At 39.0% G+C, this 72,089-nt stretch overlaps 1 protein-coding gene across 3 annotated transcripts; it reads left to right on the top strand.

The window, feature by feature from the left end:
• The first annotated feature begins 18,369 nt into the window (after positions 1-18,369).
• Fas (Fas cell surface death receptor) lies at positions 18,370-43,133 on the top strand. 3 transcript variants are annotated; one of them, XM_063239488.1, is made up of 9 exons: positions 18,370-18,765; positions 30,671-30,836; positions 34,781-34,918; positions 35,932-36,040; positions 37,821-37,882; positions 38,015-38,080; positions 39,573-39,640; positions 40,509-40,539; positions 41,257-43,133. In XM_063239488.1, the coding sequence occupies exons 1-9, from the start codon at positions 18,736-18,738 to the stop codon at positions 41,592-41,594; spliced, it is 1,008 nt and encodes a 335-aa protein (XP_063095558.1). In that variant the 5' UTR covers positions 18,370-18,735; the 3' UTR covers positions 41,595-43,133. The 3 variants fall into 3 exon arrangements, with proteins under 3 accessions (XP_063095558.1, XP_063095556.1, XP_063095555.1); XM_063239486.1 differs by lacking the exon at positions 18,370-18,765 and adding an exon at positions 18,777-19,150 and having other exon boundaries at positions 38,021-38,080; XM_063239485.1 differs by lacking the exon at positions 18,370-18,765 and adding an exon at positions 18,777-19,150.
• Positions 43,134-72,089: the final 28,956 nt, after the last annotated feature.

Genomic DNA, 72,089 nt, shown 5'->3' with positions numbered 1-72,089 from the left:
CTGTGTGCAAGGCATTCGTTTCAGAACTAGGCGTCCTGCTCTTTCGATGCCCCACAACACTGGCGCCACGTTTTGGTGATTATCCTCAGATCGGAGTCTGAGAGTCTGGGGTCTGTTGCCCTGAGCAGTGTCTCATGAGAGTGTTCAGATGGCCAGAAGAGCTGCACAACAAGAGAGCAGAGCCGTCCTGCAGGCCAGGAGCGCAGGGGCTGCTTTCCCGTGGCACCCAGGCGTTAAGAAGCAGCCAGGAGCATGGCCACAGGTCCTGTTGCAAACTCAGTTTCAGTGTCATAGGAAGAATGTGGAAAGAAAGTTCAGCTTGCAAGAGCTTAAGACTCTCCACTCAGGCTGGGAGTTATTTCTAGGCCAGAAGAGCCAAAGACTTACTCCGTTCTCCTTTCCTGGTGGTCAGAAGCCAGTCAGTGGAGACATGCATTCGAAGCCAGGGATGGCGAGGATTTAGTATTACTGGACATTCATGCGTCTTTCTTGTCATGGAGCTGCATTGAAAAACCTGGCCCAGAGCATTTGCAGCTGTGAGTGGTCACTCACTCACTCACACTGGCCACAGGATTCTGGCTACTGTCTATTAAAATTCTGATGTTTCTGCAAAATCCTCAGAGTTTTTGATCCTACTCAATAGTATCATAATTTTCTATAAGAGGAAAGTTGACTTATTTATCCTAGTACTCTTGTCAGTGTAATAAATATTGGAACCAAGACATGGTAAATATAAATGTTGTGCTGGCTTCTGTTTTTCTAAGTCTGTGGGTGGTAGAAACCTAGTTACTCCACATCTGTCCCCTCTCCATGTGGACGGTGATTTGCTTTGACTATCTCGGAGTGTTAGGCCTTTGTTTCTTGGGGCACAATCAGGTGGGATCATTAACTTTCAGTTCTTTTCCTCAGTCTACAGTACCTGAGGCTCAATTTCTCATTGACAAACCCTGAAACACAGTACCAAGTATAGTATTTAGGTCAGCTGTTCGATGCTAAGATGTACACTCTGAATTGCTGAGTGCTACAACTACCAGTTTCTCTGAAGGTCCAGATCTCTACAACACCTGTTGTCCAACCTGTTGTCTGACTCCCTCCTTTCTGGCACAGTGCTCCTCTGAAGGAGTCATCTGCTGGGATTATAAGTGCCATGACATCCAAATGTGTGTCTCATTGTCACGAATGTATCTTAGATATCACAAAAGAATGGGAGGAGGGACAGATGAAGAGAGAACAATTTTGAGCAAGATGGATGTGGTAGTTCCAAGAAAGAGATTCTGCTTAGTTTCCTGGACTTCCAGGCCAAATGACCCCTGGGGTCTGGCATACAAGCAGGCTCCCTGGCTCTCTGCCTGAGCCCCTGTGTACCACTCCCAGGCCGAGATGCAAGTGACCACTCTGCACCTTTCACTGTGCTCTTAGCAGACACCGACTTCCTTAAACATGATATTCATCCACCTGAATGGTGTGCCTGCTTCTATGAACTCAGAAATGGTTACTTTAAATGACCACGTATGACACAGACTTACTAATTATGTGGCTTTCAATTTCCCGTCAGGGGCTGTTCCTCATCTGTAAAGAGTCACCTGGTTGTTAGCTGCCATTTGCCATTCTTTCATTATGTAATCTGTGTTCCTTGGCTTGGTGGAGGCAAAAGTGCCTTTCTGGTCATTAAACTTTGATTATGTCAACTTGCTTGGCTTGGGAGTCACCCCAGGATGAGTAAAGCACACTCCTCGGTGTGTCTGGGTGGGTCATGAAGGTATGAAATTAGAGACTCTATCTGATCCCTAGCCCCTGCCTTCCTGGTGGCCCCACTGCCATGCACTAAATGTCTTGGTTCTGCCACACCCTTTCACAGTGATATTTCTCCCTTAAAGCCAATCGACATGGGCTGCATCCCTAGAAACCAGGAACCAAATTAACTACTTCTCCTTTAGTTGTGGGTGCTGGGTACTGTGTCTCCAGGAAGGCTGATACACCCTGCATTAACCCTCTGATCATGCATAGAGTGGCACTGCCAGCCACTATGACATGCAAGACCATTGTGAGCTGCCATGGACAGCAGCGGACTAGAAAGGAAAGGAAAGCTGGTGACAGCGAGAACTGACCTGAGAATTACACTGTGTTGTTAATGTGACCATAACAAATGCTTTCAGATTCATTATTTTATGTATCCAAGTTTATCTTTTGATACTTTAATAAAGAGAAAGATGAATATGCATTTACCACTAAAAGTAAAAAAAAAAAAGGTGAATATTTTCCTAAGCCCTACTTTTCCTGAAGTTCAAAAATTCAACTACTCACATGGTTATTTTACCTCCAAGTCTGTGCAATAATAGATAATATATTTGTTTTGCATCCTCAAAAGTTAACTTGATGAAATAAATAGAGCTAGATACAAAATGAACAAACCCATGTGAGATGTTCCGTAGAGCTGTCAATGGGAAGGAGCCATCTGATGTTGTATCACTCTTTGTCAACACAGCCCATTTAAATTCCAATTAGGATCAGAGTAGCAAACATGTTTTCAGAATATGGGTAGCAAACATATTTTCTGAAACACCAGCTGTTCAAAATTTAAGTCCAAATCTTATCATTTGACTGACTCCTTTTTTTCCTGCATCATTTGAGTTCAATTTTTTTTAAACTGGTTTGCTAGAAAGCACAAACAGCAAAGCCAACCACTTACAGAGATTTAAACTAATAGAGTATTTGTTTTTTTTTTTTAATTTTATTTAAGGAGAAAAGAAAAAAAAAGCAGGGAAAGGGTACAAGTTATACAGATTTACAGAAAAAAATGAACAGTAGGAAATCACTAGTTAATGGATTACATATTGTCATCTAGAAATACTTGTTCAAGTCACAAAATTAAAGCTTGTAAAGTGGACATTCCATCAATGATACTGCAAACAGTTCTGTTCATTGATCCAATAAAACTCTGTGATATCATTTTCTATCTTATACACTTAAATATACATGCAGTTATATAGTTTGGAGCACTTTCTTTTCCTCTCTTTTGTACCATGACTATTACACATTTTGGGTTTCATTGCTCCCACGGTTCTTATTACTTTTTTGGAAGAGAGTAAAACCAAATGTGACATAACAGAACAGAATCGGTCAAGTCAAAAGGGTGGACATAATAGATAATGTAAAAACATAATACAAGGTGATCAACAATGGTTACCATAATGCCTCCCGCTATCTCTAATAGAATTGCCTATATCGTTAGTTATAATACAATTGAACAAAACAGTAAAGAATAAAACCGACAAAACCAAAACATTGGAGACATTGTAGGTCTTCAAAAGTAGATAAAAGTCAACAAGAATGGGCGTCATAATGAATCTCATTATCTTCACAGCTGATGCCTAAACTTTCGAACCTGATACTATCCAGCAAAACAGAATAGGGGAACATCAGTTAAAAACCAGATGGTGAGAGTAATACAGGGCTTTAAATCAAGGTAATGAAAAGTCAAAGTGGGTTACTATAATATATCCTGCTATTTTTTTTCCTTTAATTAAAAGGATAAAGATAAAAAAGTAAATAATGGAGTGGAGATTGAGATAAAAGAGGGCATAACAACGAAACAGCGCAGATCAAAACATAACCATTTAAGCAGAATAGTATTTGCAAAAGTCGATCTACAATACACAATGGAGTCATAGCATTTAGTGGCTTCAGCCATTTGTTTTATATCCCTCTGGTAGGCATCATTTGCAGCTTTCCTCTCGAAAACAGCAGCCGAGAATTGGTGTTCAGAGGATGTTCCTGTGATGGTGAGCTGATAATCCAAGGTATAGTTTTTCCAGCAGCTTATTCAAGCCAGAACTCTGAGGCTGCTCCCCAGGGAGACTACTAATTAATCAGCCTTTTAAAATTAAATGAAACATAGTCTTCAATTGCTTTCACTTAAGAGCACCAGGGATTAAATTTAGCTATTTTTTGGTTTTCAGGCAAGGAAATAAAGTAATAGGCATTATTTGCAGTAATTGTATTATTATTTTTTATGGGTACCGGGGATCAAACTCATGACCACCTGCTTGCAAGGCAGGTGCTTATTCCGCTGAGCTAAATCCCCAGCCCCAATTGTATTATTTGTAATAATGATTCATATCACAAAAGGAATTCTTGGAACAGGAGGTTTAGGAAGGCAATTAGTATCCTTTTATTTTTAATTTTCTTTTTTAAAAAATAAAATCAAACAGAATAAAGCCAATCAAAACCAAATGGTGAAAGTGATACAGAACTTCAAAACAGGATAATAGAAAATCACCAATGGCTACCATAATGCCTCTTGTTATCTTCAAAACTGCTGAATCTCCTTTTATCTTTAGTTAACATTTAATGTAACAGTTGATATGGTTACATTTAGATCTACCCTTTTCTGACCTGTTTCTATTTGTTGTCTGTTTTGTTGCTGTTAACATTGTTCTTTTTACACTACTACCTCCTTTTGTATTACTTGAGTATTTTCTAAATTTTATTTTAACTTATTTATTAATTCATTAACTCTTTTTGTGTTTTGTGTAACCCTAGGGGTTACAATATGTATCTTAAAATATTCAAAGTGAGTTAATTTCATACTGTTTCATGAAACACAAGTTCACTTACACTTTCACTGTGTTATAACACGCATTATTAAGCCTCAAAAATGGTAAACCTTTGCTTTGATAGATTCCGTATTGTCTTTTTATATATGTGGCAGCAAAGAGAGCATTCCATTTGTCATTAGATATTCATGTATTTCCTCCATATCTATTTAACAGAGCAGCCTAAAGAAAATTTTGTAGCATTTTAGGTATTTTAGATTCAGCGATAAGATTTGTGTGCTCATATGTGGGCAAGTTGTTGAGCCACGGCAGAATACAATTAAAATTGAAACCATGAGAAGTCTTATTTTTAAAATGTAATCTTGTAAGCCCTTCATCTTTCAAAAAGCATCTATAGCTTCCAAATTTCATTTTTCTATTTCCAATCTGTGTAGGTGCTCCCTCTCAATGGCCCCTTCTCTTTCTCATGTGGCCTACAGAGTCTGAAATTCCTTTTTTGGAACAAATCTTGGCACTGCTCTGCAGGCCCTGGCAATCCCTGTGCCAGACACAGTAGATTGCCACCCTCAGGGATCTCTAGGTCATCATCAGCATCTGAACAGCTTTAAGGGCTGCAGAAGTGGAATGGGCTAGCTGGAAAGTGAGTAGACTGCTCCGTAAGTTGCAAGGGAGATAATTGCGAAAACTTCCCATGGAGGTCATAATGACGAAATCACTTCTTCCCCCTTCTAAAGTAAAACATATTGCTTCATCTTGATTACCAACTTGTCTGTTCGTCATGGATGTGAAGTCAGGGCCCTAACCCTTGGGCTCTGTTGCAATATAACCTTGTGCCTGTCCCTTACTCCCTGTGCTGCCCAAATCTCATTAACATGGAGACTTCCTTCTTTACCATCGGAGTGTGTGACCTGAGCTAACCTGCAAGACCTTGATTTAGAAAAAAAATGTCGGACAGAAAAATGTTCCTGATATTTTTCCAGAGAGTCGCATGCTTAAATCAGATGTTTTATATATCAAGATGAGATTTAGCCTAAAGTCTTAAACAATTAGTTTTTAAAAAATTGTATAAAGCAATTGTCATAGCACATAATTTATTAAATATTGGTTGGTATTTGTTTCTTTAGTTACAGTATTGAGAATAAACCCATGGTCTCATTTACACTAGGCAAGTCTTCCACCACTGAGCCCAGCTTCATTCTGCTAATGTTTTAAAAAATAGGCTCTTCAAGTTCCCACCAGGTTCACTCGGTAGAGTATGAGGCTTTTAAGATAAATTCCTCTCTGATAACCAGATAGATCAGTTAATGGTTACTAGGTAATAAAAATATTTTTGTGAAATCCACTTGACAATGGTTTCTGTATAGTTTTAATGAAATAAAACTCTTCCCCTCTAATTAGAAATCATTTTTTGGAACCTGACTAATAAAGCATGGTGGGGTCAGAATGTATGTGGAATGTGGTTTTACTTTTAAATTACTAAATTTTTGGTGATTGTCAGGAACAGGGAGAGAAGCTGCCTTCTGGGACAAACTAGAGAGAATAAAGGTCAGGGGCCTTGAGTTTGGTGTGTGGAGTTAGCAGAGCTGGGCTCCATTCCCAGACCAGCCACTTGCTGGCTTTATGACTCTGAGCCATTCCCTTTGCAAAGTGAGGGGGAGGTAATATAGTTATTTAGAGAATTAAATTAGATAATTATGCAGATTGTTTAATATCATTTTCAGTATGTCATTAAGGCACCATGTCACTACAAGTTGTACTGACATCACATTAAATCACCATCTAAAATGAAAGTAAACCAGTGTGTTATTGATTTTTTTTTTAAAAAAAAGGCATCACTCTCAAGCAGAAGGAAACAATAGTGTACTCTACATTTTCTAAATGTTTGAACACTTTGGCACTTTAAGATCTGTAAAGAAAGATTGCTAAATTTGTGAAAAATGAGATAGATCAGAAGCAGGAAAAGAAGTCTGCAAAACAGTCTCTGCTCTTCAGTAAGGCATTAGCCTCATACGGATGACAGCAGTGCTGTTGGTTTTTAGAAAACTGAAAGTGTTTGTGTTTTACTTGCTGTAGATTAAACGAAACCAAAATTTCCCTGCCATTCCTGCTTTCCCAGTATCCTGACCAGTCATGAATCTCAGGTATAGGAAGAGAGAATATAGTACGGGAAACACACGGAGAGAGCAGAAAGGAAGCTGCAGAAAACATATCTCTGGGTTCTTGAGGGACACTGACAACTTTTCCCTGATTGCAAATTCTGTGAGGGCAAATGAGCAAAATAGTGTCCGGCACATAATAGGCTATTAACAAATATTCTGGGATAAAAGGAAGATGAAAATTGGGCACCAGCCTCCTGGGTTTGCCTTTTGTCGTTTACAGCTTGGGGCCTCACCTTTGCATCTGTCCTACCCTCTTAAATGTGCAGGAAGTTTGGGGTGGTACTAGTGTATAGTACTAATACAGTGGTGCCACACCACAGTACTATGAAATTATAAGAAGTGAGTTTAATCAACAATCCATATGGTGACATAGGCCTCAGCTGGTTCCTCTTTGTTAGATTCACAGATCATTACCAAGCTCCAAGCTCCTCCTCAGACTTCAGGCCAGGGTCAAATGGTCAGCCGCTTATGTAGTTCTCAGTGAGGACTCTGCAACAAATTATTATCCTTAATTAATTATAATAATAATATACAGAGATAATACATAGAATTAATAATTATATATTCTAATTATAACTAGTGTGTGTGAGGCCCTGAGTTTGAGCTTCAGCACATAATACATAAGAAAATTATTTGTTAGAACATGCAAATCTGTATAAACTTCCATCAGACCTGCTCTGACCTGTCAGAAAGGGATGAGCGAGGGAAGGGGGATGGAGGTCTAACTCAATGGTAGAGTATTTGCTCAGAATATTTGAAGCCCTGGACTCATATCCAGCACTATAAAATACTAAATAAACAAAATAAGGAGGAGGAAGGAGTGGAAGAGGAGGTAAAGAGAGGATTAATTGCTTGATTGGAGGCCACCCTAAAAGGAGAAAGAATGTCTAGCATGTAAGGCTCCCAATGGACCTGACTCTCCTGGTCCCCAGCCTGCTTGCCAGAAGAAGCCCCGCTCTCAGCAGGGCGCCCTCAGCACTGCAGCTGTCAGCAGCAGGCACAAAATATCGTAAAGGAGGTAAGACAGGACGAGAAATCTTGCAGGTCCCCGGACATCTGGACACACGCACAAACTTAGGGCAGACGTTTCAAACACTGCCCACTGAAGTAGAGACCGCCAGAGAACTTTAACCACAGATTTCATTACAATTTTCCCACCTAACTTCACCTGCCTTCTTTCCACCCTTACAAAAGGGACGCACTTCTCTTTGTTCCCTACAGACAGCCTTCTCACTCTCTGCCCTCTGCCTCCCCACACTCAGGCATAATAAACTCATGCCACGTTGCCTTCATGCAAGCCTGGTGGGCCTGGGTAGTTCCCCTCCCCGCTCCCCACCTGTGACACACCAGACAGGTGAGAGCTGAGAGCTGAGTCTAGTTCAAGTAGGCTCATTCCTTTTGCACCAGAGCTCTAGCTCACTTTTCTGCTGGGGAACCAAGGAAGTCAATAGGTTTGAGACCACACTGAGAAGGGAATTTATTAACCTAAGTCCCGTCTCCTAGTAACTCATGCTAAGTTCCTCACAGTTAGCAATAGCATCTCCAAACAGCACTCTATGATACTCCAAGTTAGACACAACCCTTTCTCCTTTTCACTGTCTTAGAATTTTAGCTCTCCTGTGTTATTAGTAACAATTAACGAACTCATCAAGAGCTTACTATGTGTCCAGCACCACTCAGCATCTTTCTATGAATCGCTTTCTTTAATCCTCTTATCATGGTTAAAGTGTATGAAGTTTATTCTGTTATCATTTATTTTCTAGGTCAGAAAACTGAAAACTCAGAAAAACTAAATTGTAAATGATTGTATAAAATCAAATACATCAATTATGTAATCATTGTTTTAACTTTCAGAACTGTATTAAACAAATTACACGATATACTCAACACCATAAAATAGATTATTTTACCCAATTGTAAGCTAATGTAAGAATTCTGAACATGCTCATGGTAAGCTATGCTGAGCAATGATGTTTGGTAGATTACGTATATTAAGTGCATTTTCATCTAGATATTTTCAGCTTGCTAGGATGTAAATCCGTATTAAATTCAGAAGCATCTCTAACTGCTCCACAGTCTCAAACCTGATATGGTCACAGTTAGATTAGATTTCAGAGCTAAAGGAGTCAACCCATAGATTGAATTACCTGCTTCATGTTCTGAGGGATAGAACTCATACATTTATCTCTTTACCCAAAAATTACTTTTTTCTTGTTACTATAAAGATATCACAATGCCAAAATCTCCATAAATAATTCTGGGACCGAAGCACAGATGTGAACTGGTCTTGGCCTTGATTCCTGCACCTGGACAGACTGGCAATAAGAAATTGTTCCCGTCAACCACTGCTTTCTATTTGGGAAGAAGCAGCTCTGGGAAGCACTGAATTATAGCTCTGAATAAGAAAAAAAAATGGCTCTGTGGATGGTTTTCAGAATATTCTAGAACATCCTTCTGTCACTCTATTTACTGAAGGGAGAAGGGTGACCAAAAGCATACAGAAAGGAGACATAATGAATAAAAATGGGACACTATGAAGAAAAAAAAATCAGTCATGTTATTTTATATTTAGAAACACCGTCTTCTGCCAGAAATACTGAAAAATTGTGTGTATGTCGGGAGAAGAAGGCACAATGCAAATGATAGCTTCTAGCAGATTGCATGATGTCTGTGAGTGTGTGGGGGTGAAGAGCAAGAAAGAGAGGTGAGAACTAAGAGGTGAGAGGGGAGATGGCCCAGCAAGTATACAGGCGCTCTGTGGAGGGCTGTGCCTGGTCTTAGGAAGTGAAGTTTTTGATTGATCACAGGCCAGATTCCTTCTGACTTCAAAGAGAGACAGTCACAAGCAGAAGGTGCCAGCATTCAGGAGGGATGGGTGTCTGCCAAGTACTGTCAGGAATTCTTAAAACCAAGATGATTCATCTTGAAGTAATATTAGGCTCTTTGGTGTTGGTGGGAAAGTCCTGCGAAGTACAAGGAAGGGAATATGAGGCCTTACACTGACAGGAAAATACATCTGAGCATCTGAGACCCTCACTCTCTCTCTCTGTCTCCTCTGTCTTTCTAATTCTTAGTGATGATATTATTGCTTTTCTTAACATATCTATAAATCCTGAGAAATGGCATAAGGATAGCAAAGGTGTTATCTAGCTGATTCTGACTCTACGATCTAATGCCAGGTGGCTCTAAGAGCTACAGCAAAGGTCACTTCAAATATTGGATCCACCTTACACACCTCTTGGCCTGGGTGTAAAGTGCCTGTCAAAGCTAGGGATGGGCACTGGAAGTGTGCAAGAGCAGAAGATACAGTGCTGGCCTGCAAGATAATCATGGAGGCTGGCAGATGCAGGAGAGGGAAAGCTCACTGGCAAAGTCTGTGCATTCAAAAGATGATCAGACGACACCAAAGACCAAGGTGAATTCTTCCCTCTTCAAATTTTACTTCATTTGTTTTATTTTGTTCATTTCTCCAATTTCCCATTCCTCTGATCTGGAGAAAAATGGAGTTCAGGTTTACACACAGTAAGAATTTGAGGCCACGAGTAGAAGGTGAGCAGGAATAAATGAACGTGAAATGTGAACCTATGAAGTCAGTGCACAGATATAGATTTGAAAGTCACTGGGAAAGGGTGGCAGCTGACACTTTAGGTCTCTCTGAAGAGTGAGAGTTAAGGCAGAGTGCAGAGTATGCTTTTGAAAGCAGAAGGATTCTGAGTGTGACCAGCCCACAGCAGGGAAGCAGAAGTGAGGAGGGATGGGAATGCCAGTGGGATCTGCCACCCCAAAGGGCAGGCTGCTAAAGTAAAAGGAGGTCAGGGCCGACTACCATGAGTGCTCGAAGGCGTCACCCCACTAACACATCAGGTCACTGAAGATGGGCACCCTCCTACCTCAGTGCCTCACGCAGCCCGGCGCACAGTAGGCACTCATAAACAGTTCTGTAATTGGAAGTCCCAGGCTCAAAGCATCCATTCAAAGAAAGGGGAAAATACATCTGAGGGATCTGCCTTTTGCCGAGAAATGTATTGCATACTACAGTCAAGTAGCTGAAGGTATTGATATATCAGAGTAGAATAGTTTAATTTGGAGACATTCTGGACTTATTTGAGGTATCCTTTTTTTAATTAATTAATTATTTTTTTTGGTCTTTCTTGAGGCAGGGTTTCACCATATGGTTAAGGTTGGCCTTGAATTCCCTATGTATCCCAGGCTTGCCTTGAACTTGCAGTGATCCTCCTGCCTCAGTTTCCCAAGTGCTGGGATTACAGGTATGTGCCACTGTGCCTGCTTCTGAGGTATACTTTTAAAAAGAGAGTCAGAATTTTCACAGATTCTAAATAAAAAACCAGTCTCACTGACTCCCCAAAGGTGTTTAGGAAACTATAAGTTTGGAAAGCTCATAGGGGATAAAGTGAACCAAGGAAAATGACAAGCCTTTGGATTTGCTGTATATGAAAAATGGGATTTGGATTGTCAAAGTGGGCAAAGAAGATCCTTTCGGAGGGGAAACTGCAGAACAGGGTACAGACAGGGCATCAGAAGGCAAACTGCAAGGCAGGCAGCATAAGCAGAGGCAAAGAGGTCCTTCCAAGAGGCAGTAATATCAATTTTCACAACGTTAAGGAGTCTCTAGCCCTGGCTTAGCATATCCAAGTCATGTGGAAAAAACTCTCAAAAACCCAAGATTCTTAATCTGATAAATGATAGCAATGTTAGATAATAAAAGAATGTGAGGATTAAGTGAGACTGTGTGTGCAAAAGGCATTTTTCTAGCTAAACCCCTGATAGCTATTCGCTGTATGACAATTACTAGATTATTAGGAAATGAGAAAGTTGCTTGTGAGGGACTGATCATTGCTTGCTCTTTGTTATTGTGCTTTACTGTCTTTAGCATTATTTACAACCTGGAAGGCAAACAGTAAAGTCAGTTTTGAGGGAGAACTAGATTGATCTATAGGAAGTGGAAGGCAAAATGCAAAGATCTGGCGCTGGGACATGAGGAAGAGTCAAGGTAGGGACATGTCCTGCTCAGCCTAAGGCCCACATTGCTAAGCATGCCACAGAGAGATGAGTGTGGGTGAGGACGTGAGTCCTCAGAAGAGAGAACTCTGGAGGATGTGGGAAATGTGAATAAAAGGCTAGGCAAGGTGCTGTAGATCCTTCCAGAAAAAAAAAAAAAAAAAAAAACCACGGCTCCATCCAAGACACTGTGTATTTTTGACTGGTCTTAGGTGTATACAAAAGTTTCAGATCGTTTTCTATCAAAAGCAGCATGTGGAAAACTATTTCATTTACAAAAAATACGCCAGGAGATATCATGCTATTGTGCAAAGAGCACAACAGTTTATCAAGACACACCTTGGTATCTTGCAACATGGAACTTGATCAAGTTATTTCTTTATATGAACCAGAAAAATTATTCTTTCCTTATAGGTGGTGAATGATAATTGAATGGGATAATATATGGATAAGAGTTTGACACACTATGAATGCTCAATTGATTACTGAATGTTAGTTTAAGAAGAGAACACACTGTTAAATGCAGAAAACAATTGCCTTGGTGTTCAAATCCCAGCTCTATAAATTGCTGAATGGAAGATCTTTAATCACTTGGGATCTTGCTTATTTCACCAACATAGTGGATATCGTATGAAATCTACCTCCCAGGGATTTTAGCACTAAATGCAATCATATTTATAAAGCTTTTAATATAAACAGCAATGAATTATTAGATACCAGATTACAGTGAACTTTTTTTTGATAAGAAGAAAAAGACATAAAAGGCAGAATATGTGCCACAGAACTGTAAGATACATGTCTCCACAATAAAAATTTAAAAAGGCAGAGATTCACTGAGGGGGGAATTCATTGACATTTATGGTCACATTATTCTGATTGGCTGAGAGAAACTGCAGGCTTCTAGCCAATTTTCTTTCTGTTCACAGAAATAAAAGCTTAGTGTGCTTGAAAATGAACGAAGTTTTTTTTTTTCCTGATAGGAAAAGTTTATTTATGTAGTCAAGACAAACTTATTTTTGCTAAGTGAAAATTTGGCTTCAGCAGGCATAATATTAAGCTAAATAGAAACTGGATAAACATGTTTGTTGTGAAATTGTTAAGTTTGTTGATTTTCCTACATTTTTTTATCTAATACCAATAAACAGATGCTCAAACAATGCTACAACTGACAAAATAATGTTATAGGTGGAGGTAAAATTGGTTTGTTGTATGAAATCAAACAACTGGATGGATTGATGGGTAGCTAACTCTGAGATGGCTATGTTCTTATTACCCTGTATGTCCTACTGATGGTGCCTCAATACCATGGGTGCTTCGGAGGAACATAGAATCTCACTTCCCTGCTCACACTTACTGATTCTTTTTTTTTTTTTTTTTTTTTTTTTTTTTGTCTTTTTCCTTTTTATCAGTACGGGGGATCGAACTCATGACTGCCTGCTTACAAGGCAGGTGCTTATGCCGCTGAGCTAAATCTCCAGCCCCCCACACTTACTGATTCTAATCCAATTTATTTTCTAGTACCAAGGATGGAACCCAGGACATTTGCATTGAGCTACAGTCCCTGCTTCTGCCCTCTGTGTGCACTTTTAGTTTTTATTTCAAAATAGGGTCCTGTTGAATTGCTAAATTGCCCTGGATTTGAACTTCTGATTCTCTTTCCTCAGCCTTCCAGACAGAGATCAGGGATATGCCCCACTGAGCCTAGCCAGACTCTGATTTTTTTTTTTTTTTTTTTACTACTACTAGATGATTAACATCTATCTTAACTTTTGAAACTCACCAAGTTAGAATGTGCAGTTATTACCAGGGCACCTTAATTATACTGTCTTTATTTATTTTCATCCACTTTGCATGGCTGCGTATAAGCCATGATCCTTACAAGGGGAGGTGGGCAGCAAAGTTCCTTCCTTAACAGTATTCCTCAGTGCAAGAAGGGTTCCTCTAGCTAACTACCTTATGACCTTAATAAAGCCAGTAACTTAAGAACATAAAACGATAAAAAAAAATGCTGTTAGTCAACAGGAAACCACGAGTTTAACAAAACAACAACTGAGTTTTGTACTTCCCTAGAAGGTTCAATCTTGATAGGGCATTGTTAAAGAGGAAGTAGGTTCAGTACGAACTTTGGAGTTTACCTCTGAAGTTCATCTAGTCACAGTGAACCTTGGGCAAGTCATTACAAATTTCTCATCTGCCAAACAGGATGTCAACAGCACCAAAGCAGTCACAAATTTCCATGGCAATATATATATATATAATGTTATAAACAATATCAGTAATATAGAAGTTCCTAAATTGTCCCTTTCAACATATTTTCAAGGACCAAGCAACAATGAATTTAAAAAAATTTAAAATTACATTCTTCTAAGCCTTAGGATGTCTTTCCAGGGGAATGAATGCCTCCTTAAATGTCTTTTCTTAGTGTGGACCCTCCTATAAAAATGAATAGTTCTTAGTTTTCTATGATCAGAGAGTGAGGCTGCCCAGTTAGTCTCATTGCTGGGATGAAAACTCTTCAGATATAAATTTGTGTAGGGTCTGGGGGGAGGTTTCAGGTGGTGAAAAGCCTCTTCCTACTTTGGCTGGGGAGAGCTGCTATCACCTCCCAATTCTAGTTTTGTTTACAAGCAACATTCTTTGCATAGTGGGTGATGAGAACGGATCTGTCAAAATATAGGAGGATTCCAAATCCCTGGAAGGGGTTTTAACATAGAATCCACTCTCTTGGGAAGCAGTGGGTACCAGTGCTGGAAGGATGGGATTTGTAGGTTTAGAAGAAGACACCTGAGCTCGAGCACTCCTGCTATCTCGCCTTGCAAGAATAATGAGGACTTGGGATCTTGAACTCCCCAACTTTCAGAATGGTCAGAAATTTCTTTTCTTTTTAAATTACACTGTACCAGCAATGTAAAATATACAAAGACATTTTTTTCCCAGAAAGCTTGAAAAATATAACTTTCTTTGTGGAAAACACAACATGATGCTCTTCAACCAAAGCATATGCTCATTAATTGGGTGAGGAAGACAGCAGGACAGATACAGGTTGGCCAAGGGTACTGCTGTACGTAGCCATGAGCAGGCCTTATAACCTGTCACATGTAAGAGGTATCGGTGATCCACGTGGTCTTGAGAGGATTGTTTGCAAATTGCAACAATAAAATAAAATTACAAAATGAGAGCAGGATATGGTGGTGCATGCCCGTAATTCTAGCATTTGGAAGGCTGAGGCAGGACTTCAAGACCAGTCTGCACTACATACTTAATTCAAGGCCAGCCTGAACTTAGGGAGACCCGTCTCAAAAAAAAGATGAACCCCTATGCAAATCATTACTGCAAAGGCCTGTTTTACCAGGTGAGAAAACTGATTCTAAATCAGTTTAAATATTAAATAACTTTGTAGAACTAGTGATGTAACTGAACTAAGACTTAATCCTTGGGGTTTATGTCTCTCAAGAGAGGCTGTTAATGTGGGATATCTCAGAGAGAGGAAAGTGTCTCTCACACGAGGTACACAGATAATCTATCCAAATCAGAGCTTTCCCCTTTTCCAGTGACTGGATAGCAATATCACCCTGCATTACTTGACTGAAGGTGCTTTCTGCAGAAAGTCATCCACATCTCCCTTCCACCCAAGTGCTCCGACTGCCCATTCCGTGATCTTTCCGACTCTGCAGCACTCACTGTGGGCCCCTCCTTGCCCACCAGTCACCTCCCTCAGGCTTTTCTAACAGGAAGGGCTGTCCTGGTAGAGATGTCCCCAACCCAGCTTCCTACAACTACATAGGGATAGGGTTAGGGTTAGACAGCGAAATCCCTTCACCTCCTGCTGCTCTGATAGCTTACTTTCCTTTATTATATCAACTGCTTACCACCTCTAGGGGAGGGCTTGAGGCTAGGTTTACTTGCCATTTCTCTGGGCTGTCATCTGGGGAAAAACAATAAAGGTGCAAGAGAAGGTACCACCTTCTAGTTCTTTCCAGAACTAGAAGGCCCTAGTGGTGGTTTACGAAAAAGTTTTTAGTGGTGTGCAGGCAAATATTTTATTTCAGTAGTTGTGCATTTATCTATATAGATACTTCCTATATGGGGCAAGAAGTGTTGATTCTCCATTTATGGTTATAATGCAATGTTTCATTTTAAAAATAAAATGATTGATTTAAAAAGTTGATTTTTAAAATGCATATTACTAAGACATGTATTTAGTATATTCAAGTGGACTACAGAAGAGCAAAAGGGTGACTGAGGGTTATAAAACACTGTCTTCAGCTAAGCCTGCTCTGGACTAAACTGTACCTGACCCATATCAGCACTTCTTGAAAACTGGTCCCCATTTCTTCTGAACACCTAGGGTGGGCATGCGTCTCATGTACACAGTCACGGAATATGTTTTCAAGGTAACCCCATATGCAGAAACAGTGAGGGAGGCGTGCTTGTTTGGTTTGTGAACTGAGAGCCTGTATAATAGCTGTTTTGTCTACCACTGGACCCACTGCTCACCTAAACCAGACCTGCACTCTAATTTATACACTGTTTATTTCAGGTCTTTGCTCAATCACAGATTATTTATTAAATCGAAGCTCTTCCTTCTCTCTCTTCCTTTTCCAAGAACCTAAATATCTTGCTATTAATTGATAGAAAATTTAATTTCTTCATTGATTTGGGCTCTGAGGCCCTCTAGTGACAGAAAAATGAGTTTGGTAAGACCGTCCCTAGGTATCTGGCCATTTAAGACTGTTTAAGAAGTTGGTTTCATTTGAGTTTAGAACTAAACTAGCTAATTGGTAGCAATTAATTTTCCTATAAAAGTATTTTTCTAGTGCTGATCATCAGTTATGTTGATGCACCAAGTGAGATCCTTTTAATTATAAGAATTTGGATTAATCTAAAGTTGAGAATTCAGCGAACTTGGCATTCCAGGTTTCGGTTTCAGTATAACAGCTGCCCAGGCCTCAGATGACATTCCAAGGCCCCACCTTGCGTAGCGCCCTCTCAGCCTGAGTGGACTTTGCTTCCAGCCCTGGCAAATCTCCCAGCACATAGCTCCACATCTCCTATATTCTTCTCCTTCAACTTCAGTGGAGAGAAAAAGGGTTTACGTCTCAGTGTTTTTAGCAAATGTGCCAAGATTTACTCCAACCTGATGATGGCCCAGTGGAGTTCCCTCTCCTTCAACCCACCTCCACAGCCAAAGCTCTGAGAAGCCATGCATTAAGGCATGTGTTTAAATTAAATTCACCCAGAATTTTATAAAGCCATTTTATTATGAAACACATTCATTCACACAAAGCACCTCTACCTATTTCACTGAACTCGCAGGGTACTCAGGTGTGGATGGGAGGAGACAGAAAGTAGAGAAAGCTAAGCCTGGAGAACAAGAATACCAGTTCCAGGCTCTGGTATTCATCAGCTAGCCAATTTTGTCAGTGTTGCTTATACCACTGTTTTTGGCTACGATTCTTTATTTGCAAAGTTAATAACTATTCACCTGGCCATAATGATCAGTATTAAATAAGGATAAACTATTTGTGAAAGTTGCTGGCTCATATTTCATCCTTAAGAGATGCTGATTTTGCCAACTGTCCTTTCTCTCGGTGTCTCTTCCTTTTTCCCCTTTCCTCTCCATCTCTTCCCTCTTTTCATGATATGTTAACATTCAAAAGGACTTTTCACTTTTAAACAAGTTTCATATTTACAAGAAACTTAAGGAGACAATGTGGAGGGCACCATATACCTTCCTCTCTTTCCCACTGGTTTTTTGTCTTTTCCACCCCCAGGCTACAAATAAGGTGGCACAGTCGGGCTCTTCTTCATGGCTACTAATAATCTCCTGGAAGAGGCGACAGGGACAAGCAAATCAGTGACTACAAGCCTTAAACTCACTTTGTAGCCCAAGCTGGCTTGGAACACCACAGTGATCCTTTTTGCCTCAGCCTCCCCAGGCTGTGGACCATGCCAGGCCAGGCTTATTGTTATTAACCCTCAGACTCACCTTCTGAAATAGTCATGCAAAACTATCCAAAGAGATACAGCACCTAATTTTCCAAAACAATAGCGACTTTCAGCAGAGTTAACCAGGATATTAAGAATTACGGTTTTTTTTTTTTTTCTTTTTAAAGAAAACTAGTCAGGAAATAATGAGTAACAAAGGACAGGAAGTAATTGTGACAGTTTAATACAGCTGGGGCTTTTTGATTTGTCATAAGTAGCTTTGTTCTCTTTTTGAGAAACTATCAGAAGGGATCTCCCTCTTTTGGATACAATGCACATATGTACAGATACAAATTCCCTGTGATGATCGTGATCGATATGTAAGACAAATATATACTAATAAAAAAATAAAGGTAATAGGAGAATCCCATGGCAATGTGTCCTGCTTTTCCTTAGGATCACTGCCACTTCATACACACTTCAGAGGCTTCCTTGAGCATTTCCCATCACAGCCACAAGTTCAGGGGCATAGAGAAGGTAAGGTCTTCCTCCGAATGATCCCAGCAACTAGCCCAGGCTCTGCACGCAGGCAACACGTTTGGGCTCTGAGCTCCAGGCTGAGCTCCAGCCCTGCCCAACCTTCCCGGCTGAGCTGCGGCCCCAGTGGAGGAAGGGCAGTAACCCGCCTCTGGGTCCCACCTGAACTGAGCCAGCCGCCCTCTGCGGAAGCGCCCGGGATGGGGAATGCCCACGTGGTCAGCACAGGCTGCCTCCTTCCCCAACCCGGCCAACCCCGCGCCCGCCGGCCGCTGAATCAAAGGGGCGCTGCCTACCCGGGCGTTCCCCGCGAAGCTTCCTCCTGACCCGGGGCTTTTCGTGAGGTCGAGCCGTTCTCTCGGCAAAGCAACAAGTGTTTCAACGACGCCCTGCGGACAGAGCGAAGAGTCTGAAAGTAACTCTGCACGTGCGCCGGCGGGGCGGCCGGGCAGCTGGAGGTGTGGCCGCGAGTGCCAGCGCCCGGGGTGACTCACTCGGACCGCGCCGGGCTCTCTCCCCGCAGCCGGTGCTCCACCATGCCCCGGACCTCGGTTCTCCTGCTCACGGTGAGGCCCTGGTCCCGGGGCGAGGGCGCGACTCCGGCCTCCCGCAGGCCACGCGCGGCCGCGGCGGGACGCGCTCCAGGCGGCGGCGGGCCCCGGGAAGGGCGCGCGGGCGGCGCGGAGGGGCTGCGCGGACCGGCCCCGAGCCGGTCGGGCTTTCTGTCCAGCGCGCGAGCCGGAGAAGCGGCTTCGCTCCGGTGCGATGCGCAGTGCGACCCCGCGGCCGGCGGACGCGGAAAGCCGGCTCTCCGGGTACCACCGAGCTCGGAGCAGGCGGGGAGCGAGCCGCCACGTCGGGCCGGCCTGGAGACTTCGGGGTCGCCGGAGGGGGAGCCCCGGCCGGAGAGCAGGCGGCCTGTCCGGACTTGTCCTCGCAGCCGGGTCCGAGGTGCGCCTTGGGGGTGGCGGGTAGGCGTGGGCTGCGCGCCACGCTGGCGTGGGCGCGGGACGAGACCCTCGTCTTGGGGTCCTTGCAGTTGCTGTTCTGCACGGTGCTCCGATCGGGTGACCCCAAGGCGGTGGTTACAGCGGAGGCTCCCTGAGGCAACCTTGATTCTGTTTTTGTTTTTTCCTCTTGGAACACAGAAAAAAAAAAAAAAAAACCTATTGTGCTTCCCTTCCGGGAACTCCTCTCCTTAAAGCAGCGAGTCCCTGCCTCGTGGGTTTTGTGTTTGTTTTTCTGTCCTTTTCCTTTCCTCGTTTTGTCTCGGCTCGCCCCGAGCCATCGCGGCTTGTGAATGCCGGGCGGGGCGGGAGGGAGCCTGGCTGGGGACTCGGCGCAGCGCTGCGCCCCGGCGCGGCCCGGCCCGGCGGCCTCCGTCCGGAGTCCTCGCTGAGAAAGGCCAGCTGGACGGGACTGGCCCGGGGACGCAGGCCCGGCACTTCATCAGAGTCCTGAGGATCTAGAGATTCTTGTTTTATGGGGACCCAGTGGAGTGGCAGGGCCAACGCTAAAAGCGTTTACAGATGTGACCCCATTCTCAGCAGCCGCGTGTAGGGGAAGACACCCTCATCTCCATTTCACGGGGGAGAAACGGGGTGGGGGGTTCACAGCGCTTAGGTCGCACGGCTAGGAAGCGGCAGAGTTGGGCTTAGCCTCCAGGCTATTTCCAAGGCCCAGGCGGCTTTGCCAATTCCATCAGATTTCCAGAGTACGCGAAATGTAGAAAGAGAAAGACTGTGTTGTCTGGGACCATCTTATGATAGGAAAACAAAACCCGAATCTTTGTTTCTTTTTTAAAAAAAATGTCAATCAATGGGCTCTTTTAGAAATTTCCTTAGTGAAAACTCAAGATTCAAAATTGAGAAAACATTTATACAACCTTACATCTCTCTGGCTCTCTGGCTCTCTTTCATTACAAGCACTCCACTAACCACTAACAGAGTGTCCCTTGCTCTGAACTACCACTTAGTTCTTGGACAGCAGGATTAACGATGTGTAATGACAACATCAAAGTTTGGCCCATGCTTCTTTAACCTGTGTATCATGGCATCTTTACCCTAACATGCATGCTTAAAGCACCAAGGGGACGGCTTTTAAGGAATGCACACACCCACACACATACATGAATACATTTATGATTATTATGTGTGATATTAAATTTTAACATAATTTGTCATATGTATTGTAATTAAGATTTATTTAATATTATAAATGCAAATGAGTAAAATTTAAGAAATAGATGTGACTATCACCTAGTCACTCTTTATTGTAGTAAACCCTCCCCTTTCAATATGACTCTTAATTTAGTTGGATAGAAGTGGGTCTTGAACCTACCATTTGCCAATACCAGGCTTCTGTGGTTGGCAAAGCTTTGCCACTATTGTGTTCTGTGTCTCTAGGAAATACTTGTTCTTGGCTTTCCTGCTTGGTCGTGCATCCTTCATAGTGAATAAAATGAAGGCAAATTGTTGGTTACACAGAAGCAACTTTTGTTTGTAACAGTGAGCTGGGAGTAGGGGACTGTTTCAGATTTCTTCTTTTTCTTTCCTTAGTCCTTTTGTCCCTAGATGGATAAAGCAGATATCACCTCGTGTGCATTGGTTCTTTTCTCCACCTCTACCCTCTTGGAGCCAGTTTTCTCTCCTCTAGTTTCTGAGGGTTTTTTTCCTCATACTATTTAAAAATAAATAAGTTTGAAATCGCAAAACACTTGACAAATTTCTATAGAAGATAGGAAAGAATCAAATTTAATTTACAAAAAATTGTCTTATAGAAATACCTATGTGCCCTGCTCTGTATTTATTTGTGTTCATTGTGTGAAATAATGCGTGAGGATTTACTGGCTTTATATTGTTCTTTTGAGGAGTATGGCCAGTCCCAGGGAACCTGCTTCTCTTCCAAATTTCTTACAGCAATTGTCTCAAAATTATGATTGAAAGAAAGGAGATGACATTTATAAATGAAACAAGTAATTACAAGTAATCAGACAAAATAGTTTCTGGAATAATTCCTTAATTTATAGTATAATTATTTTCATTAAAACAATCCAAGAAACCTGAAATGAACTGCAAAATGTGTTTCCCTCAATTTTTATTTTTAATAGGCTTCAGTTATATCACAAAGGACTTGAAAGTTTTACAGTATAGTAATACGATAAATTGTAAATCAAAACATTAACTACCAGGATAGAAAACACAAATTTCTAAATGACAGCATAATTAGTGGGCAAAAATTAAATTGCTATTTGGAGATCATCAAGGGCCCGATTACTAGCACAGTTAGAAAAATGAAAAAGCCTCTATTGTCTGTGTCTGAGATCCAATTATTACATGTAGAGGCAAATTAGAATTTAATTTGGATAGAGGTTCAGAATGATAAAGACACAGAAGAATCAAGATTAGGGTAGTATCTCCAAGTAACTCTCTTAGGGATGGTGGGTAAGCAATCTGTGCCTAAACAGTCCATGCCAGTGTTGCAAAGGAATCAGACAGCTGTGGAATGCTTTCACAGCCCACCCCTGGAGTGTGATTGCCAGTTGGAGAAAATCACCAAAGGAAATCCCCCTGCTGCCTGCCCACCTTGAAAGCCCCTGCTAATTTGGGTGGTTTTATCTTGGGTCCCAAAAGTCCCCTACTGAGCAAATGCTTTGTAATAGGCCCTAAAGTCCTACTTATGATTAAACCATAATAAATAAGCATAATTTAAAGCATGATCTAAATGATAGGATGCCACTCAAATCCAAACCTTGTACAATTAAACTCATCTGTTTTTCTCTTTAAGTAGATGAATATATAAAAACTGACCAGATGAAGTGAAACAAAAAGTAAATCAAAAACAAAAAACAAAACAAAACAAAAAAACATTAAAGTCACTCATTGTCACTCTAGTGGAAGAAATTTTGAAATTTTACTCACAGTCTTGGCACTTCATTGCATATTTGATCAATGCTTTTTATGTTCTGCATTTTGTCACACTGCATGTACACATTTTTATATCATTTTCATGTTATAATTTTTATTCAGTATGCTATAGAGGGGACATTTATAAAATGAAGTGAGATTTTTATATATATTACTATTTGTTTTTAATTTAAGTATTTCTTATTTTATAATTTGTTATAAAGAAAATGTTTGTTACATACACGCACACATTTTTGTTTGTTTGTTTTTTGTTTTTCCAGTTCTGGGGATTAAACTCAGGGCCTTCATACTGAGCTACATCTCCAGCCCTTTCCAAAATTTGAATCTTTTTAGGTTCCTCAGTTGCCCAGGCTGGACTTGATCTTGGATCATTCTGCTTTCGCCTCCTAGAGTGCTAGGATTATAGCTACCGTGGCCAGTTACAAACTTTTCCTTATTATGAAAGAATTACATGTAGAATCATTGTAAATTGCTTAGTGTATAGTTTTATAATCTTTGAGCTATGAATATATATATATATATATGTACATATATATATGAAAATAACATTTAACTGAATAAAGCTTTAAACTTTGCTTTAAAAAGTAAAATACCTTTTGCTTTTTATGTAGTTGAACTCCTAACACCAATTAGATTATCTCTAATCCAACCATTTTAAAGGGGATCAAATCATTCGATCGACTTGTCTACCTTTATTTTCTTTGAATAGACAGTGCATATGCTATGTTAAGCTTTGAACTAGAATAAACTTGCAAAATTAGAATCAATTGGATATTAGATTCACTAAAGACAGGCTGTTCTTTGGGCTAGTCATAGAGTATAGTATGTTTATTCACTTCTACTTTAAATGAGATCATAGAAATACAAGATGTGAAAAACATTAGCACCTTTGACTTCTGATGGCAGAGCTCTCACACACACATAAACCCCAGAGAGAGAATGAGCCCAGAGTATGTAACAGTCTGTATCCTTTTGCTGAAGATTAAGCTTTGATGTCTAGCTATCCTCACAAGGAGTGTCTTTGGTCCTAATCAATTTTTTCACCTTAAATATCTGTAAGGATTTAGGCCTGACTTAATAAATTGGGCCTATACTGTGCTGACAGGAAGACAGAGGCCACTTGATCTCATATGTGATTTTTTTTTTTTTTTTTTTTGTGGTACTAGGATCAAACTCACGACCTCACGATTACCAGGCAGGCACTTACACCGCTGAGCTAAATCCCCAGCCCCTCATCTGCGAAATTTAAAATAGTTGAACACCCAGGGCTCAGAGGGCTGCCCTGGTCTCCAGAATCTCTTCCTCTCTTTATTATTGTACCTGACCGTTTTATTCTTGTGTCACCTGTGTGTCCTCTCTGGGTGTTGAAGGGCACTGGGCTCTAAGTTAGTACTGTATAGCCCTCAGACTAGCCATTTCCTTACCAAAAATTACTTGTTTCGGGGTTATTTTTTGACGCATAATTTTTTCTCATAAAAAGCTAAATTCTGACTTGCAAATGTAGAACACAAATGCTATTAGGTTACATAGCTCTGGTTATCTCACACGGGACGGGAATAAGTAGGCTGCTAACTTCAGATTTTGCTTTGTCCAGCCAGGTTGTTTTCCAGCTATGGTGAGCATGAAAATTGGCAAGCGTATTTATTAAAGAGAATTTCTGGAAGGATCCTATTCTCAGAGACCCTGAGTCCTTGTGTCTGTAGTGGATACTGAGCCATCCATCTTTCTTTCTTTCTTTCTTTCTTTCTTTCTTTCTTTCTTTCTTTCTTTCTCTCTCTCTCTCCTTTTCTTTCTTTTTTTCATTCATTATTGCATGATTCCTGTGTCTGTTGGGGTTTTAATACATTGGTGTGTGATTCCAATGTCTATCACAATTTTACTATGATTTTTTTAAAACTCTAATATTAGACTCAAAATCTAATCTCAGATGGAATTTAATAGAATTCTTCATTTTGTTTTATTTATTACTTGGTCAGTCATGCTGCCTCAACAGTCTTTCTTTTGGAATTTCCCAAAACTGGTTTTAAAAAAGAAATACTATATACCTGGGCTAAGATTAATTTGTGTATTTTTACTTACATATTTTGAAAAATAAAATGAAATTTTCAGTTATCTTTCATATAGAAAAATTTATTTTATTTTTTAGTTTGGTTTTTCAATAACATAGTAGTATAAAATGTTTCTTTTTTTAACACAAATATATTAGGGAAACATTAAAATCTTCTTGACTAAAACCTAGGTCCATGCTTTTTTTTAGGATATTATTTCTTGTTAAATATTAATAAGTAACTAAAAGTCTAATCAATGAGTGAGCAAAATGGGGCAGTGGAACTTTACCTCTTGTTTTATTTCTGCTTTTTGCAATTGTGGATGATGACGTGTTTTTTAGATATATACTAGGGATTGAACTCACGACCTTGGGCTTGTCAGGCAGGTGCTCGTGCCACTGAGCTAAGCCCCTGGGCCCAGGATGATGAGATTTCAATCCAGCCTAGCAGGACCAAAACATCTGGGAAGAAGAGTTCTGAAATACATGGGCCCTTGATGATTCTGTTTCTCAGGGCCAGGTGAAATCCTCCTATCTGTTTAGCTCATTAATACTCAAGATGAGAAACTCTTAGGCCATGCTCTGCAGGGTGCCATTTGTACATATCACTGACACAGTTTTAAAATCACGCTTCTAAGCTTCATGCAAAGCTATGGTTTGGCCTGCGTACTAGCATGCTAGGGTTGCCCTAACCAGGATGGATGATAAACAACAGGAGGTGCATTTCCCAACAGTTCTGAAGGCGTGAAGTCTGAGATCCAGGTGTCAGGAGACTGAGTTCTCGAAGGATGGGAAGGAGGACTCTGTTCGAGACCCCTTTCCTTGTCTTACCCTTCTTTTCTCCTTGGGCCTTTGTCTCTGTGTGTCCAGATTTCCTCTTTACAGGCCACCAAGCACAATGGGTTAGGGCTTGCCCTACCGATACTTTAACTTCATCAGCTCTGCAAAAGGCCTGTCTCCAGATGCAGTCTGGTTTTGAGGTTCCGGAGGTTAGGACATCACCATGTGAATGTGGGAGGGAGGTCACATGAGCCCCTAACAGCGGTGACTGGAGCTGGCTGCATGGCCGTGGGCCGCTCATTCTCAGCTTGAGCCTTGCTTCCTCCATCACAGGAGGGGCTTGATTAGGTAGGTCACCTTTCACATTCTTTCTCCCCTAAAATGGTAACTATAATGAGATACCAAATTTTGATTCAGATGTTAATGGTCTTAAGAATCAGCTGGAAACTTTGCTGGTGACAACTTTTAAAATTTTCTCATGTTGCTTGCACCTTTCATCCAAGTTATCCTCTCTGCTGTCATCTGTCAGCTACATTCTGGAACACAGCTCATGTGGTGGGTAGAGACACTCTTCTCTCTAGAACTTTATAACTCAGCTGTTCTTACCCATCTGTTTGAAGTTCAGAGTTGGGGGTTAAAATGTTCACTTTCAATTTGAGACGGCTGTCTTTCAAGTGTTAACATGCACTTTAAGAAGATTTTTAAACTAAGTATTTTATTTTATTATACTTCCAGATTAGGGCAGCTATTATAATGAGGTACATTTTTAAAAAAAAACAAGCTTAAAATATAAAATAATATTTCTGATATTCTAAGAAACATATAGAACTTATAAATGAATGTTTTCTACATTCCCTGCCTCCAGTAGCTTCTAACAGTGACTAGACAACACTGCATTATTACATTTTTATTTTCAGTCTGTTTAAATGCCACACAAAGTCAGCCTCTCTACTGGTATAAAACAGTTTTTAAATAATATATTTGTTTACAAATGCTAAATTATAAGGTACTTTTTATTTGTCTTGTTGGATTTTCGATTTAAGGATCAGTTGGGGTGTGACTAATATAGCATTCTTTTCTGGAAGTAGTAAGACTCATTAGTGCTAGAACTTGGTGCCAACTGTAGCAACATTTAAAGCGATTTGTATAACCAAGCTTTCAAAATCCTACATTAAACTGCTCCCTTCTAGTATGATACAGCTTTAGGTCCCATAACTTTTCAAAAATGAAACAGTTTTCTTCAGCATCAAACTTCACTACTCTTCTAAGTGATTCATAGTGTTAGTGGATGAAATAAAATAGCCTTGATCACATTAAGTTAAGGAAATTTGCTCAGTTAAACAAAGGTTAATCTTAATATTTGATTTAGTAAAGTTATATGACTGCCAAAGAAACCTAGAAAACAAACAAACAAAAAAATAAAGTTATATGGCCAGGCATTGTGAGCATTCTTAGTGAGAACTTGTTTCAAGTAAAAACAAAACAAAACAAAAAAATAAGAATAACTTTTTAGAAAAGGCTGGATATATAGCTCAGTGCAAAGTCCCTGGGTTCAGTGTATATATATATATACACACACACACACACACACACACAATACACATATGAAAGATACATATATGAAAGATTAAATCTACCAATTCAAATATTTAGAATTTTTCTACCTTTCATACTAAGTAGGCAGCTACCATAGGTTCACTGTTATCCAGGTTTTTAAACTCCTTGCAAAAAGTTATACAAATGATAAATCAATACAGATATTTAGGCTGAACACAATACTGCTACCACTAAATTTTCTTCTTTTAATTTTTGTTATAATATGATGGACACTGTTCACTGAACACAAAACAGATGAATTCAGCAATGTGAAATCAGTCAGTCTTTATGACTAGAATTAAGATTACTAAAATGTCAATGTGCAAAATATAATTTCCCAGTTAGGTATGGTGGAGCTTGCCTGTAATTCCAGCACTCAGAGGAGTACATAGTGACCCCAAGGCCAGACCGAACTACATAGTAAAACCCTAGCTAAAAAGAAAAGAAAAATGACAATTTCCTACTGAGAAATTTTTTTCTTGAAATATCCTTCTTTTATTCCCTTTCCATGTTTTCAGTTCTTATACTTTTGATGTTGAATTGTCCGAATCACTGTTACAGTCCCTCCTCAACATACCATTTTTCTGCAGTAGTTAAGCATTACATATTCTGATCTTATTGCAGCAACTGTTTTGTGAGCTTTAGATATATCCTAGTTACTTTTCTCTTGTTGCTGAGACAAAACACCAAACACCCAAAGTTAAAGGAGGAAAGATTTACGTAGCTCACAGTGTGTAGAGGTTTCAGTCCATAACTGAGGGGACCCAAGGTGAGTGTCACAACAGTTAGCAGAGGGACAGTAGTTCATGGTAGCAGATGACAGAAAAGCAACAAGAAAGGAGAGAGAGAGACAAACCTCCTTCTGTCTCCTGGATGGTATACAGGATACCTGCCCTAGGGTGGGTATAGCATTCACACCCTTATTCCCAGCATTGGATAATGAATGGATCACAAACTCTAGAAGCCTGCATGAGGCTTTAGGGGGAAATCTAGATGCAAACCATAACAGGATAGAAGTAAAACTGCTTCACCGTGTTTGCCTTACAGCTTCCGGATTCTTCACTGAGACACCACATCCCCTGTGTCAGTGCAACGCCTGTGCTCAGTACTGAGACTCTCACTGACTTCCAGGCACTGTCTACTCATTCTTGCCATTTGGAGGGCAGATGTTTGTAACCACTTAATACTTTTTTTTTTTTTTTTTTTTTTTTGCAGCATTGTAAGTCTTTTCCTGTTTATTTTGTTTCAGTAAGAAAAGACAAAATGGTGATTTTCATTTCACTTCCTGGTTTAAATCCTAGATCATCCCGAAGAACCACAACGTCACACTGTTTTTGGAGTGATCTTTAACAGGAGTCTCACTGTGATTAGTTTTAGTCCCTGATATGTCACTCTGTAATGTGCTAATGGCACAAATCCATAAATACAGAATGTGCTGCTTCCCTGAGTACCTGACTGTTTCGTTGGGGATCCTGGACTGCTCACAGTACTGTCTCCCAGATACTGTCTGAAATGTGCGTACCAAGGAGAATAGTGCCCTCTCACCATAAGAAACACACATACATAACTGGGCATCAGCCTTCTTTTTGACCTCAGTTTGGGCTGAACCCTTGTACACTGTATTCCTTGAGTTTAAGTCTGTAATTTTTCTTGTTTCTGATGAGAAACCAAAATCAGAAGTGAAGGAAAGCAAGTCATATCTAACTTTTTTTTTTTCTCTTTCAGTACTAGAGATAGAACCTAGAGCCTTCACACTAAGCTACATCCCTAGCCCTTAAAAAAATGCCAACTCCTCCCCACTTTTTTTGGTTTTAATTTTGTTACAGGTCCCTGCTAAGTTTCCTGGGCTGGGCTCAGCTCGTAATTCTCCAGCCGTGGCTTCCCATAGTGCTGGAACTGTGGGCATGTACCACCAACCCTGGCTGGGGTTTAAGCATTTTCATGTGATGGTAATCTCTGGAACGCTAAATAGTTAGTGTAATTAGTTTTACACTGACCAATAGAGCTTTGAGGTAGCTATAGAATAAGGAGTCCTAAAAATACAAACAGTTTTCATTCTCCTATCCTAGCAGTTAATCTTTTTTTATAGTCCCAATCAAATTACTATTTCCTAGAACACCACCTAATTCTATTACCTTTCACTAGTATTGATTCTCTTATATAAAAATGATGAATAGTCACAAAATAAGACCATGAACTTTTGTTGCAAAGAAGTGAGGACTGTTATCATAGAGAAATTGATGCTAATAATAGTACTTTGTTCAAAGTTATATGTTTGTTGTACCTTTAATAAAAGATGATAGATTTGACTGTACTTTAAAAAGCAAGAGCCGTGGGCTGAAGTATACCTTAGTGGTAGAGTATTCAACCAGGATGATGAGGCCTGGGGTTCTGCTTTTGGAAATTTAACATCAATTTCCCTTTACAATCAATGTTATTCCCCATTGTATTATCAGAACTTGACCCAATAACTGCCTGTTGGATTGAATTAGCAGTTGTTTGGTAGGAAGTCAGCATATTCAGATACAATTCTCAGCTCTACATCAATTCAGTTGTTCTTACATAGAATTGTTCATAGGCAGAAAGTGAACTAAATTCTATGCTAAGTTCATCTATTTCTAGCTTTAGAAAAAAGATAAATTATAGGGTTTAGGATGCTTAGACAAGTTTTAGTGAGTGACCATGGACAAAACAAATATTTTCCTGATATTTTGGTGTTATTTTCTCTCTTGGACTCTGAGATGTTACAATGCCTCTTAAGATTTCCGTCCTAGGAGGAAAAGTGAACCACTGTGTCTCTCATTTCTCTTAGCTTAGCTGGAGGTCCCAGGGTGTCCTGGCACCCAAAGGGGAAAATCTGCCTTGGTGATAAAGGGAGAAGGCCGGGAGGGAAGTGGGGACTTCTGCGGCCACGATTCATATGTGTAAAAGATTTAGCTTTCCTGGTTCATCAGGTAACACTGTTATAGCTTTACTATGTATGTATTAGAGAGATTAAAACATCAAGAGAGGCTGGTAAAACTATAAAAAATGTCTTGAATAAACCAAACTCAGAACTAATAGCTTAAAAAATTTGGTGATTGGTGATATAATTAACATTATATAAGAGTGATTATTTAATTTACCTCTACAGAGATAAAACCCAACAAAAGGATTCAACCAGGGATTACATCCAAATGTGTCCATACTTTTTGTTTGCTTTTTGTTTGTTTTCCTAAGGAACTCCATTTTATAGGTAGCTAAGATAAATTTGATACAAGGTCTTTTGGAATTTTTTGAGGAAAGGAATCAAAAGTAAATTAAAGATTGGCTCTTTATAGGGAAAAGTTCATTTTTTCCTGGACATTGGTGAAGAAAAATTGTGTGGGATTTAGTGGGAATATTTGTTGTGTGCTTGGACAATACTGATGATTTGATGAGAATTAATGATCCTGTGAACTGCATATACAAAGGGGGAGGGAAGCGTGCTGTAAACTTAATATCAGGTTTTATAGAAATTGCCACTTTTTAATCCTTATAACAGCCCTTGACCATAGAAAATAGTATTCTCAGTTAGCAGACTAAGAAATTGAGGATAAGAGTAGCTATATGTGTTCTCAAAAATCACAATGTTGGTAGCAGGATTGAGATTCATTCCACAGGGTCATCATTATTACTATTATTGTTATTGTTATTATTTACATTTTTTTTGCTGCTCCACGAAAGAGCCCCTCACTGGAAATTTATGATATTACTGTTAGTACTACTTATAAGACACCCATTTATTACGTGCCTGGTACTGTTCTGAGAGCTTTAAGCTATTTAATTATCACAACAGAACTATAAAGAAGTGGTTATTTCTGCTGTATAGGTAAAGAAACTAAGCTTGGAGAATTTAAGTGCCTTCACCCACAGATACAGGGCAGCAAGTGGAAACGTACTCAGCTTTGAGCAGAACCCTGGCTCCAGCCATGCGTGATGCTGTCTCTACTGTGACTCAGGGCACCTGCTGTGCAGGTGGTCTGCTCTGTTCTTGGCAACCAGTTGCACAGCATGTACAACTTCTCTGGGCAGGTGATACCTGTTTGCAAAGTTTCTTGTTTCAGAAATCAATAAAATTCCCCTCTTGCTTTGTTTTTACAGGTATTTACCTTCATTCCTGGACCACTGTCCAAAACTGCTAATGCGAGAGGGATTGATACCAGCTCCGAAGGGCTGAAATTAAAGAGAGAAATTACTAAAACAGAGACCCAGTGCACAGAAGACAGGCATCCTGTAGGTCAATTCTGCTGCCGGCTGTGTCCTCCCGGTAGGTTACACAAAACATCCAGAGTAAAAAGTAGGATAAGAATATTACATACCAACAATAAATACAATGTTTTTACTACGTTTAGTTCTCCTGTGGTATATAATGTTACTAGAAGAAGAAACAGCTATGTGATTATTTTCCAAAGGCCAGTTTACTATCTGTATTACACTTGTTTGATGTGATTATAAGTAAGTATAATTTACAAATGGCATGTACCTCTGAAATGGGAAGGTTTGTATATTTAGCTGTATTTCTCACAAGCGAAAAAAGTGACTCATTCGTGGGTATTAAAGCTTGTTATCTCAAATTTGATTTAGATGTATCAAAATAGTCATGCTCTGAAAGCAGGAGCAGCTACCTTTAAAGGACATGTCTTAGCATCTCCTTCAATCAGATCTTAAGAAAGTCGTTTGTCTTTGCACTGAAGCCTGCAAATGATATTTGCATTTTGCAGCTGTATAACTAAATGAACTAGAAAAGCAATGAACAAAAACTGACACTTTTTAAAATCAGTATTTTGAGATACAAACCAGTTTCACATTAGCAGAATTGAGATTCATACCATATGGTCATTATTATTGTTATTATTACATTTTTTCCTACTCCACAAAACAGCCTTCCACTGGAAATTTCTGATATTACTATTAGCACTACTTATGGAACACCTGTTGATTTTGTATCTGGTACTGTTCAAATACCAGCAAATTAGAAACTAAGACACATTGTACAAACTTTTTTTCCAGTGGAATTTATTGCTGCTGCATAGGATCTAGATCTCTCTCAACTTGTTTGTGAAGACAAGAAGATAAAAGGAAATCACACATAGGTTTATATGATATTTATACAATAGATTAATAGATCCAAACAAAACTTCAGTAAATTTCTTATTGGCTTTCCACGTTTCTAGCACTCTTAAGTGCAAACCAAGCATGGACCATGTATATGAAAATTCTAATAGTGCCCCTTGGCCTCCTGTCTGGATTTTAATAAATGTTATGGAAAAATTCCCCTTATAATATAATCCATTTACACATAAACCCTTTTCCACTTATACTTTTCCATACAGGAATGCAGAAGGGCTTTTTTGCTTTTTTAAAAAATAACTTGCCAAATTGTGCTTGCCCCTATGAATTGAAGTCTTGTTCATGTATTTAAAATCTAAAACATAATTTGCTTGATTTTTAAAAAATCTCTCTGCCTCATTTTCATTTAATAAATGATCTCTGCTATGGTGAATTTACTCATGAAATAAGAACTCTGGTATACCACTGTAAGAATGGAAACAATTGTATATTTTTTTTTCCTTTTTTTTTTTTTTTTTTGTCTTTTTCGTTTTTATCGGTACCAGGGATCGAACTCACGACGGCCTGCTTGCAAGGCAGGCGCTTATGCCGCTGAGCTAAATCCCCAGCCCCTAACAATTGTATATTTTTAAGAAAGAACTTTGGATGTGAGTCAAAACCTTGGTGACATTTATACATACTGAAACCATAATTGATTTATAGGAAAATGCCTAGAGAAAGTTATAAAAAAAGTTGTGTGCATGGCATTTCATTGTGATTGCAAGTAGTGTGGGACTATATAGGTGAATTCTGAATTAATCAAAGGCTGGAAAAGTATGTATCAATCAAAGTTACAGTGTATCAAAGTAGCTTGTGTATTTCTAATGTAATCTTTAATCACTGTTCTTATTTAAGACAGGGTATTGCTGTGTAATTCAGGCTGGTCTTGAACATAATCTGTAGCCCAGACTGACCTTAAACTCATGTTGATCCTTTTGCCTATGCCTCCAAGTGCTGGAATCACAATGTGCACCACCACGCCTGGCTATCATCTTCAATTATGTGAATCCCCTTTAGTGATTTCCAGTTGGTTTGCTGCGTGGAGTGGCTGCTTTTCTCTGATTCCCTAATAATAGCCTGCCTCGCATCCAGTGAAAGATACCCACTACTTTTATTCTTTCGTTAATTTAGGTTTACCAATATTCAGATTAATTCAATCTGTTTATACTTATTGCTGTTGTGATATTAATATGCAACTCAATTAACTATTGGGTAAATCAAAATACAAATGAAAAAAGAAAAGTTTTATTTTCATGGAAAACAAAAGTGAATATTTTAGAGAATTTAAGCCATTCAGACTTGATGTACTTAATCCTTTTTGTAATCTAACTAAAGAAGAAGGGGTAGAAGAAAGGCAAGTCAGGAGGAAGGAAAAGAGACAGATGAACAGGAAATCACAGGTGATATGCTATGAATGCAATTTGTGTAACAAAGCATCTGAAATTCTAATAACTTGATTCCGTGTCATTGATCATATAGTGATTGTTTATTAAAATAAAATGCACTATTTTTAATGATTGTATATATGAATTGAGTTTTTATTACAGAAAAATCATTACCCCATCACTATATTCAGTAAGGATTCTACAGTGTATTGCATGCACTAAATATGTGTGTGTGTGTGTGTGTGTGTATATAGATATATATATATATTCATATGTATACATGTATGTATGTATGTATGCTTATGATAAAATACTAGGAAATAAACATCTCAAAGTATTTGATGTATTTGTATTTTAACATTTTCTTCTCTTCCAAATTTTCTACAGTGAATAGATATTATTATACTCAAGTTATAATATATATTAGAATTTTATTTTTCAAGAAAACATCACTTGTTTTTCATATTTTAATAAATTTGGATTGTACACTTCAGAAAAAAAGAATCTATGCTTTATTGGATCTCTGTCATGCTATGTGTGTTGTGTTAAACATTCTGCAGGGCAGTTCATTAAATAGGTCAGTTCATCTGAAAACCAGTGTAAGAACACTAGCAAGAATTTCTCTTTTGCTGCTTTCTTTAAAATAGTGCTGCCGTGTCATGAGTCTCGGTGCCCTGTGTTTAAATTTGGTTCTGGTTTTCCATGGTTTGTTTATGTTTTTCTATTGATAGATTATTGTCTGTGTTTTCTAAAATAAGATTTACATATACATTTCATAATTTGCTTATGTGGTAAATATATTATCAAAAGAATGCTATTAGGTTATTAAAGTCATATACCTACAAAATACAATAGGCATTTAATAAACTCTTGTTAAATATGTGAATTTTTCAGAAGAAATTCTTTAATGTTTAGTGATAGCACTACCGTGACTTTATTTTTTTAAAAACTCAATTATGAATAGTGTTTAAAACTGGATAATTAAGGTAGCAAATCTAATGTTTATGCAGCCCATCAAAACACACTTTGTTCCCAGATGGAAAAAGAATAGAAGGAAAAGAGACAGAAGAGGGAACTTGGGGCATTCAGCAGGCAGAAGGTGCGCGGTTCCAGGAGCAGTGCGAGAGGGCAGAGCTGGAAGGCCTCCCCGTTGTGTGCCTGACGAGGCTGAGAGAGGCCAAGCACTTTGTTAAAAACGTAATAGCTATAAAGACATGACCAAAGTCATTAAAACATTGAACATTTTCTTTCCTTCAGCTACTCTCATTAGGATTTGTCGACTTTAGAAAATAAAATCAGAAATCCAAGCAAAGTGAATTAGTTGTGTAATTTCAGTAGCTGGTGACAGCCATCTCCACTCTAGATACACACCTTCCAAACTGCCCCTTTCACCAAAGAAGTTTGTTGATTTTTGCTGGTGTATTTGGTCATCTGAAATTCCCTCCATCTTTTAAAAATATGCTCCTATTGTTAGTCATTCTATTTCTTTAGGCAGATTCCTGCACTCTTCAACTTTTTCCTTGGAAGGCATTCTGGCTCTTGATACAATTTTTACAATAACATTCTTCCCAATTGTAGTAATGTTAGCATTAGCCTAACATCCAACCCCCTCCACTCCCAATTTTAAGAGTTTTCTTTTTAAAACCATCCCTGCTAATGTCTCATGTCGTTATATGCCACCTTCCCTTCAAGAACTTCCCCCTTTTTTCTTGGGCAGGCACAAAGAAAGCTGCTGACTGCACATCAGATGAAAATGAAACACACTGTGTGCCCTGCAAAGAAGGGAACGAGTACACAGACAAACAGCATTATTCCTCTCAATGCAGACGATGTACATTTTGTGATGCAGGGCATGGTGAGTATCTTCAAAAGCAATCAAAAGAGACCAATCATCATACTTCACTTAGAACCATGTATAATGCCATTTTAGATTGGACCCTCTGTGGTGCTGGGTTCACAGATAGGAAGGGGCTGGCCACTGCTGGTTGAGGTAATGCAGGACCAGGTCCTGGGCTAACAATCACCTTTAAATACTGGCAGTTCTCCAGAGATGGAAAGTGACTCCCAGTAAGTATCAGCTCTATGAAGAGAGGGCATCAGCTCCAACCCTAAGCACAGAAACTATTCTTTTCCTGCCTCGATTTATGTTTGTATGATGGCAGATAGAGAAATGCAAGATGTGGATAGAGTGAGTATTCTTCTATCTTTGGGGATCTGATTTTTCCTGGTAATTCTATTTGGGAACTTGGATTCTCATGTATTTCTCAACTTATTCTGAAGATTGAGGTTAAAATTAATAGGAATATTCCTACTTTTGTTTGACATTAGAAATCAGTGGACATAAAGCTTTTCTTGTCTTTGTTGGGCTCTGAAGTGAACATCTTCCATCCTGGCTGAGCATTAGAATTGCCCACTAAGCAATTATAATACCAGTATTTAGGTGCCAGATCAGAGCAATTCAGTCAGAATCTTTAAGCGTGGGTTTTGATTTGGTCAGATTAAGTTTATGGTGGGACTTGGTATGCATGTCGCACTACAGTAAGCTGTGGGCAAACCGATGGTTTTGGTATGTGGATTAAATTTTTGAGTAGTGAGACTGTAGACTAGGAGGAACATGTGAGCAGTCTAAGCAGGGGTTAGGGTTATCTTAATTGCTGGATTGCCTGTCCACTTAAAATTCCTCTGAATGACTGTTGGACACTTCAGTTTAGGGATGCCTGTTAAGTACTACTTGTATAGCTAAATGCATGATGATATAACTACTGATAAAAGTGGTCGGTCTCAGATCCTTGTGGTTCTTGGCCATTATTTTCATAGTTTGTTTATAATGAGGTGTTATAAATAATAGTTTTCAAACTGATTTTCTAGGCTTAGAAGTGGAAAGAAACTGTACCCGAACCCAGGATACCAAGTGCAGATGTAAATCGAACTTTTATTGTAGCAGTCCTGTGTGTGAACACTGTGACCCCTGCATCAGGTAAGTCTGAGTCTTTCACTGATGAAAACACTCTGTGTTCCTTGAAAGATACTGTCTTGAGAGAAGCCCCTTTGACTACGAGTTAGGAATAAATGTGTTAGTCTTATTTTTCCTCAAGCAACCGGATGACCATTTGTTCATTCTGACTCTGTTGAGGTTGCTGAGCACTTTTTAGTCATTGAACCGTAATTGAATGTTCTTGACATGTGTCACTGATGTGGACACTGGACACTGATGTGGATGCTAAACTGGCAGTCTGAGCAGGAATCATTTCTATCTTGAAGATCTCAATCTAGAGACAAAGACAGCCAGAAAAGCAGTGGTGATCACATGTCAACACCCTGTGGCAAACAGGAGAAGAAATTTGTGTCCAAGATGTTATGAGCTATACAGGAAACTCTTTCAGCCCTGCCAGAGGAAATGGAAGAGAAGTTTGACACATGGCTTGAGACTTGAGGAAGGAAAGAAATAACATTTCTATCCAGGTACTCTTGGGTGGAAGGACATTTCAGGCAAGGTAACAGTGGTTGCACATGATGGAAATAGAAAGCTCTGTGTGGAACAGGTCACCAACCAGAGAAAGAAAAGACTGAGAAGCACCCAGTGCCAGATCACCACGCTCCTTGTCTTTCATACAAGAAACCTTGGTTTGGGCCCAAAGCTGGAAAACCGACAGTGCCTCTCACTTTTCTCTTGACTCGTGTTGCTTTGAGCAGACCACCTAACCTCTCTGAGCTTCAGTGTCTTTATTCAAAGATGCTGATAATACTGATTTTGCTCTATCTGGCATTTTCTGTAGAGATCAGATTAAGTAATACATGTTATAAAAGTAATTTTTGCTTCATAAGAAATAGTTTGGCATCAACCTAAACGCTTAAGATTACCATTCATTGACTCCCCCTGAAAGTTATAATCCACCTTGGAAAACTTTCAGGAATTCATCTAATAGACTTAAAAAGTAGGTATCTGATGCTTACATCTTATTTGCCACCCTATCCTCTCCCTTCTAGCCACAAATATCTGAGTGTGCCCTCGTGGTGATAGAATAGGTAGGGAGGGGGTAAGGGGCTAACTAGTCAATTAAAAACAAAGTAGCATTTCTAAATACTTTTAAACCTTGATATACTTTTCTTATCATCATAACTCTGAGATAGATACTGTTTTCTGTATATTACTGATGAGATGGAATTTGATGACTTATCCAAACTTAGCCAGTAAATTTGGACAAACTAACTAACATGAGACATGAATAGCAGAGATAGACTTTGGGCTCAGAGAATCTCTGACTGTGAGTGTCTGAAAATTCCACATGAACCTCTTGAGTCTCCCAGTCACTCAGTGCCACAGTAGCACTTGTAGGGTGACTTACTGCCTTTCCTAGCTAGCATCCTGCACACTGGTTGCTGTGTGGCCATTTTAATGTTTTAAAGTTTTTGAAATGGTTCTTAGCACTTTATTGTAAAAGATTGCTTGAACTCCAGTGTTTTAAGAGGTCAGTTTATTACCAGTTTTTACATACATTTTTTTGTCTCTTCCATTTGTACGTGTTTTATCACCTTCCTCTAACTCTTGATATATTAAGTCACTCTTTAAAAAATCTCTTTTATTACAGCATTCAAATTATGCTATTAACTTATAACAGTTTCAGATGCTTGTCTATTCATATTTAAGAGAAAATGTTTACCAGGATGCAAAGATCAGTAAGATGGCCTCTAATTCATAATATGAGGTGATGAATCAATCTATACAGGCTTTCTGAATTTTCTGGGGTTTTTTTCAGGTGCGAGCATGGAATCATTGAGGAATGCACACCCACCAGCAACACCAAATGCAAAGAAGAAAGTAATATTCCTATCCCTCCATCCCCACCATCAAATACAAACAAAAGCCAACTATTTTTGTTTATTTGAAAGTATAATACTTTGTTTAACATTGAAGATTGCCCATTTTCATGTAAGTGTCTAATGTTCTAAGTTACAGGTTCCAGTGCTAACTTGTTGTGGTTGTTGCTGCTACTGCCCTTTGGGGGGCTAGTTCTTGGTGAGTTCTTGGTTTATTCTAATTATGTCTTGAAATGACTTGAGAAGTACTGCATAAAGATTTTTTTCCATCTCCTACTTATAAGAAAGCTAACAGGTAAACAGTTAAGTCTGTTATATTGTTGATTGCTGCCTCTGAATGCACCACTGCCAGCAGATAAGAATTTCTGTGAGCACCAGTTGTGAGGGTTAGGGTGGTAGTTCTGTCCTGCTTATGAACAAAGCTTCTCTGAAGTGTCTGACTTGGCCAAAAAAGAGAAGTGATCTGTTTTTATCCATTAAGATTTCTGCACACATTAAGAGAACACAAAAATCAAAGGCCTTTATGAATTGGATTGTAGAGAGCAGTTGATCAATTTGTCCTTTTGTTGTTCTTCTCTCAACCAAATTCTTTGTCTTTAAAAAAATTATTCCTCTTCCTTAATTTAAAATATGAGTACAGTGTATTGTACGCAAGGTTACTTGGTTACTTTTCTCTCGTCTCTAAGACAGAACACCTGAAGCCAAAAATGAAGGAAAGAAAGGTTCATTTACCTTACAGTTTCTGGAGGTTTCAGTCCATAATCAACTGGTTCCAGGGCAGGGTGGCATGACATTGGGGCAACACTTTAAGGCAGCCAGTGCAAAAACAGCCTTAGAAAAAAGGAGGGAAGGACAAGCCTCTTTTCCTCCCGTATAGTCTATGCAAGCTACACAATCCCCTCACCCCCGAATGGGTGTAGCACTTACAAAATCTCTGTGCCCTCCTCTTGCGCAAAATGAGGATATTTACAAAGTAAGAACCCTGACTCCCTGCTAAGTCTCTCAGTTAAACTTCTCAAGTTGACACAGTATATCAACCATAACACAAAGATTAATTAGTAAATTCAGTGGATAAGCCAAAGGTGGGTATAATCATAGTTAAGTCTGGAAAATGTGTTTTAAAGAATACATAATATACAAGATTTCACCAGCTTTCAGTGACTGAGGAGCATCAGTCTTTTCCTTCTCTGTTGGAACAAGCAACTATTGCTTTATTTTAGGTGAAGAAGTCTTAACTTTAAAGATTGTTTAGCTGAAAGTACACATCTGGTATTTAAACACTACGATTGGACTAAGAAATAGAGTCCTTTTTCATCTCACACTGACTTCAAGGCTTGTACTCACCAAGTGTGTATATTTTAGTTATCGATGGCAGTTGCCTTCAGTTTTCTAGATCCATTGGCTTCCATTCCTGGCTGGAGCTGTGTTACAGTGGGTGTTGTCATGGCCAGACAATAAGTCAAAAAGCCAGCATCATGCTAGGTCAGGTCATGATGAGTGGATGACTCAGTTAAGGTGTGGCTTTGAACATCTGACTCAATGGGATGAGAAAGCACAGTACCAGTAGCCCCTTTAAATTTCAGTGGATGTCTGCTTCCTTCTAATACTCTCTTAGTGTGAAAGAATGTTGTCACATGATGCCTATCAGGAAAAGATTTGATTCTGATAGATATTTCTTTTTATTCTTCCAGGGCTATGTATCTATAAGAAATACTTCAGGAACAACCGTTCTTGCCATGGATATACGTTCCCACGTTCTGTAAGTATTGAAATATGCACCAGCTTTTTTGAAAAAATAAAGTAGTAATTCAGCTTTTTATTTGTTACTTTCTTTGAAGCAGGTGTGTGTGTGTGTGTGTGTGTGTGTGTGTGCATCAGAGATGAGTAATATGTGGTACCTAATTTATAGGTCAACTTTTATACAAATACTGTAAGAAGCAACCAAGGGGGAAGTAGATACATTCTGAAAATCAAGAAGTGGTCCATGTTGCCAGTTAGAGTTATCCCTACAGAGAAAAACCTTTACCAAAGCATAGATTCAGTATCTAAGCCAGGACAAAAAAATTAACTTTTCAAACCTGTCATAAAAAAGTAGTTTGATTCTTTGGGCTAACTGTTGGGCTAGTCTCTTACTATATCTTTTTCTAACATGATCAAGCAATTTCAAATAGCAAAAAGATACACTGGGACACTGAGTAAACTGAATATTGTTCTCACTTGAGGCTGGGTTTAGGGAGAGTCAAGAGTTCTTTACATCAATAGGATAGCAAAAATTCAATGTGGGCCAATGTGGATCATTTTCAAAAATGAAAATAGTTATAGTGAAGAAAAATTCAGAATGATCACGTTTACTGTTTCATAAGTTGATATGAAAAATAATCTTAGCTCATTTCATGAATTCCTTAGGTTCCTCACCTTTGTAAAAAATGAGCCAGTATTGTATAAAATTTCTCAGAGTCAAAATTTGAATGATAAAAGAACCCTTCTTAATCACGTAGTCTAGTTTCTTATTTTTACATATCAAGCAGCCGATTGTGCTTTCTTCAGAATTAAGGATGACTAAAGGATGACATTTGTCGCATTCTAATTGCATTTTTACTTATCTCTCTCTGTCACCCAAACCCCAGGAAACAGAAGGAGAGCCACCGAATTTCTCAGGTAAGGCTTTTAGAATTTTATTTCCTAGAGACAGCTTCTTTTGCAGGAATAGGCCAATTTTAGAGGAAAATTATTTTACTAATTTCAGTGATGTATAGTGGGCCTTGCTCTTACAATTTTGTCTTCACACAACAGTTAGTCAAATATTGCTTTAAATTTATAACAACACATAATTAAAAATAAATTAGATAACAATGGAACACTATATTCTGAGGTTTAAAAAGTTGTCCTTCACAGTTGAGTAGATGTATTACAGAACTCCTGTCTAAGGGACAAAGAGATTAAATGAATTCTAGACACAGTTATTATGCCCTGAACTCTAACAACACTCATGCCTCTGCTTGGTTCTGGTCTTTGACCTGTGATTCAGAGAGGAGGCAGTCATTAACTCTTGCCTGTACTTTTAGATTTGCAGCTCACTGATCATAAACTCTAAAAAACCACTAGAGGTGATCTTTACAATTCTTTTAAAAGTGAGATAGGAAGGTACAGAGATACTATATGCTATGCATAACATAGGTCAGAGAGAAAATTACTGGGGACATACAAAGAATTGGATTTATAACTCATGGTTTTTGGTTTTCCTCAATAAGTTGTTCAGAAGCCTAGGACTTACTTGTATTCTTAAGTATGATAAAGGGAAAAATGAATGTGGATTTCAGGAATGGGAATTTATTTAGAAAGATGAATTTTCAGAGGCTATTTTCTATTTTTCAGATGTTGAGTTTAGTAAACATATACCTAAGATTACGGAAATAATGACAATAAATGAGGTTAGAGAATTTGTTCGAAAGAATGGTGTCCCTGAAGCCAAAATAGATGACATCAAGAATGACAACCAACAAGATACAGGTGAGCAGAAAGTTCAGCTGCTCCGTAGTTGGTATCAATTAAATGGGAAGAAAAATGCATGCCAAATTTTTATTAAAAGCCTCGAAGAAGACAACTTTAAGGCTTACTCACAGAAAGTTCAGGATATCTTCTGGGCGGACGTAAGAAGCAACCAGGAAAATTCAAACTCCACAAGTGAAAATGAAAGGCAAAGCCTGGCCTAGAGTGCAAAACACCGAACTCAGTTTTGATTATAGACTGTCACTAAATACAAAAACTAATGCAAAAAATGTTTTCAATAGCAGAGGGCTGTAAATAGGGCTTGACTTTTTATTGGGTGCATTTTACTTTTCTGTTTATTAGACTTGTAGAGACAATATATTGATTTACAAATTTTGAAGATATTGTAATTCAACCTTAAGAATGTTCCAAATCTAGGTAAGAAGACATACCGAGTCAAGAGTAAATGCAATAGTATGTTAAGTACCCGAGTAGGAGTATATGAAAAGGAAAAGAAAAAGCTTAATATCATGTGCTAACATATAAATCCCACAAAAATGAATATAATTAATGTAGGTTGATACAAATGCCTACCCACAGGGTGATTCCAGTCCATTAATCCACAGAATCTATGACTTTTTCTTGGACTGTCAGTTACTTGAATAGCTACTCTGCGTCTGTATTAACTACCTGACTCCATGGTGAGATTTTACTGTATTTGTAAACCTTGTCTATGGATCAGTCTGAAAGGAACATGTTGAAGCAAAACTTGCATATATATCTATATCATCTATATCTATATCTATCTATCTATCTATCTATCTATCTATCTATATATATATATATTTGGAAGAATAATAAAGTTCTACCTCAAAGATCTATGTATAAATCATTGATAATTTTACTGTGTGACGTCTCAATTTTGAATTTGCATGAAAACTGCAGAAAAATTGCAATGCTTGAATGTTTTCTATTTGTATGCTGTTTTACTTGACAAAATAATTTACCTCTTATTCAGCTGTCATAAGCATTTTGAACAGCAGAGTAATACTACAGCCTTGTTACTTCATTTCTGTTTGGTGTTCATCTTGATAAGTGTAATACACTCTTAAACCTGTAAAGATTGCCAAAGAAATACTTAGTGATCCCATAAAAATCAAGACCTCCCTTAGATTGTGGGCCTGTCTGAGAGACTAAACTTCGCTTAGGAGGTAGTTTTATGATACAACGTGAGCCCCTGTCTACCACCAGTGGTGACAAGCTCTTATTTGGCCTGTAGGCTGAAGAACTTTTCATTAACTTTCCGTGTGTTCACCTGACCACAAATGGCTGCTTGAATTCAGCAAAACGAATATCATCATCAGGGTCTGAGGACTACTGCTGTTACGCTTAAGGCTTAGACAGACTTTCCTGTGCATCACTACTCTGTTGTGTTTTACATTCAGACATTTCTGAAAATTGTATTAAATGTGAATTTAGGGGCTGGGGATTTAGCTCAGTGGCGTAAGCACCTGCCTTGCAAGCAGGCGGTCGTGAGTTCGATCCCTGGTACCAATAAAAATGAAAAAGACAAAAAAAAATATGTGAATTTAGTAAATGATATTTAGACTTATATAAATGTACAGTGAACTGAGGATAGTTATGATATGAAACATGAATTTAGAAATCCCTGAAGAGCTGCCCTTTTTGGAGAATTGTTTTTCATTATGTTTGGAAATGTACAACATAGATTAAAATACGTAATTAAAGCAATGTTTTCAGTATTCTGAGTTACCTGTTTTTTTGATGGTGAGTTGCTTTTTGATTTTCTTTCCCTTTTCTCTGACTATTGCTAAATGTAGCTTGTCATGAATCTTTAAAGTGTTCTTTGATCTCTCAGAAGATAGTTCTTTTTCAAAACCTTTTTAGAACTTAAATAATTATTGTCACAGATTACTAGCAAGAATATTTTAACACAGCACATGATTGCTTATTAGACAGTATCACAGAGGTACTGAAGTATAGATTTAAAAAGTACGTGTTTCAAAGTGTACGGTTTATTGATAAGAAAGCTAATATTAGATGTTAGCTACTTGTTGATTCCTGTATTTCCTCCCTCTCACTTTCTGTCTCTCTCTCTTTCTCTGAAACACTTAAAATATATTTATTTCTTTGTCTTTTATATTGGCAAGAATGTGATTTCCACACAAAAGGGTCACATCCATTGCTTTTACATTAACCTTAAAATTAGTTTAAATTATAAAATTGAATATAATAAATAGAATAGTAACAAGATTTAAGGAATACGTCACTATAACTCATTAGTTATACCAAATAACCAAAGTTGGTTTTGCTGATCAGATATGTTAAATTTAACATAATAAAAATAATTTTCCTGTCAGCACTCCATCTTTCTAAAAAGTTATTTTAATAAATATTTAACCCAATATTTGCAAAATATTAAAATTCCAGTATTTTTATAAAGTCTGTTAGTGAGATAGTGGACATTCTTTTTCTATACCAAGTCTGAGAAATCTAGTTTATATTTTATTTTTATTTACAATCACGTGTTGGTGTGAACTAGCCACATTTCAACAGGTTCAATAGTCAGACCTACTTAGCGGCTCCATATTAGACAGTTCCAGCCTATCTTTGTTAGGGCAGGTTAGAACAAAGGCTTTATTAGAACAGCCTGAGCTCCATGGCTGGTTTTGCTTAGTACTAACGTCTGGCCCTTCGTGGGTTAGGACTCTGGCTGGCTGGACCTGCACCTAGTGTACTTTTCCTAGCTTTAGGAATTGTTCTTCCCTCTCCATAGTTCTTCCCATAGTTCTTCCCTCTCCAGTTGTTCGTTGTTTGGCTCTTACTGCCTCACGTCCACATAGTGTTCGTCCAAAGATCCCAGAGAATTTCTGTGTAGATCTGGAGCTAGTTTTCCCTGTAGCTCCCTTTTTTATCAGCACTGTGTTCTCAAAGTCCAGCAGTTTCAGCCTGCTAAACTTCACTCTCTGCTCTTCATGTTAGCAAGGTAGTTGTGCTTTACTTCGGGGCCTGAGGCTGTGCTGTGGTCTAAAATGGGCCTGTAGGCAGAAAGTCTGAGTGATCCTAGGACCCTTTCCATTAATTTTTCTTTTCTGAAGGGTCAGAGTCTGTGTCACTTCACGCGGTTTTCTTCTTGTTGACAGCAGGACAGCAGGTCCGGCTTCTTCCTAACCCGAGGTGGGCCTCCCGCTCTGCAAGGTGAAGCTGACTTAGAGAACATCTCCTGCCCACTCTGATGAATTCTAGCCAAAAACATTAGGTTCTTTGGGAAGGACAAGGAAGTTGAAGCCTTTGTACTTGGGAGAGTGGCTCTTTCCTCCTGGTTTCACACTGTGGCTTCAAGCAGATGGTTCTGTGGTCAAGTGTCACAGCCACGTTCCTGATTTGAGATAACATTTTGGTTCAAAATTACCCTCAATCCATAAATCTGTTCTTGCTTGTAGTCAGTCTCTTGGATAGAAGTATTAACCAGATGCCGCTTATGAGCTGCAGAAAAAGATTATTTATAAGGGGAGTTCACAGATCACATGATGACACTGCATACTTAAACATTTTGGTCCTCCTCATTGATATGCTTACGGTATTCTCCAATCTATAATTAGAAATTTTTTAGGTATTAAACTTTCAGTATCTGTATGGTTGTTTGAATAATACATACAATAAATGAAATTTAGATTTTTCCTCAGTACTATAAAAAACAAATGATCATGAGCGTGTGCATACACACATGTACACCCCCCAAAAGCAGCAGATTTTTTGAGACAAGCTCTCACTCTGCTACCCAGCCTGGCGTGGAATATAATGATTCCCCTGCCTTGGTTATCACAGGTACATGAAATTATAGGCATGTACCATGATACCCAGCTTCAAGTCTTATTTAAAATTACTTTCTTATCTTAACTGCAGTGATTTTATGCCAATTTTGTAAGTTAGTTTTCTTCAGATGACTTTCTTCATGTATCTTTGACCATGGTTTTTAGATTCATCACAAATTTTTCCTGTTTCTTGGTGCCAGCTTCCCCATGGCTAGTAATTACATGGATTCTTTCACCAGATCTTCCATAGTCCCCATTTCAGGTCAGAATTTATAGGTATCTTGAGACTCATACATCTTGTGATACAGGGCTGTAATGTTCAGTCATGTGTCTTTGCTCAGCTATTGATTATTAGGTTCACCTAGTTCTTCCCAGCTTTCAAGGCTATGATGTTAGGTAAGCCATTAAACCAGGCAGTAGCTTGATTGATTTTAGCTTTTTTTTTGTTCTGGGCATGGAATCCAGGACTTTGAATATGTGCTGCACAACTGAACTAAACCCCCAACCAAGGAGGCGTGCTTGCTGTTTTTGTCTCATGTGGGGTGCTTTGTTTTCTCCTGAACTTGAGACCAGCTCATGTTGCTTCCCAGGTACTGAATCACCAGGGCTTAAGCTTGTGTTGAAGTCACCATCTTACAGTTGATTTTCATTCTTACAGCAAAGAAAGATTTCTCTCATTTTTTACAAAGGGCTATACTTTTTTACTTTCATTTTAAAATGTTCACATATTATTGGTATTCACTCAGATTGAAAGAGTGTGACCTTCAAGAAGTGAGTTTAAAATTCTGTATTAACCTAGAACCCTTTCTCTAGTTATTACACATTTGATTTGGTTTGGTTTAAATTTTTAAGATAAAAACTCAAGTTGTTTTACTTTTGCTGTTTGACTACATAGGATCTTTCAACAGGGCTCAAAAGAGAAGTACAGAGATTAGCATTTCCCATGTAATCTGCATACTATCATAGCAGTGAATTGAGAGTTATACAAATTTGGGATGAAATTTTTATTTTAATCTTTATGGTAGAAACATGTTTAATCCTTTCAAACTTTGGTTTTCCCATATATAAAGTGGGAAAATTGTTTCAAGACATTGGAGTTTTTATGAAATTAAAATTTTTATGAAATCCATACCATAGTACCAGGCTCTTCTAATTGATGGACAATAATCAAAAAACGCAACTCACGCGTAAGTGGGCTATAAATGTATTAGCTGAAAGTTCAGAGTTCGAGTAGGTTTGATTAACCTAATCTAGTTCTCCAGTCATGGTTCCTCGTGTTTCTCTTGGATCTAAGTTTTTCTATATCTACTTCTTTCATATCTTTTCATATATCTATTTGTCAGTCTGGTAGTGACAAAATGACTGTAATCCCTCTGGAACCTGCCTGTACATCACACCATTCTGAAGATAACAGGTGAGAGCCATTCTTAATGGACAGTCTCATTTCTAAGGAAACTGTACCAGTGACTCTGTACCAGTGAATGTGTTATGCAGATTGGCTTAATCCATAGTCCTATTCTTGCAGAAATCTAGGATAACATCTATTTCACTTGTGATAAGCTGTGGGAGAAAAAGAGGAAAATTTTTGGTAAGAGGCTGAAACAGTGACTTGGGAAAGGATCCTAGGATTTTCTTTGTGTGTCCAACTCAAACTGGTTTAAACAATAGAAAAATATATTACCTTATATTGTTGTGGCAAACCCAAGTCTGGGGAAAGGGATGACACTGAGGAAATCAAGAGGCAGTGAACAGCTTTATTTTACACTGCTGGTCTTGGTGGATTAACTTTCAACAAAAGCCAGGCAATGAGTGTCTGTGAGCCTGCATTTTTATACAAGGCATAAGCAGAGATTATAAAGGTGGGGCCGGCCAGCCTGGCAGTTCTCTGATTAGCTAGCAGGTGGGATCATAGGTTCCAGGGCGAGATTATGACCATCAGTTACAAGACTAGATCAGTGATCACAAAGCTTGGTACAATCGTGTTCCACCACACTGTCATGGCTGCAGGGGTCAAGAAAGCAGCCACAAAACCATGAAACAGTTTGGTCACTAGGCAGCTTCAAAAGAACAAGACTTTAAAACAATCTTTCTTGTACAGTTTTTCCTTTCAATATAATAAATAGTTGAAAGGCATGGCCCTCTGATAACACTGAAACTTCCTTGTAGCAGCTCATAAGAGCAAATTATTAATTGAAAACTTAGAAATTTAGAAAATCAGTGTTAAGCTGTTGGTAACTTGATATTAACAAGATGAGAATATTTATGCTACAAAGCTGGCAAAGAATTGAAGTCAGGAATTCCAGCTTGTTTCCCCTTTCAGTCTCCTAAAAGCCAATTTCTGGTACCAGTGGGCAGAAATCAGGGGTGGTGATTCAGTGATTCAGTGGTCTTAGAAACAGAGGATCATTTTTCTAGTGCTTCAGTCTAAGGTATTAACATTGGCTTTAGATTATGGTTGATTTCCTGTAAGGTCATCAAACAACTTTATCAGTGATTTAGCAAAGTGATTTTTTTATGCATATCCAGTAGCAAAAAAAGAAAAAGAAATATCTCTCTTGAGACATAGCTCATACATCTAGCCTTTTAGTATTATTGAGCTAACTTTAGTCATTTTTCTCCCTATGTGGTCTTCAACTAGGATTCACCTCCAGTGGAGTGGAGTTTCTTCTGTTTCACTAGTTGTGAAAAATAGTATCAAAATGAAATTCTATTAGGAAAATGAAAGGATAAAATGGGAAATAGGAAGGAAAAAACTAAAAGATAAATGAATAATGTCCACTCTAAAAGGAAACCAAAAACATGCATTACATGGATTCTCAACATCCCTTAACCAGTTGAATAAGCACTTATTACATGATCCTAGAACAATAAAAATTGGTTGTTATTGGTCTTACTATATTTCAGGATCCTTAAAAAAGGCATAATCATTTTTTTGTGTGTGAAGTATTCAGAGACCTCTAGTAAATCTTTACAAAATGGAAATGATTCTCAGCCTGAATTTAGGTTAGGTCCTGGCAGTTGCAGAGAATGTCTTTGATTTATTCCTCCGACAGAACTCGGGAGACATGGGTAGGTCATTTTGGTAATGACCCCAAGGTTACTAGAAACCACTAAGTGACAGTAAACAGTGTCGGTGAGTATCCCACAAGGAGCCCTCACTGCCCAGGTCACTGCTGTAGAAAACTGGGACTTCATTATGTTGGGGTTTTCTGAAAATCTGTGTGGGACAAACATGAAACATCGATGACACATCAGTGAGACACAAGGAGGCTGAGTCTTGCCACCGACTCCAATCTTTTGCTGGTTGAGGGACCTTACTAAGTCATCAACTCCCTGATAAACTCTGTGTTCCCCAGCCCAGGCACTGGCTGCCTGAGGATAGACCCTGCAGGCAGAGTGGGAGTAACACTCACATTTGTTAGCAGGTAATCTCTGAGCAATCAGGGAACATCAATGGCATGTACTACACCCCGTGTTCTTTGGGAGGAATGCAGTCAAGGACACTCTCCAACTGCCATCAACAAAGTTCTAGTCAGTCTCTATCTTTTATTCTGTAATAATGCTTGAAAATAGTCATTATTAATTTTGTTTTCTGGGACAAGGTCTCACTACATAGTTTCGGCTGGCCTTGGACTCACCAGGTAGCCCAGACTAGCTTCAAATTTACTTCAATCCTCCTGCCTCGGTCTTCTGAGTGCTGGGATTCCAGGCATGGACCACCACACCTGGCTTGAAGGGAGAGATGATTACTTTTGTAAATAGAGAGTAAAAATCTTTCTTACTTCTAGGGCCTTTGAAAAATACCTCTAGTCATCAGCTATGCACTTGTATCTGAACCACAACCCCAAAAGCACAAAAGCTGGCTTGCTGGGTGCCTCCCAGACCGGCTGAGTGGAGAGACACTTTCCTCTTCATCTCCTTTTGTCCTGTTTCTCCCGCTTCTCCCCTCTCATATAGGGCAGGCATGAAGTCATAACTCTTGCCCTCAGCTTTCTTCTCCTTCTTGTTCTGTTTTCCCCCCTCTCACGCCTGTGTTGGGCCCCTTCCCTTCTGTCTCACAGGCTGCTGGGAGGGGACATCTTGGTGACAGGAGTGTGACTCTCAGCCTTCCATATCCACCTTGTCATCGGTCCTGCTGATCTGATTCTTAAATGCCTCCTGAATGCAGCATTTGTTGTCTGTATATTACCTGTCAACACACTATCCCTGGTCATCTTAGCTTAGCTTTAGGAAAATTTAACTGCTTCTGCTGCTACTGCTTCTCCTTTTTTATTCCTCCTCTTTTTCCTGTCCTTTCTCCTCCTTTTTCTGTGGTTCTGAGGATTGAACACAGAGCTACAAACCCAGCACTTTATATTTTTCAAAGTAGGATCTCATTAAGTGGCTGTATTTCCCAGGCTAGGCTGGGAAAAGTTGCAATCGTCCTGCCTCAGCCTTCCAGAGTGCTGGGCTTACAGGTGTATAACACTATGCCTGGGTAACATTTAGCTGCTGGAATGATCCACTTGTATCTGTTTTGTCCTCCAATGTGTTCCAAATAGAAGTCACTGTGGTCTTGCTAAATGCCAAACGTGGTTATTTCCCTGTTTAGAATTCCCCAGTAGCTTCCCACTGCTTCAGGAAAGAGTCACAGGTTACTTCCAGGCCTCATGAGGCCTCATCACTGTACCTCTCTAGATCTTTCTCAGCACCTGCCCTTCTCCCAGTCTGGAGCCAGGGCCATGGCAAACCACCTTTTGTTCTTTAAAACTATTGTGCTTTTGCTTTATTGCCTGCCCCCCTCTTAACCTGGCTACCTCTAATTTATTCCTGTGGTCTCAGTTTAAATGCAGTCTCTATGAATTCCCACTCTGTAGCATCTAAGCTTGTACTTCTGGCATATTCCCATGTCTGTGCTGTTTTACAGCTAGTTGTGTGGCTGTCGCCGCCTCTATAGGCCATACCCAACCCCGAAAGAAATCGTGATTAGCACAGAACAGGTGTTTCCTCTGCCTTTCTTGAGAGCCTCAGTTAGTGAAAGCACGTGTGTTCAGAATGCCCCGTCTTATCTGTGATTGGCTTCGGGTAGGAAAGTTACAGGGAGTGTTAGGCTGATTTTTTTTTCTTGAAAAATGAGACCAGTTGTTAACTTAATGTGATTTAAGGGTTATATTAATTTAATACATTTTAGGTATCATTAGTCATCCCATACATCCCGAATCCTTTGAGGTTCCCCGAGTCCTAGCCGGGATCACTCCAGCCTCGTTTCCCGCTTCCTCAGTGCCGTGGCCCTTCTTACTTCTCATACCTCTGCTCCCAGTTCAGATCTTGCGCTTATTCATCTGCACTCTGTGCCCCTCCCCCCTTCTCAGAGGCTCACAGGAGACTGTCGCTAACATGCAAGCCTTGCATCTCTTCCTCAGGTTTCTATGCCTTTCTGAGCAACCTCCCCTTAGCACTGCCTGAGGCCCTGCTGCATTAACTGTGTGGTGCAGGTGCGGGTATCTTGCTCCCCCCCCCCATACGTACTGAAAGACCTTCTCCTCTCCTCTCCTCTCCTCTTTTCATTCTCTCTCTCTCTCTCTCTCTCTCTCTCTCTCTCTCTCTCTCTCTCTCTCTCTCTCTCTCTCTCTCTCTCTCTCCCTCATCTCTCTCTCTGCAAAAGAACCATAAAGAAAGGATTAACAGGGAGACTGACAGTCTGTGCACTTGATTCTTGATTCTGTATTTCTAGATTTAGGATTGTGCCACCATGAGCAACTTTCTTAACCTCTCTGATTCCCAGTTTCCTCACCTCTATACGAGGGACAGCAATATGGTATCTGCCATTGGGTGCTGGTCCTAGAACTAAATAAAATACTCTGCTTAGAGCACATTTGTGAGATCTGATAGGTGCTAAAGAGGGGGTAATGCAGGCATGTCCAGGATTCCATGATGCTGCACCGAATAGATACTTATGCTGATGTATGAAATTGTTTGACTGAGGTGATCACATGAAGAGCGAATGGTGTGTGAATATACACCAGATCTCATGCCGGGTTTTAGACTTCACCAGTCGAGGGTTTTTTGTTGTTGTTGTTTGCTGCTGTTGTTGCTGTTTTGTTTTATTTGGTTTTGGGGGTGTTTGTTTGTTTTAGTGTCCGCCTGTTATAGAAATAACAAAAACCACTTTACCTTGTCTGCAGAAAAATGGCCAGAAGGTGGCAGTCAAAGGCAACGACAAATGAAATGATCACAAGTGCTCTCTCTTCTCATTTCATCTCTTCTGTCACTTTCTTGATGTTGATGATGATGATACAGAGATGGGAAGTAGGGTCGCCTGTGTGAGAAACTGTCCTAGTTATACAAACAGCACACAGAACAGAGCAGCAACAAAGTTCCTTCTTCCAGGTGGTCTCCTCTCACTCATCACAACCCTCTGTGTGAACACGCAGGGCAAAATCTGAATTCTCAGACTTCAGATTGGCTTCCTAAATCTGGGGCCCCCAGAGCTCTCCTCCTCAGGCAACCTTCTCTGTAAGCTGTCTCACCTGAAAGACTTCCTGCGAATCCTAATGAATTAAGTGGTTCAGGAACTTAGACACACGTGCCTCTCTTCTGCGAAGCCCCTGCTCAGACTCTTTGACCTGCAGACCTTTACTCCTCAGCCAAGAAGCTCTGCGACCAACCCTATTCCAAGGTTGGTCGAGGGTCGTCTCTTTACCAAGCCTCCCCCGCGCCTCAGGCTGAAGACAGGAGGCTCACTCTGGCAGAACCCCATTTAGACAGGCTGTGCTTTGTGTCCAGGACGCCACAAGATGGAAGTATTTCTCCAGGACCAAATCAGACCCTGCTTACGGAAAAGTCCACCCTACAAAAGCACAACCGGCCGTTTCACACTGTGACTTCTCTTGTCTTTTTTTCTGTTTTGCAACAGAATAGTCCAGGACAGAGTAGGTCAAGGGTAGTATCTAAATTCAAACAAGTCTAAGCTCAAATTCTAAACTGTCCCATGAATTACCTGAATAAAGTCACACTTAAAGTTTCTAAATTTTGGCTTCCAACTTATAAAATAAAGACACACCTCATTACTTACGTAATTATAGAGAAAAGATGAAGATGTATGTGCAACTGCAGTAAATTAGAGTGATTTATGACCCTGGTTTTTAAGCCCTAATATGAATAATAATGAACTGGGAACATTTTAAAATGCATGCTCCTGGCCGCAGCTATTAGATATGATCAATAAGCCTAATGATACAGCAGAGAATATGAATATCACTACATATTAATCTTAGTTAGCAAGATATGGGAGTCCTTCAGACCCCAATTTGAGAAACTATACTATGTAGATAGCAAGGCAAATAAGTTACTCTCAGCTTCTCTCTTAATGGCATCTTTTTTTCTATTTTGAATAAAACTTTTATAAAATCTCTGTTAAATAAGATTATCTGGTGATTAAATAAGATTAACTCTGTCAAATACGATTAACCAGGTATGACGGTGTTTACCTGTCATCCCAGCACTTAGGAGGCTGAGGCAGGATGATCCCTGAAAGTTTGAGGCCAGCTTGGGCTACAAAGTAAGTTCAAGGCCAGCCTGAATTGCACGAGAAACTCTGTCTTAAAAGTTAAAAAAAAAAAAAAAAAAAAAAAAAAAGATTAACTGAGAGCAGAGATCTTAATTGTATTTTATTTGTCCTTTTATAGAAAATACTTGGAGATGTTTCTTGGGTGGCAAATCATTTACCAACCTTGGACAATCTATAGCACATCCTCAGTAGTGGTGGTCCACTTATTATGCAAGTATTCAGGTAACAATACCTGGCAGATTCAGAGTCATGCTGGAATTTTCCCTTAGCCTTCCATGGGTTCATCTGTGCCTCAAAATGAGGGACCCTGCACCTTTTCATAAGGGTTAGAGCACGGGGATTCACTCTGGTAACACAGCCAGGTGTGCTCGAAGATTAGTGACAAGACAGTGAATCACCTGGAGTTCTTCATCACCAGCTTACTCCCTGCCACCAAGTCTTGCTGAGTTGCCCAAGCAAGAGTTTTGTCATCTCTAAGAAAAAACCAAGGCCGCCTACTCCCTGCTGCTGCGATGTGGCCCCAGCAGAGACATTCCAGGTTCAGGGTGACTGCCGCAGAAGAGATGGGCGGTGGGCCGTGGTCAGGCTGCAGCAGCTTAGATCCCCAGCACCTGGGTGTGGTGTGCACACCCTGTCTTAAGTGAGAGCAGACAGGGCTGTTAGAAAAGTTTTCAGAAGATGCTGCAGAATCTCACTTCTCTAGGGCTGTATTCAGACCTCGAACTGATGAGAAAGGAAGGTGAACTATAGTGAACTATAAGATTTTTATTCTTCCCACAAATATTTATTGACCATCTTTTATTTTTGGAGCCAAACATTATTCTAAGCTCTTAGATAAAATGTTAATAAAATATTCGAGGCTGGGGGTATAGCTCCATGGCAGAGCACTTCTCTAGCGTGTGAGGCCCTGTGTTCACTCACCAACTCCACCAATAGAAAGATAAAGGAGAAAGGAAGAAAACGAAGGAGGGAGAGGGAGAGAGACAGAGATGGAGACAGAGAGAAAGACAGAGACAGAGGAAACAGCTGAAGAGCCTGGTATTGTGAAGCTGAAATTTCAGCAATGGGAGATTACATATTTTTATATATTACACTTTGTGTGGTCTGCAAAGACCATTTACTGAACCAGTGGGACCCTGAATTGGTAAATGAGGAGATCCTACTACAGCCTTTCAAACCCTAAGTTCTTCTGTGCAGAACGTACTCTGCTGGTGGGATCTTCTTCACCTTGACTGCTGCCCCTAGACCGTACTCATCCTCCCGCGGAGAAAGGACGTTCTTAAGAACTGGGAATTTGGAAAGTCCCTTTCTTATCTTTTCCCTCCTTTGTTTTTAAATGAGATGAAATTCACATAACATAAAAATGATCCATTTTATACTGGGTCAGCGACATTTAGTACTTGGCATTGTTGCCACCTGTATCTAGTTCCAAAGCATCTTTATCACCATGCAAAAAAAAGAATTTGTACCGATTAAGACATCTCTGCCCACTGTCCTCCCCCAAGCTCTTGGAACCACTAATCTTTTTTCTGTGTCTACAAGTCTACTTGTTCTGAATATTTCATATAAACAGGTTTATATTCCATAGAGCCTTGAATCTGGCTTCTGTCACAAATGTGCACTTCTTAAAACTAACAGCAATCACGAGAAGGTGGAGATTTTACGTATCACACAGACACAGAAAGAGTGTGGTGGTAACGGGTTACTGTCTGACAGCAGCAGTCCAAGTGTCTCAGATTTCTTCTGTGTCAGAAAGAGACTTGAAAATAAAACCAAGACTTCTGTTTCTTAGGATCATCGGCTTCACAGAAAGATCTAGAGAACTGATCCATAGCATTGGTAATAGCTTTGATTGGTCATCACCTAGTCCTGCCACACTTTCTGCCTTTACTGTCAATTAGAGCACGGTTAGAGTAGAGAGGTTGACCACACTCTTGCTCCTTTCCAGGGGGAAGTGAAGATAAAGAGATGTTGATGGTCTTACTCTTCAGTTTATGTTGGAATATCACTATCCTGCAAGAACTTTTTAGAATTTTATTTTCCTGAATGCATTTTATTCCCAGATTCCACTTGCATTACCTTTTCTGATAAGTAGTCATTGTCATACATGTCTTTTAACTGTAAGGATATATCCTGAGACATGTCTCATTAGATGATACTGTTGTGTGATCATCATACAGGGTACTCACACAAATTAAGACAGCTGTGATGCTGCCAGCCAGTATTACCTGTGGGACCACAATTGTGTATGTGGTTTGTCTTTGACCAAAGCATTATATGGCACATAAGTATACCTTTTTGTTTGTACGCAGTTTTGCAGAACATTTATTGCTGCTTTTTGTACTTGTGTTTTGAATTTATGTAACTGATGTAGTGTGTCCTGACATGTTTCACTCAGAACCATGCTTTGAAGACCAATCCATTTACATATACACAAATCAGTCAATAAAATAGATATGTGGTAGATTAACTAAAGAACAACTTGTAAAACCCAGCTAGACTGAATCAGTGTGGTCCTGGGTATGGAAGGGCCACCTGAGGATTGCCGCCAACATAAAAAAGAGAACTGGAGGGGACATGAGCTGCTGATCCTCCTAGAGAAGCTGGTCACGCTGGCTTTCCTGACATGAACTCAGTTGTCATTGCTGAAGGAGCTCGGGCTCTTGCTGTTGCTGAGGATGGCTGTAGTTCCCTTCAGGGATGCTCTGGTTTGTACCTTGAGTGTCACTTCCTGACTCCAGTGCAGATCCCTCAGTCTGCTGACACAGATCCTTCACCCCACTTACACAGACTTTCTAGCTTCCACCACCCCGGCCTGAGGGCCTTCCCAGTGCAGATACTTGACAGACTTGCAGGAGACATTGTCGTGGGCTCTAGACTTCTAGCTGGACTTGTAGAGATCATTGCCATGGGATCCAGGCCCTCAGCAGGATTCTCTGGGTCTCTGGTGTGTGGACAGATTTCCTGCCCTCTTTTGCACTTAATTCTTTGGTTGAATATTATAAAATAATCCTATAGATTATGTGTCCTGTATTTTCCCATGACTTCAGCAAAATATCTATAGCCTATATGTACCACCTGTTCATATGTATCATACATGTACATAACACAGAATCTTGCACAAACTTGGTGCTAAAATAAACATGTTAACAAAAGATCAAGTTTTGTTTTTCATACACACTTTTATCCTCAAATACATTTTAGAACTGGGAAATGACTATAAAAATATTATTATACCCAAGATAATAAAACTACACTGAGATAGATTTTACTCCCATTTTAAAGATGAATAAACTGAATCTGAGAAGAAATAACAGTACAAATTTGCAATTATTTCTGATGACAGTTTAATCTGAGTTTTTATACTCCAGAGACATTTTAAGATAATGAACAATGTTATTGGAGTCATATCCTTACAGGAATTCTAATGAGCTTTCACTAAAAGCCCCAGCAGGTCTGGCATGAACTGCAGAGACAGCTGCAGGTATTTACTCTCCAGAGCAGGCACTCAGTCAACTCTGTATAAAGACGAGCAGAGCAGGCTCCAGCTCAAGGCTATCAGACATGTGCAATGCCTCCTACTGCTTTTCAGAAACTCTCGTGTGTGTGTGTGTGTGTGTGTGTGTGAATTCCCTTCTCTGTTTCAAGTTTACAAAAGGGTTATAACAAGACGAATAGTCACCATGATTGTACTTGATAAACTGATCAAAATAGACAACTAGCTTTAGAAACACAAACACACACACACACACACACACACACACACACACACACACACACACACCAAGTACAAACCCTTAACATTACATTGTGTTAACAAATATATATTGACTATATATCCAACTATAACCAACACTCAGCCAAATGCTAGAGATACCACAATGAATACGGCCTTACACATTGAGTTTTCTTGTGATGAAAATACATATCAGAAAATATCTATACCAATGAATTAACCTATAACAGAATATGAACAGGTGTATAATATTATGAACTGATGTAAAGAGAAGTCCAGTTTAGTCTGGGATGGTGTAGAAGTTCAGGGAAAACCTTCCCAAGGAAATGATATTTGACGATTTTCTTTCCTTATCTAGTTGTATCTCTATATAAATATAAACTGATATTAATAAAAATGTAAGGTGTTTATCTCCAGGCATGAGGTTAATGTGGAATTATTGTACATAGCTCCTAAGGTAAAATGCAAGTATGTAGATACCTATATAGAAGTAAAAGAAGGATTAACTTCACCCTTTAGGTTCCCTTGCCTGAAAATAAAACTAACAAAGATGAAAAGTGTCCAAATTTGTTTCATACAAGTTTAATGGGATGAAATGAAGACACAAAGAGAGTGGTAAACCTGTGTCCTTGTAGTGACAGGCTTGCTGGAGCAGTGACTGGCTTGGAGAAACAGAAGTGGACAAAGGAGTTATGATCTAATGGGGAAGAGGGAGGGCAGTTCCAGCTTTCATGACCTGCCCCAGAGAAGGGTGGGGAATGTGAGCAAGACCTTGCTGCTTCTGCTGTTTTCTCTAAGGCCAAGGTGCTATATTTTAGGGTAATGTGTCCTAAACCCCATCAGTATGTACAAGAATTATTTTTAAAGTCACTTACTACAGGTAAGGTATGGAGGCATTTATTGAAAGTTAAATTTAAGCATAATGAGTCAAACTGAAGTGGTGTTAAACTCTGCTGATTTTGTGGTTTGACTCAGTAAGGAACTATTTAATAGTCACTAATGACTTAGGCAATTTCAGATGCTCTGTTTTTCTGAATTGCAAAATATTCTTTAGAATCTCAAACTCACATAGTGTCTGCTGACCTCCATGAAGCCAGAACTCAACGCTTCTTTTCCTGTAAGACTAGGAGTCAGCCTTCTTCATGAAGCACCCAAACTCAGACTCATCCAGAGAGTCAGTACCATGTGTGGGATGGAAGGGAAAGTGGCAGATGGATTTTCCACTGCTTGGAAGCTTGCTAAGCTGCTTGGGAGGACAATGAGACACATAAAGCATATTCTGCCTGCATGTGGGCAGCATTGCTCATCCCTGCAGCGTACCCTAGGATGTGAGGCAGCGAATCTTAGGTGTGGTCCTTTCACCTCTGCAGCACTAAGTGTATGAATCACTTGGCAGGGAAAGTTTAAAAGGCAGAGGACCGCCCTCATTTCCACAAGGTGTGTGTATGGGTACAGCAGCGAAATTTCAGTTCTGAAAGATTCTCTGTGAAATAGTGAGATAGTAAAAAGTGTTATTATCATGAATACATCTAGGAAATAGTCTGCTCTGTTCATCAGCTGCTCTAAACCCACTTCAGAAATGGGTTCAAAATCCCCACCTTGGCGAGTAGATGCCATGCGTGCAAATGTCAGACTCCAGCTGGGCACTTAAATAGCACTGTGGTAGCTGCTTGGATGTCCTGAATTGATTCAAGTTGTTTATCTGCAAAAGTAATTTTGACTTGGAAGAAGAACCAGAGGTCATATGATGCGAGGTCTGTTGAGTAATGAATGTGTAGGGGGCCCAACATAATGTCTTTATAAGCCTGTTTTTCCTTTGGATGACATTCAGCAACAGCATTCATTGCATTGTAATCACACCTTGTAAACACATTCACAAATTTAAACATTTACTGTAAATTTCAATTTCACACCTTGTGCATTGTTCCGTCCCAACAAACCTTTGTGAACTAAATACTGATTTCTCTACTTTACAGAAGACAGGTCAGAGAAAGTGGGTCCGCTCCCTTCCCCCGCCCTTTCCTCACCTTGTCAGTTATATAGCACCTAAGGAACTGTAGAATTTGAACTTTAGCCCTTTTTTTTTACTTAGAGTATATATGTGCTACAAACAACTTTATTATGACACAGTTTACATGCATGCTAGTCACACATTTAAAATGCATATAGCTCAATGTTTTTGTAGACTCATAGAACTGTGGAACCAACACCACAATCTAAGGCAACCACTAGTCTATTTTTTGTCTGTACTCTAGCCATTTCAATGTAAATGTAACCATACAATATGTGGCTTTTAGTGACCTGATTTGTACATGATCTGTAAGGTCAAACATAGGCTATACTTGAGATATTCACATTAAACTTTCAATAGGTTCATCAATATTTGTATGTTCCAGGAGCTGGGGATTTAGCTCAGTGGCATAAGCGCCTGCCTTGCAAGTGCCCTGGTACCAATTAAAAAATTTTTTTGTATGTTCCTTATTAACTTATTCTTTATTTTAAATCCATCATTAAGTTATTTTAAATCCATCATTAAGCAACATTAATGATTCAGGAAAGTATACTATATTATCTTATTGATTTGGATAGCCTCTGGTATCTATAATTTTGATTTCAATTCTGTTAAACTGAAAGCCATTTTGAAGACATTTCTTTCACCATTCCTCACGCTTCTTTTTCCACATCCTCCTTGGGTGCTTTAAAGTGATTTATGTTTGGAAAGAAGTCATTAGTGCTGTATAATTCTTCGAGATCATAAATGGAGGAAAAAGAAAGCTCACTCAGTGTATAATGTGCTAGTCTATAAGTGTGCATGCATGTTTCTATATGTTTTATCCTGAAATTTTCATGGAATCCAAAACCTGGGAGGCAAACACAAATACATAGAAATAACTGCATAAAACAGTAAGTGAAGTATTTCCTTCAATTTGTGGCCTCATATGATATAAAATAAGTACTATTAGTTTGTACCTACAATGTTACCCAATAAGCAATTACTCAGTGGCTTATGGCAGTAGATTATGGAGATAGAAATGAAGATTGGCAGGTGGGTGTTACATAGCTTATAAACTATTAACTAAGTTTAAAATTCAGACTTACATGACCCTATTCTGTAATAAAAATTTTGGAGAAGATGGTATGCATGGCTAAAAAACATAATTGGTTAAATGAAAATATATTTCAAAAACTGAGTTCTTTGTTCGAGGTTGCTCATTTTAGTCATTAATTCAGCACATCAGTCATTCAACTGCTCAGTGCACAAGCCCCTTAACAATGGGAATAATATTTTTTTTAGTCAAAATTCCATCATGTAGTTCAGGATGGTCTTGAACTCCCTGTGTAGCCCAGGCTGGACTTGATCATGCAGTGACGCTCCTGCGTCACCCTTCTACTAAGTGCCATGATTACAGTCATGCATCACCACTCCAAGAGGGAATGTCTTAATCATGTTTCTATATCTCCTATACCTAATATGAATGTTTTAGCTTTCTATTGCTGTGTAGCAATACTGAAATAAAGAACATTTAAAAAATCTCACATAGTTTGTGAAAGTCAGGAATCTAGGAGTGGCCCAGCTAGATGGTTCTGACTGTGGATCTTTTGTGAGGTTGTAGTTTAGCTACTGGCCAAAGTTTCAAGCTCCTGTGAAGACACAAGTGTGTGTGCAGTAAATCTCCAAGCTTGGTCTCATGATGGCAGGCTTCAGTTCCTCTCTAATGAAAACTGCAGGCCTTTTATGCACACACACACACACACACACACACACACACACACACACCCCTCCATAGGCTTTCTGGACGTCTGTATGACAAGCCAGTCAGCTTTCCCTACAGTAAGCAACTAAAGGAAGAGAAACCAAAAGTAATAGAGAGTGCTCAAGACAAAATCCACAATCTTTTATAACCTTGTCTTGTAAATCACTTTGCTGTGAACAACTGGTCACATAAATATCGTTGGCTAACTCATGTAACACCTGAGTCTTAATTTCTTGAGATGTAAAATGTGTGCAGAAATTTTGTAACTCAAATAATTAATGTGATAACCACAGGAATGATGAAGAAGAATGGTTTACGTGAAGAAATGGTATGTACTCCTTGAGATTTCTTTAACTCCCTTTCTTCCCAATTGTCCATTCTTCTGCCACCAGTGTACTTTAACCTCCACTCGGTGCTTTCACTAACTTGCCTTGACTATACCGTGGCTTCAACCTTGCATGACCACCAGCACATTTAAATTTTAATGTTCCAATTACTACTTCTGGGTCTACACAGAGTATCATGCAGCAAACAAGGTTTGGGATCTAGCATCTCAAAGGCCCATAGGAGGTTCTAGAAGGTACAATCTAAAAGTGAATGGACCTTCTTTCCTTGTGGAAATATGACCATTGGGGAATAGAAGTTGGAATTTGAATGGATAAACTTTCTCCCCTTCCTCTTTCCTTAGAGGATAGTTTCTCTTTCCACCCAAATGGAGACTTCTCAGTAGACATGCTTAAAGGCAATCTTCTATGTCTTTTCATGATTTCTCATGGTGCAACAGTCAGCATCATTTCAATCACATCCTTCCTTGCCAAGAATTATCAGACATACATATCGACAGAGTTCAGGTCAGCTTAACATAGCCATTATTTCTTGTCTTGGTCAAGATTTCTTTTTTTCATGCAGATTTGGGGTAAGAAATTGTGAAAGCGCACTACACAAACACTGATCAACTAATAGAAAATTCAGGCCTTGAATATATATCAATGTTCCTGAATGCTTTTTGCAAAAGACCAGACCTCTTAGAAAATTAGTAATAGTAGTACACACACACAGCTTAATTATTTGTTCCATTTTGATGAGGAATCATTTAAGCTGGAGATCACAAGCATTCTCACCTCCTATATTTTTGTCACCTTCTACCAATGTTCCCCTGGTTGCTCAGTGTAAGTTAATATATTTTTAAGTACATGTCTGCTGTTTGTCCCTAGCAACAAGTTCAGATTCATCAACCTTCTGGGCAAGATTCTCAGAACAGCCATCTTGCCAGTTTCCAGTCTTATCCTACTTGAACCCATTTTCTAAATTTCTACATCAGTCTTTCTTAAGTATAAGGCAGATTAGTTGGCTCTTCTACTCATAAATTCTCAGTAACCTTTTATGCAAAAAACAAAACAACTTCCAAACCAGATTGAGGTACCCTGCAAAACTATCTTTCAAAGTTGATGGAAAAATAAGATACTTCCATGATAAAGAACAACTGAAGGAATTCATAACCACAAAACCAATCCTACAGAGAGTGCTAAAGGATATTCTAGAGAGAGATAAAGATGACCATGGTTCCAGGAATAGCAGCAGAAGAGGATCGCCAATCAGGACACAGCAGGAGGATAGCAAGGCAGAGACAAACCACTGTTTGCTGATTGTAACCATTAATGAGGATGGCCTCAATTCAAAAAAAAAGAAGCACACGGATAAAAAAGATACAGTATTTTCATACAATGGAAAACTACCCAGCTGATAAAGTAGGATAATTTCGAGGCTCTTGCCGGTAAATGGATGCAATTGGAGATCATGTTCATGAGCGAAACTGTTGGAACTCATATGGGTGAACACTAGCATAAGAAATAGAAGGAGTTAATGGGATCCAAAAAGCACAGTAGATATCAAGAAAGTTATAAGGTAGGAAACACGTAGGAGGGGAAAATGGTAACCACTGTTAATTTCTTATTGTCTAGTCTTGAACTCTTGTATCATTTTTAGTTTTGTTAGGCTTGGTTTTGTTCTGTCTTGCTTTGTTAGATTTTACTACATCTAATACATGGACAGCTATTTTGAACTTAATGGGATATATTATGGTAATCATGGTTGGCTTCTTATTATCTTGCTTTGAAGTCTTTATAATACTTTCATTCTTTTGTTTAATTGGTTTTATTCTGTTTTGTTTTATTTTATTATATGTGATGGTAAAAACAGCTACTTTGGAGAAAACAAGTAACATTGTTGATTTCCTCTCATCTTGTTTTGAAGTCCCATAGTGCTTTTAATCTTGTTTTATTGGCTTTATTCTGTTGTGTCTATTTGATTTTATTATGTGTGATAATATGGACAACTGTTCTGAAGAAAACGAAACATGATAGTAGCCATTGTTCATTTCCTGTTATCTGGTTTTGAAGTCCTGTAATTCCTTTGTTGTGATTGGTTTTACACTATTTTGTTTTGTTTGATTTCATTGCGTGTGAAGGTCTAGGCAACTATTTTGAAGAAAACAAGAGATTTTATGGTAGCTGATAGAATTGGAAAGAAGTATGAAACATAAATGACCTTTATTTTAAGAATGCGGGGAGAACACCCCCCCCCCCAGGGTCTGGCATAGTCCCTGGAGGCTGGCATTCTCTCTGTTGGACACGTGGAGTGGGGGCATTAGTAGCTTAGGTTTGGGGTGGTGCCTGAGGGGCATTAGTGATGCGCAGGTAGCCCATTGGTATTCATTTCATGACAAAGGTACATTGGGGTGGGGAAGATAGAGCCACAGGTAAATTCCTAGGGGCAGAGAAGACAGAGCTGCTTGGTCCCGTCTCCAAGGCTTTACTGGCTACAGTGTCCGACCTAGGGCAAGATTTTTTTTTGTGTGTGTCTTTTTCGTTTTCATCGGTACCAGGGATCGAACTCATGACTGCCTGCTTGAAGGCAGGCGCTTATGCCGCTGAGCTAAATCCCCAGCCCCTAGGGCAAGATTCTTTCAGTAGCCACTGTTGATTTCCTGTTGTCTTATTTTGAAGTCCTTTGTTGCTCGCATTGTTCTGTACTGATATACTTTGTTTTATTCTTTTTAAAATAAAATATATATATATTCCTAGGAGAAATTAACTAGAAGAACAACAACACAATTTAACCAACAAAATAACATAGTGTTTTGTTATAATCCGAATTAGAAAATAAATACTCACAAACCCAAATGATTAATGAATTAATAAATGGACAGAAAAAAAGAAATCTTTCAGGCAGAAAAATTCCAATAATTGATAGAAATACTATACTCTCTCTGTTCCTTAAGTATGGAGTTTCTTCTGAAGACTTCCTTCTAAAGAATACAATAACTTGATAGTGAAGAAATTGAACAAAAACTTCCACAGCCAAGTAGGTGATCAAAGTTATTAAGCATATTAATAATACACACTCTCAATACTGAGTGATGAGAATGGCACTTTGCCTCTGTGACTCTACCACAAACCCATAACCCCAGGCTTATTATGAGAAATCATCAAATTCATATCAAGGGGTATTCTATAAAATACTTGACCAGTACTACTCGAAAGCAGCAAGGTCTTTAAAAATCAGGAAAGTCAGAGAAACTGTCAAAGAGAAACCTAAAAAAAAAATGACAAATGCAGTGTAGCATCTTGGATGGTATCCTAGCAAATGATAATGATGTTAAGTGAAAACTAGGCAAGTCTGAATAAAGTGTGGAAATCAGTTAACAATAATGCATTGCTATTGCTTTATTAATTGTAACAGTTATACCATACTATATAAGGTGTTAAATATGTGGGAACCAGGTGCGGGACATATGGGAATTCTTTGTAGTATCTTCTCAGCTTTTCTTAAGTCTCAAGCTATTAGAGGAAAGCAAAGTACAGTATATCAAAAACATTCCATTACCCTTTGTGGTGGATTCATTGATGGTCAGTTTGAGTGAGAATGCCCAGGTGAACTGAATCAGTGTGGTTCTGGACCCACCTGAGGACTGTTGCTGGAATGATGTAAAAGGAGAAGGGACAGGGAAGAGTGTGTGCTGCTGATTTCCCAGGAGAAGCTCTGTTGTGTCTGGTTTTTCTCATAGGAACTCAGGGGTTTCTGCCCTCAGAGAAGCTTGGGCCCAGAACTTGTCTTTAGCATTGCTTTCTGGTTGCAGTGCAGATCCCTCAGCCTTCTGGTACAGATCCTTCACCTCATTGGTATGGACTTCCTAGCCTTCACCACTGGCCCTGTTGCAGATCCTTCATAAGACTTGCATGAGACATTGCTGTGCACTCTAGGCCTTCAGCTGGATTCAAGCAAAACACAGCTGTGGAATCCAGACCCTTGGCTGGCTTCTTGGGGGCTCTAATATGTGTACAGATCTCTTGTACCCCCCTGCATTGACTTTTTGGATAAATATTATAAGATAACCCTATAAATATATGTGTTTTGTATTAAATCTATTCCCTTGCAAATGCTGACTGCCGCACTCTTGAAATATAAAACTTACAAAAATGCAATCCTTCCATTAAAAATGGAAATCCAGGGTCAACTACCATGCAGAGGAGAATTTATGGGCTATGACCTAAGAGGTAGTTCTCCCAAACTATTGTGTGCCAAAGTAGGCACTTCATGCCTTAAGTTCCAAACCGATTGTCTGAACTTTCAATATAAATGTCTCCGTGAAGATTTATGGGTAAACATTTGAGAATTTAGAGAGAGGCATGGGAGAAGGGGAACCATTTCTTCCCTTGGTCCTCAGATGTATTTTACCAACACAACAATTTTCCTTGGTTAAAACGGAGTTAGAACCTTAATTTCTGCTTGATATTAAAAAGGCTTTATAACTCCCAGTCCTGGCTCACTTCCTTGTCTGTTAATGATATAGGTTGACTGTTGAGAGCATTGTTCCAGGTGCTAAGAATTTGAGGCTACTTTAACTAGGAAAAATTGGTTCTAGTTTGAAAAATTTAAATGTAGTACAGTACCATCTATATATTTTGTATTTATACAATCTCCAGGAATACAAAGAAATAATACAATAATGGATATTCATAGATTGATTATCCAAATGTTATAGATATCAGTTGTTTTGTCATATTTATTTCAGATATTTTGCAACTGCAGAAGAAAGTACATGCCCAGAAAAAAAATTTAGAGCACTTAAATAAGAAATTCCATTCTAAGAATTTATCAGTGTTCCTTCAGTTAATGAGGAAGTTAAGTTTTACAGCCTCAGGAAAAGCAAAATGACAGTTACAAAATAAAAATCTCAGAAATGAGAACTTCATAGAAATCTGTACACTTAAAAGTGAGGGAAAATATCACGAGTTTCCTCATATAGTGTCAGGAAATTTACAAATAATACTGAAAGCTGCACAACCTTTGATCTGCCTTTCCTAGAAAAATACAATCACATCCTAGCCAACTATACACACACCCTTGCTTTTTTGATCCAGGATTTGTTTTCCTTAGGACTTTTGAAGTTACATGTCCACTTTTCTTTGCTTGTAATTCGTTTGTTTCTTACTTTTTAAGCATCCTTAATTTTGGCATTTGTTGTTACATTTCTTGGTGTTAACAGTTGAATGGTCTCTCGCATAGCTCCATGGTGCCCTCAAAGTCTCACCTCTGATCATTTTACAATTTCATGTTTTATCTCAACTGGGCATAAATTCTTTAGGTATTATTTTGATTTTAAATATCAGCACTCAGTGATTTAAATTTTACACATTGTAAATCTTCAATAAAATGTATTGCTTGAGAGAATTATTTTTAATGTTCTTAATCAAGAGTTCTTTTTTAACTTTCTGTATTAACTTGGAGAAAATGTATCCTATTTCTATCCTGAGACTATCTCTAAATCCCATTAGTGTTTAAAAGTCATAAATTTGTATATAAATACACACATAGGTGTGATATATTACAGGTTTTTAGAGAAAAGATCTTGTTATGTAGTTTAGAATAGTCTTGAAATTGCTATATAACCCACGTTGGCCTTGAACTTACTGCAGTCCCTGCCTCAGCCTCCTGAGTTATAGAATTACAGGGTGCACCAGTATGCCCAGATGATGTACACATTTGTATGGGAAGCCTTCTAAAGCTTTCCAAACCACAGACATTGGTGTTTTTAATACATATAATTTATTGAAAATTTACTGTGTACTATTTGGAAATAATTCACATTTGGTTTCCATAGCACATTGTAAATTACATGTCATATTTGCATGTTTTAAAAGCATCTTGTGAGCAATTTGACCACAGATATCTCAAGAATCTTGGGTTCTGAAGACAGTGACCAGGACTGAAATCATGGTCAGCTGCTGACTGGTTATTGGACTTTGATGACGTGCCTGATTGGCACTTCATGGGTGTTTGTGGGATAAACAAACAAGCAAATGCTCTGTCTGTTTCTTCATCTGTTAAGATGATACAATTATAGCTGAGAAGCATATTGTAAAAACTAAACGGCACAAAGTACTAACTATAATCATCTATAGTGTAAAAGGTTTGTTTTAAGACGTACCATAAGAATTTACCTTTCTTTTAGTTTCAAACAGATTTAGTAAATTTTCTTTGTTGATTGCCAAGACATCTTTTCATTTCTTATTGAAATAAATCCAACTTACTTTTATTTCTCTTCTCACTGTACTCCATTGATTCCTTTCATGACTCTTCCCTCATGCATACACTTTTGTGTTTCAACCACCTTACTGTTAACGCCCTTCGCTAGCTATCAGACTGTGGTGTGAACCACGTCTGTCTTGCCCAGGACCTGTCTCTACTTCCAGGCCTTCCAAGGATTTCCACATTTGGGCAGCATAAATGAAGGCTGCAGTCCTGTGTCACTAGTGTGAGCCAATGTCAGAGCAAGAGGAAACACTTTCCGCCACCACCACCGCACACTCCGTGGGGAGACAAGGAGAATGAATTCTCCTTTCCTCTGAGGAGGTGTGGCAGGCACACTGGCAGGGACGTGTGGGAAATTCCTGGGAATCACATGGGTTCCCTCGGGAGGTCTATGAACTCCTGCAGGACAAAAGAACTTCTTTCTTAATTAAGGGCCTTCTTAAGGAGGAGTCTTGCATTATGCAAGTACAAAAAATATGCAGCTCATAAAGCCACAGGAAGAATTTGTAATAAATTCAGGTTTCTCAGTTCCCACCTGAAGGAAGACTAATTTGTTAGAGCAAAATTTGTTTTTAACAATCACAATTCTCCCTGCTTCCCACTAGGTTGAAATGAATGATCCTCAGTTCCCAGTTCAGTAAGGATGCTTAGGTTGTCAAGAATTATTTTCTCTAAATTGGTCAGTACTTTCCTTGGCAGAACCTGGTCCACTCTAAACTCCATATATGATACTACCTGGGCTGCTAGGCTGACAGTGTTCCTGTTAGGTCATTTTCTCTGGCAATATTAAATTTAATAAAACCATAAGCAATCAAATTATTTAGCCATATAGATGTTCAATAGTGTAAAAGATGGACTCATGATCGCCTATAATTGTGCCAATTTTGTATGACACATCTTAACATGTCCAGAAAAATCAGATCAAAATGATAAAGGACTTCAAAACCTTGACATGTGTAGACTGGCTAAAAGATGCAGCTCTGGGGCCATGGAAAAGGCACTGTATTCAGTTAGCTAAATGTGGTCAATTGGAGAAAATGGGTGAGAAATTAATCTGTGTTGCTCTAGAAAATAAATGGATGCATATGACATCCTTATTTATACCCTGCCACTCAGTATATCCAGCTCACTTATTTGTCTCATGGACACCACAATAGCATCAGTTTACAGCAAAAAAGAAATGTAAATAATATGCAACTTTTAGTCAAATCTTTGAAGTCTGGAAAAGTACTTTTTTTTTCTAGTAATTTCAAATTCTTCTTGTGTTCTCCTTATTCTATCTCCAAGTATTTATTTACTCAGTTCCATTCTTTAAGATGCCTTTCCTCCTTCTTTTCTGTCTGGTGAGCTATTTATTTTTAAAATTTAACAACTTCTCTGAAAAAAAAAAACACTACTGAATTCATACTCAAAATAGTTCTCCTGTTCCTGCAAGCCTTGTGAATGAGGCACTAACTGCCTTTTTGTTCCTGTCTTTAAAAGTTGTTTATACAGTGAACAACCTTGAAAGACAAACAAGAATATCCCTTTGCAGGAAACCACAAAATTACTGTGCCTATGAAGATCCTTAACTAGGAACAAACCCACTGCTTATGCAGCATCTACCTGAACCCCTCTGCATCACTGTCATGGGAGTGCTGGGAAAGGGAGATTTGTGAAATTCAGTGGTCCATTGTCTTTGACCCATGAGTGTTGAGTCTTTGCAATTTTTTTGCAAGGTGGATAAAACTTAGGCCCCTCACAGTGCTTGATAAGTGGTCCCCATGTGGACTATTTTAGTCATAGTATTATCTATCATTGACACTGAAATGATCTGTATACATTGGGAGATCTTCAAAGGAAGTGACTGATCCTCTTTCATAGTTATTTTCCCTTAATCTAGTTTTGTGTGGCACATGACCAAAAGCTCATTATAGAAGATCTTCCTCTTAAAAAGCAAGTGGTTTCAAAGGCCCAAACACTAAGGTTATTTGCTTCAAAGTTTAAAGTGACAAATTTAATGAATGACATAGTGGTAGAAATACTTGGTGTGATTTTTGCATATGTTTGTGCCTGATATAATTCAGTGAGTATTTGTAAATTGAACATGTGTAATGAAAGGATTTTTGGCCCAGACTGGACACAGTAAAGCCTTGGAGGCAGAACCAAGGGGCTCTATCTTCCCCGCCCCTAGGAATTTACCTGTGTCGCGAAATGAATACCAATGGGCTACCTGTGCATCACTAACGCCCCTTAAGAACCACTCCACACCTAAGCTACATGTGTGCCCCCACATCACATGTCTGCCGGAGACAATACCAGACCCCAGAGGGTCAGGGGGTCTTTCCCCACATTCTTAAAATAACGGTCATTTATATTTCATACTTCTTTTCAGCCATGCCAAAATTCTATCATATAACTAAAGGAATCTGGGTGAATTCAGTTGAACTAAGCCTTAAATAAATTGTGTTGAATTGAATTATTATTATTTGCAGGCCCTTTCTCTAAATGCATTAGTTGAAAGTAGATAAATCTTCAAAATTAGGGGTGAAGTTACAGATTAAGAAGGAACAATTTAAGGACCTATATTTGGGACTGAAAGCTTCTTTAGATTATAAAAATGAATTGGTCCAAGAGAATATCATTAGGCCAATCAACCAATGTCTAGTTAGAATCTCTCTTCTAATATTTCTTAACTTATTTCCTACTTATTTCCTCATGCTTATCATCAGTCTCCCATACCTTCCTAAACTGAACTACATGACCAATAAAATCACATGACCCAAAATCAGAAATATACTTATCACCATGAACATCTACAATGTGCATTGTTAACCTATATCAGCATTGTTTTCCTCTGAAGCAGAAGTCTTTTTAATTTATCTTTTTAATATAGCTCATCAGAGTCCTGCACACCATCCCAAGCCCCGGGAGACTTTAAGATCATTGGTCCCAGTGATCAAGGGACCACTCAGCTCCCAGCCATACTTGACGAGTCTTGGGAGGTTTTGTGGCCCAACTGGATTATACCCAGCGACCTTCTTCAATCAGGGGAGTTGAGAGTACATGAAGTGAGTTCCAGGGCCTGGTTCTTGCCCAGGGAGAGCTATAGACCACCATTCACAGTGGTTAGGTGCCCACCCCACTTCCTGGAACACTGGAGGTGACATGGGAGGGCCTGAGGGTGTGACTGGACCACACTAAGCAACCTCCATTCAGTCCCAGAAGGCCAGGGGATAAGAGATGATTCCAACACACCCAGGGGAAGCCTTGGAACAACATTTGAAACATGGAAGTATAGGAAAATGACAAAACAAAAGACCAAAATGCAATCTCAAACTGCCAGCCCATCCCAAGAAAGCCTAGGAGCCATATACATAGAAGAAAACATATGCCATAACCTGAAATACCTGAAATAATAGCAACTGAAATAAAGAAGTAACTCCAGGAAGCTTTAAAGGAATTCAAACTAGAAATAATCTCCCAGGTAAAAGAAGAAATGATAAAAGTAATAAAAAGAGATGCTGAACACACCTAAAGGAGGCATAGTTAAAAATTAGAGGAACAGAAGATAAAGATAGAATCCCTGAATGAACAATATAAGAAACAAACAGAATACTTGAAGCAGATTCAAAGAGATATATAGGAAATCAAAAGTTCCTTTGAAAGTTGTCAAAACTGACTCAACGAAAGTGAAGAGAGAATTTCAGACCTTGAAGATAAGACTGCAGCTAGTGAGCTGGAAAGGAAAGAACTTCTAAAAATAACAAGGAATCAGGAAACAGCAATTCAACAGCTGCAAGATTATGCAAAGAAACACAACATAAGATTGATAAGGATAAATGAAAAAAGAAGGGGACAACACAAATGATATCAAGAAGCTACTTACAGAAGTAACAGCTGAAAATTTCCCAAACATGAGAGTGGAAACTAACATTAGGATTAGTAAAGCATATAGAACTCCAAATAACCATAACCAAAATAAAACTACACCCAGACATGTAATAATCACCATCCCAGAAATCCAACATAAGAATAGAATACTAAAAGCTGTCAGAGAGAAAACACAGATCACCTATAAAGGAAAGGCTATCAGAATCACAGCAGACTTCTCAACACAAACAATGAAGTCAAGAAGAGCATGGAGTGAAGTATTTCAGATCCTAAAGGAAAATGACTTTCAACCTATACCGATATACCCTGAAAAACTGTCTTTGAAGATGGATGGAGAAATAATATACTTCCATGACAAAGAAAAGCTGAAGAATTTCATGATCACCAAGCCAACCAGGCAAAGAATACTGAAAGACAGTCTAGATACATGTAGGAAAAAAACACTTAGCAAGGCAGACAAATAAACAGAATGGAAAGATAAAGACACAACAGCAGAAACATAATATGTCAAAAATAAACCAATATATAACAGTTATAACCATTAATGTAAATTGTCTCAATTCACCAATTGATGAAACAGACTGGCAGGATGGATTGAGAAACAACATCCAACTATATGCTTTCTACAAGAAACCCATCTAACCCAAAAGGAAACTCACAGATTGAAAGTCAAAGATGGAAAACAATACTTCAAGCAACAGGAACCAAAAAAAAAAAGCAAAAAACAAAAAACAAAAAAACAAAAACAAAAACAAAAACAAAGCAGGGGTAGCTATTCTGTTTGCAGACAATGTGAACTTCAACCAAGAATGATCCTAAGAGATAAAGAATAAAGAAGGTTACTACATATTGGTTAGGGGAAAACTTCAAGAGGAAGAGATAACTATCTTACATATATATGCACCAAATTCCAGAGCACCCAGTTATACAAAGCAAGTGTTAATAGAAATGAAAAAATCAAATTAGCAATAACACAATTCTAACAACAGACCTTAACACACCATTGACACCAAGCAACAGATCAACCAGATGGAAAATCAGCAAAGAAATAACAGAACTGAATCCCACCTGTGAACAAATGGACTGGATAGACATATACAGAGGGTTCCATCCAACAATATCAGAATATACATTCTTCTCAGCAGTATATGGGACATTCTCTAAAATAGACCATATACTAGCTCACAGAACATATTTAAATGAATGTTATTTAAAAGAATTGAAATTATTCCATGCATATTATCAGATCATAGTGCCATGAAACTAGAAATTGATGAAAAAAGAATGTGCAAAAACACCACAAACACGTGGAAATTGAATAACACACTCTTGAGCAATCAATGGGTCAAGGGGAGATTAAAGAAGAAATTAAACAA

This window comes from Cavia porcellus, unplaced genomic scaffold (genome assembly GCF_034190915.1).
Source record: "Cavia porcellus strain 051 isolate PalLab524CR breed Dunkin Hartley unplaced genomic scaffold, mCavPor4.1 scaffold_28, whole genome shotgun sequence".
In the NCBI taxonomy this organism is placed as follows: domain Eukaryota; kingdom Metazoa; phylum Chordata; class Mammalia; order Rodentia; family Caviidae; genus Cavia; species Cavia porcellus.
The sequence above is the reverse complement of the archived record's forward strand: the minus strand, read 5'-3'. Positions and strand labels throughout refer to the sequence as shown.

Excerpts from the sequence above, each read along its gene's own strand:
- Fas (XM_063239485.1), top strand. The coding sequence starts at position 18,965 with ATGCGCAGTGCGACCCCGCGGCCGGCGGACGCGGAAAGCCGGCTCTCC. Across the intron at positions 19,151-30,670 it reads TCCTCGCAGCCGGGTCCGAG|GTATTTACCTTCATTCCTGG; the intron begins GTGCGCCTTGGG and ends TTGTTTTTACAG. Across the intron at positions 38,081-39,572 it reads CTTTGGGGGGCTAGTTCTTG|GGCTATGTATCTATAAGAAA; the intron begins GTGAGTTCTTGG and ends TTATTCTTCCAG.